At 42.8% G+C, this 72,089-nt stretch overlaps 1 protein-coding gene across 4 annotated transcripts; it reads right to left on the reverse strand.

The window, feature by feature from the left end:
* Positions 1 to 16,893: 16,893 nt before the first annotated feature.
* LOC117447560 (acyl-coenzyme A thioesterase 5-like) lies at positions 16,894 to 47,985 on the reverse strand. 4 transcript variants are annotated; one of them, XM_071203341.1, is made up of 14 exons: positions 47,874 to 47,982; positions 32,974 to 32,993; positions 30,962 to 31,037; positions 25,936 to 26,011; positions 24,355 to 24,556; positions 24,109 to 24,208; positions 23,759 to 23,949; positions 23,258 to 23,427; positions 23,014 to 23,133; positions 22,053 to 22,126; positions 20,129 to 20,222; positions 19,712 to 19,792; positions 17,514 to 17,658; positions 16,894 to 17,412 (listed from the first exon to the last, which is right to left on the reverse strand). In XM_071203341.1, exons 5-14 carry the CDS (start codon positions 24,548 to 24,550, stop codon positions 17,279 to 17,281), a joined length of 1,305 nt encoding a protein of 434 aa, XP_071059442.1. In that variant the 5' UTR covers positions 24,551 to 24,556; positions 25,936 to 26,011; positions 30,962 to 31,037; positions 32,974 to 32,993; positions 47,874 to 47,982; the 3' UTR covers positions 16,894 to 17,278. The 4 variants fall into 4 exon arrangements, with proteins under 4 accessions (XP_071059442.1, XP_033940191.1, XP_033940190.1 ...); XM_034084300.2 differs by lacking the exon at positions 30,962 to 31,037; XM_034084299.2 differs by lacking the exons at positions 30,962 to 31,037; positions 32,974 to 32,993 and having other exon boundaries at positions 47,874 to 47,985.
* Positions 47,986 to 72,089: the final 24,104 nt, after the last annotated feature.

The following is a 72,089-nucleotide window of genomic DNA, read 5'->3' on the forward strand; positions in this document are numbered from 1 at the left end:
CTTTTTTGATCCATCTGTGGCAGTAAAAGTTGTTGTGCGCTGTGATGATTCGGCTGTACCTTTAATAATGAATATTAAATGTTGAGAGGAAATCTTTCCACCAATAATTCCAATAAGTAATCCAAAATGTATTCACTTCAGGTTTACGAAAGTAACTGTAATCAGATTACTCGTTTTTCAAATGTAACGCGAGCTGAATACAGTTACTTGATTTTTGTATTCTGATTACGTAACGCCGTTACATGTATTCCGTTACAACCCTGGGTATATATCAGTATGTAGTGTCTCTACTTTAAAGAGTCCTCTCCCGCTGATGTTCAGGTGTATATCAGTATGTAGTGTCTCTACTTTAAAGAGTCCTCTCCTGCTCATGTTCAGGTGTATATCAGTATGTAGTGTCTCTACTTTAAAGAGTCCTCTCCTGCTGATGTTCAGGTGTATATCAGTATGTAGTGTCTCTACTTTAAAGAGTCCTCTCCTGCTGATGTGCAGGTGTATATCAGTATGTAGTGTCTCTACTTTAAAGAGTCCTCTCCTGCTGATGTTCAGGTGTATATCAGTATGTAGTGTCTCTACTTTAAAGAGTCCTCTCCTGCTGATGTTCAGGTGTATATCAGTATGTAGTGTCTCTACTTTAAAGAGTCCTCTCCTGCTGATGTTCAGGTGTATATCAGTATGTAGTGTCTCTACTTTAAAGAGTCCTCTCCTGCTGATGTGCAGGTGTATATCAGTATGTAGTGTCTCTACTTTAAAGAGTCCTCTGCTGCTGATGTGCAGGTGTATATCAGTATGTAGTGTTTCTACTTTAAAGAGTCCTCTCCTGCTGATGTTCAGGTGTATATCAGTATGTAGTGTCTCTACTTTAAAGAGTCCTCTCCTGCTGATGTTCAGGTGTATATCAGTATGTAGTGTCTCTACTTTAAAGAGTCCTCTCCTGCTGATGTGCAGGTGTATATCAGTATGTAGTGTCTCTACTTTAAAGAGTCCTCTCCTGCTGATGTTCAGGTGTATATCAGTATGTAGTGTCTCTACTTTAAAGAGTCCTCTCCTGCTGATGTGCAGGTGTATATCAGTATGTAGTGTCTCTACTTTAAAGAGTCCTCTGCTGCTGATGTTCAGGTGTATATCAGTATGTAGTGTTTCTACTTTAAAGAGTCCTCTCCTGCTGATGTTCAGGTGTATATCAGTATGTCGTGTCTCTACTTTAAAGAGTCCTTTCCTGCTGATGTTCAGGTGTATATCAGTACGTAGTGTATCTACTTTAAAGAGTCCTCTCCTGCTGATGTTCAGGTGTATATCAGTACGTAGTGTATCTACTTTAAAGAGTCCTTTCCTGCTGATGTTCAGGTGTATATCAGTACGTAGTGTATCTACTTTAAAGAGTCCTCTCACGTCATACAATGTGTCGGAGCGCTAGCCAATAGAAGTGCGAGTGTTACATAGTGATGTCTTGTTGCACACCTTTCTGGGGTTTTGCCCTTGGGTGAGGGAATGCTCCGGTTTTGGGACAAAATTAACATGGGATCACTCCGGTCATTGTACTTACTTCGTCTCACTGGAATATTAACGGTCAGATTGAATACATCATCGACCCAATTTCTCCGGTCAATGATGGGAGAGTTTTGAAAGTGACAAAAACACTGTTTCACACATTTAAAAACACTTATACAATTAAACAATGTTTACCCAGGATTCAGGCACCTTACCTGGCTTGTAAAATGCGGTGATGCACCCTGGAGGTATCAGACTATTTAAAACATATATACCCAGGATTCAATCACTTTTCCTGGCTTGTAAAGTGCTGTGAAGCAGCCTGTTCTCTGGGTGCAGTCTGGGTGCAAGAGCCATGCGCTGCAAGGAGATTTCTGGGTGCGCTCTGTGGCTCTCACAGCCGCTTCTCTCTGGCTGCTCTCTCCCTCTATTCACAGCACTTTCCCCCGCCTTTCAGAGACTAATTGCAGGATAGAAAAGCCTTGTGCATCACCCTGGATCTCTGCCTATGTGCCTGTGAGTGTGAGACCCTGCTAACAGCAGTGACTCTGCTGTACTTATCTTCTTGTACATTTCATGAGTCAAATGTGGACGAAATGGACAGTTTCCTGTGCATTTGAATTAAAACAGTTTAATGCACTTTTAACACTCATGTACCCACGATTCAAGCTGCTTTCTTGGGTTACAAAGTGCTGTGAAGCAGCCTGTCCTCTGGGTGCAGTCTGGCTGGGAGAGCCATGTGCTGCAAGGAGCTCTCTGTGTCTCTGTGTGTGAGTCTCACACCCCGCTGCTCTCTGGGTGCTCTCTCTGTATTCACAGCACTTTTCCCCAGCTTTCAAATACTCATTGCTGGGTAGAAAAGCCTTGTGCATCACCCTGGATCTCTGCATAGGTGCCTGTGAGTGTGAGACCCTGCTCACAGCAGTGAACCTGCTGCCAGCATTGCGAACATATTAATCAGGCGTTTTAACACTTTTTTCCATGAAAATGATTTGTATTCACTATCATGGGGCTATATAAATCCGCGTTATTCGGAGCACAATTGTAGCTTTTACTATTTAAATGTATTTGTATTATATATTTTTGGGCTATAAAAGTGACATTTCTGGGTGACTTTGTCAGTTTATGGAGCTTATCCCACAATTCCCGGAGGTTTCAGGCCGAATTCGGGAGGTCATAGTTGGCCTGCCATGCGCCCCCACCCGTGGAAAGAAGAAAAAAGTAAAGAAAACGGTCAATTATATCTTAAAATAATCAAAAATGTTTAAAAACAATTCTCGAAAAAACGACTGAGTGCCAACGGAGAAGGGGCTCAAAAAAGCTCAACCCATCGGCGCTTCGGGCCGAAGCCCCGGACACCCGTTGCAACTTACAACGGAGAGGGGAACCAAGCCTCCACTTCTCCGTCGAAAAAATGCATTCATCATTTTCAAGCTACCATCTGCACGAAATCGGAAACCCGGTTTTTGAGAGGACTCAGAAAAAAAACGGCTGTGTCAGTTCATGGAGGAATGTGTCCGCTCCATCTGTCCTCTGGCTCGGATAATTGTTGCCTAGAGACCCCCCAGCATGGTTCTTACCAAACTTTAAGTTTTTGAACTGGTCTCTGGAGGAATGTAAGGGGAGTTGTCAGGGAACTCTATCCCCCTTATGAGACACTATTATCGGATACATTTTCTCACTTTCCCCCCTTTTCTATGGATCTCCAAAAGGTGAACTCAGATTTTTTCTGACTGTGGAGGAATGCAAGGGGAGTTGACAGGGGACTCTTGCGGGCTCATGATGCACTATTTTCGGATACTTTTTTTCATTTTCAACCCTTTTCCATGGATGAATTGAAACTTATTTGTTTTACATTTTGGTCAATTTGACCTAGTTCTGGTACCGCATTGCCTGGAGGATAGGACCGAGAGATGACAGACTCTCTGGCTGCCTCACAAGTCACTATTGTCGGACACTTTCTTTGCTTTACCCCGGTTCTATCACTCTTTCCTCCTTTGTAGGGATGTAACGATATACCGAATATCGTGGTATCGCGGTAAATAAACGTCCCAATACCGCCGTGAGACTGACAAAATCTACCGGGATTTAAAAAAAAAAAAAAAAAAAATCTTTTTTTTGAAACACTTTTTTTTGTTTTAAACCTTTATTTAACCAGGTGGTACTATTGAGATAATCGATCTCTTTTTACAGAGAGACCTGTCCCAAATGGCAGCAAGTAGGTTACAACATGAACATAAAACAACAGAACACAAAAGGACATCGTATTTACAGTGCTACATTTACACACCTAGAGACATTGACAAGTACCAACAGTATATTTATATCTCTGTCAATAAGCCTCACCTTCTTGGCAAAAACTGTATTGTTGTTGAAGTGGTGAAGAGACAATGCACGGTTTGACCCACTGCTGTCACCCATGGCCAAAGCATATCTCTCCGTCCCACTGAGGTGGCGTTAGACTTTTTCACTGTCCGTCATTTTGACAGACAGGATCGTAAAATATCCGTCATAATCCCTTATTACCCGTCGGGTCTGAACAGTTCACGAGAGAGCACGCTCGTGAAATGTCAACGGGGGGGGCGGTGTTGTGCCGTGTGTGCATGCACCTCGCGGAAGCGCGCACAGTGTAAAACAAAACCTCCCAGACATGTATTGATCTGTACGGAAAAGTACGGTTTGGAAACTATATCGTTTCCTTTTGGAGGGCATGCATAACACGGCATAACACCAGAGCCTCGGGAAACGTTGGCGCTGTTACGAGTTTGTTCTAATCTGTCAAAATGTGCTTTCAGATTTTTCCGTCATTGTTAAATAAAATATTCGATTAACGCGACCACTGCTGTCCCACCAACATCAGTACCAAGCGAGAGAGTTTTTTCCAGAGCAGGGGATATTGTAAATGCCCAAACATCCCAGCTTATAAATACCTGGAAATGTGGACATTCTCATATTCCTAAAAACCTGATGTTAAGTGAGTGACTAGTGAGTTTGAGTTGAGTTACTTGAAAAACTAAAGTGAAACTTGATTTATTTTTTTGCAGGGTCTGATTATTAAATGTTTATTTGTGAGATGCAGTGGCACAAAGAAAATGCCTACTTTGTTTGGTAGTACTATAGGTACAAAAACACTGGTTTTCTTGTTCCAGTCTGTTACTGTCACTTTTTGTTTTTGACACTTTAAAATACTGCTATCAGACTAAAATGCTGTACAAATCAGATGTATTATTTAATAAAGAAACATTTTCCGAGTAAAAAAAATGTGTAAATGAGTTTTTGGTATCGTTACATCCCTACTCCTTTGACCATAAAACGTGTTTCCTGCTGGGGTACTGCCTGGTTCCGGGGCACCCCAAACCCTCTCATTGTAGGGGCACCCTGAATTGATGCATCGGACCCAATGTTGCCATCACCAGCCCCGCGTTGGTGCGGAGGTGGGACCATTTAACCCGGTGGTAACCCAAGTCCTCCCTTGGTCCGTGTACCAGGCATTGAAGCATCGGACCCATTGTTGCAATCACCGGTTATGCTAACGCATGTAAACGGAGAAACAGAAAATAATTTAAATACAATTCACTGTGTCTGTTTTAGTAAGGATGTCGTCCGAATGCCCGGTGTGCAGACTCTTCTATCTGGCTGTGAACAAGCACCGTAACCCTCTGGAGTCTAAGGGTATTTTCTCGATTTTTAGATGTTTTCTTAAATCACCTTTTAAATTTATTTCTTCTAACATGGCACCCCATGTGTTACATATCAAAATGTTCAGGACAATCTCTGGTCTTGCTATATATGCAAATTACTCACCTTACAGCAGTGTTTGATGAGATAAGTAGCTCAAAAGCTTAAAAGTTGACATCCGATCTTCGGGAAATCTTCAAAACTCTTGTGAAAACACACATTTACTCATGTGATCGAATTGTTTTGGTGTTTTAGATTTGGTTACTAAAGTCCTAGGATCACAAAAGCAGTGAAATATTTGAATTACACTGTATATAAATGTGTTATTCATGTATAAAATAAAACAAATTAAATTCGAATTTTGAGTAAAATAGGTGTTTATCACTCTACTTTCACCACAGCAGGGACTGAGATACATTAGGACTGGATAACGACTTCATATTACATACCAAGTTTCATGTGATGTGTACAAATACAAATTGAGCATTCAACCTTTTTTTTCAACCAACAATTTATTATAAATATGTTTTTTTCAACCAACTATTTATATAAATATAAGAAACTGGAAAATCTAACTATTTACAATATTGAACATCATAACTTTCAACCAACTATTCATTATAAATGTCAAGACAGTGTCAAGGTCTTTTTCTGTCTTCCAATACAGTGGGTCTGGCTGCTGTGTAGGTGGGGGTGATGGTGCATGGGCTGCTGTGTAGGTGGGGGGTACAAGTGCTATACGAGACCACCACAAGACCTCCTTGCTGGCTGGGTTAAAGGTGATGGCTGTGGTGCAGCCTTTGTGCTGAGGTGTATCTTGACCTGGTGGCAGCCGCAGATGGAGGTGGAGGCAGCTGTAGTGATGCTGGTCTGCTGGTCCTTGGTGGTGATGGCTCTGGTGAAGGCCCTTGAGCCACAGTAGATCTTGACCTGGGGGCTGGCACAGATGGATGTAAAAGTAAAAGTAATTTATTTCTGATTGTTTTGTAAAAAAACAAATTAACATGACAAACATGTCGCTGATGACGATGACCTAATGTTTTATTTATAAGAAAGATATTTGTTAGAGGGGGTAGGACCAGAAACGTTTTTTTAAGCTTCTTCTTGCCCCTGTTGAACATGACAGAGACTGTCTGGGGTTACGTAATGTAACCCAGCTTCTATGAGTATAGGCGCAGCCCTCTAAGGCTATCGCTATTGGGTAATCCCCACTGCACGTGTGCAGCACTGACAGACTTATTCCACGCCCACTTACGACGTGGGCCCCACCTCCAGGCTCACTTCCGTATAAATAGGAAGTTGGCCCTACAATCCACTCCAACAGCTTTTCTTCAGCTATTTGCGGAACCAGTGGGGCCCGAACCTTAGAGGGCTGCGCCTATACTCATAGAAGCTGGGTTACATTACGTAACCCCAGTTCTATATCGTATAAGGCTTCGCCCTCTAAGGCTATCGCTATTGGGTTAAGGGCGAAGCAGGATGTAGTCCACGCCCCACTGGTTCCGTCCGTTACCAGAAGCACAAAACACACCTACTCAGTTAATAACCCATGTCCATTTCGCTGTGCGTAAATGGAGCATCCCATTCCCAGGGAATATAGCATTTAAAAAAATGAATATTTCTCCATCAGGGACGCAGGTAGGCTTACTCAGGCTACCTGTCGTTTATAAAAAGTAGAGATCGAGTCTCACTTGTTTAAAACGAGAGAAGGGAACAAAAGGCCGCTCTCTAAGTGCCGACAGGCAGGAGAGAGGGCATGCAATTGAAAAACCCCCGACATTACTCATTCTGACAGGACACTCAGTACTGAATGTGTCAGAGAGGAATGGGAGACATCCCTCAAATAAAAACGAATAAAAGAACAGGGTGAAGACCAAGATGCAGCAATGCAAATGTCTTCCACTGTCATTCCTCCGTGCAACGCTGCATAAGTTGATATTCTCCTGGTGCTGTGCGCTTTAATGTTTTCCGGGGGATCCAACCCAGAGGAAACATACACCTGTGACACCGCCTCACCCAGCCAGTGTGACAGGCGCTGTGCAGATAGAGGCTGCCCTAATGTAATGCACAAACAGACGCTGGGATTTGCGTAACGCAGCCGTGCGCGCAACATAGCATGCCAGCGCGCGCACGGGACAAAGGAGATGAGATGTGGCTTCCTCCTCTGATGTGTGCGGAGGAGGAAAGAAGCCCTCCAAGGTTATCACTCTCGATCTAAACGAGCTTGTGATCGCTTTTGGCATAAAAGCCGGGTTCGGGCGCAACACCGCTGAGCTGCCATCTCCTTGGATCTGGAGACATGACGGAGCCACAGAGAGAGCAGACAAATCACTCACCCCTTTAGCTGATGTCAGAGCCAGGAGCAGAGCTACTTTGGCTGACAAGAACTTCAGGGGAACCTGATCCAAGGGTTCAAAAGGAGCTTTACTTAGTGCGCGCAGCACCACAGCCAAATCCCATTGAGGCGCTAAAGCACGTGATACCAGTCTGAGTCTCTGTACTCCTCGTAGGAATCGTTTTGTCAGAGGGTGACTAAACACCGTGCTGATCCCAAAACCTCCATGGCATGAAGAAATGGCAGCCGCATATGTTTTTATTGTGCTATAGGCCAAATTCCTGTCCAGCAACAGCTGGAGGAATGGTAGCACCTGAGGCAGGGGACACGCAACGGGGTCCACGCCTTTCCCTACACACCAACTGGAACGCTGTCCATTTGGATGTGTAAGACGCCCTGGTGGACGCGGCTCTAGATCCCTGAATAGTACTCACAACATCTTGAGAGAGGCCGAGCCCCTCTAAGTGTTCCCGTTCAGGGGCCATGCCCACAAACGTTGGCCTAACACTGGGTGACCGCTGATTGCTCCCTCCGCCTGGGAGAGAGCATCCCCCCGCCATGGAATTTCCCACGGTCTCCCCGACAGTATCCTCTGTATGCAGGGAAACCAGGACGCTCCCGTGCGCTCCGGGGCTATTAAGACCGCAATCAGTCGCTCCTCCTGCACTCGGTCCAGGAACCGAGGGATCAGAGGGACTGGTGGGAAAGCGTACAGTAACACCCTGGGCCAAGGTCTGTGTGCGAATGCGTCCACCCCTAGAGGGGGGTGATCCTGCCTTCTCAGGGAGAACCAGAGAGCACATTGCGCGTTCCTGCGTGCAGCGAACAGATCTACCTCCGCTCTCCCAGACCTGCTCCACACTTTAGACCAGCTCGGGTGGAGGCTCCAGTCCCCTTGTCGAGGACCTCCTCTGGACATGAGGTCTGCCCCTCTGTTTAGCTCGCCGGGAATATATACTGCTCTGATCGAGAGTCTGTGTGTGCGCGCCCAGCACAACAGTCGTCTGGCTGTGTTCAGCAGCTGCTCTGATCGTACACCTCCCTGACGATTTATGTTGGCTGCCGCCGTCTTGTTGTCTGTTCAAATCAACATATGATGATTCCACAGCAACGGGGCAAAGTGCTGAATTGCTCTCCATACGGCGAGTAATTCCAGCGTGTTTATATGAAGGGACATGTGAGGCGGCCACTGTCCCCCCACTGCCTGCGACCTGCATGTTCCCCCCCAGCCCGAGAGCGATGCGTCCGTAAACACCGAGGTGTGTGACGTCACTCTGCCGAGGGGAACCCCCACGGACCAGTAGGTCAGATCCAAACCTATGGATAGAAGAATGCACCCCCTGTGTCTCCTCTGACACACGGGGTCGATGCGCAGGCGAATAAACCACCTCTGAAGTCTCCTCATGTGAAGGAGACCCAGGGGAATCACCACGTGACCAGCTGACATTATGCCCAACAGCTGCATCACGGAAAGGGCTGTCACCACCCTGCCGGGTGTGACGCGCCTGAGGAGAGCTGTCAAATTCTCCACTCTCCACTGTGAGAGTCGTGCTCTCATGCGGGCTGAGTTGAATTCCATTCACAGATACATTATGATCTGGGAGGGAAGAGGACAGCTCTTCTCCCAATTGATTATGAAACCCAGGCTTGACAGGTGAGATATGAGTTGTACCGTCTGTAAAGCAGCTTCCTCTCTGGTGCGAGCCAGCAACAGCAGGTCGACCAGATAAAATAACACTCTCATCCCTCCTCTGCGTAGCGGCTCCAGCGCCGTCTCTACACACTTTGAAAAAGTGCGTGGAGCCAGGGAATATCCAAACGGCAGTGGATTGAACTGGTACGCTATTCCCTGGAATGAAAATCGCAGGAATTTCCTGTGTTTTGGGATGATGGTTATGTGGAAGTAAGCATCCTTTAGGTCTATGGAAATGCACCAATTTCCCCGGTGCACACACTCCATTACCTGTTTGATTGTCAGCATGTGAAACAGTCTTTTCTGTATCACTTTGTTGAATGCTGACAGATCTAGGATGGGTCTCATTCCCCCGGTCTTTTTCGGGATAAGAAAATAACGGGAGTAAAACCCCTGATTTTCTTCCCCTTGCGGAACCCTGGAGATTGCTCTTTTTAACAGGAGTTTCCGCAGCTCCGTCTGGAGCGCAAGACACTGTTCTTGGGATGAGGCAAATTACAGAGAGTAACCTCTGCTGATCAGCCTGCTCATCCATCCGTCCATTAAACATAGCCGCCTCCACGCTGAGCGGGCGTACCTGTTTTTCTCTGAGCAGTCTCCTGGATCTCCACGCCCCTGTCAAAACTAGAACAGTCACTTTCTCACGGTCAGCCCCCTGGTACACCTGCGAGCTGAGGAAAATGAAGACAGCGGGGCGTGTCCTTGAGCGGCGCTTCAAGGCTTCAGGCCTCTCTGTTCACAGACAGGCATACCGGGACCACCAAAATGCCTACGCAAAGTCCCTCAGAGACACACGGTCAAAATTCTACTCCGCCATCATCAACAATAGCCCTGGCAACTCCAAGCTACTTTTTTCCACCATAAACCATCTCCTCAAACCTCAGACTCCGCTACACAAAGACACCACAGAGGAGCAGTGTGATAATTTCATCACATTTTTCAGGAAAAAGGTAGAGACCATCCGCTCTCTCCTCACAAACTCCGCTGCTCTGCTAGTCCTGACCGTCAACCCCCAGCCTGGACCGACCCAGCCTCTTTGCTGCTTCACTAACATCTCGCAGCATGAAGTTGAGGCCATCATCAAAAAGATGAAACCCTCCACCTGTGCCCTGGACCCCTTTCCCACAGCTTTGGTTAAATCGAACATTGATGCCATAAGTCCGCTGATCACTTCAGTGATAAACCAGTCCATCCAGTCTGGTCATGTTCCACCACCATTAAAAGCTGCTGTCATCAAACCACTCCTCAAAAAACCCACTTTAGACCCTGAAGTCCTAGCCAATTACAGACCCATCTCCAACCTGCCATTCCTATCCAAGGTACTGGAGAAAGTAGTTGCCATTCAGATCCAGGAACATCTAACACTGAATAAACTATTTGAAAAATTCCAGTCTGGTTTCCGCCAGGGCCACAGTACAGAAACTGCCTTAGTCAGGGTGACCGATGACCTGCTGATGACAGCTGACACCGGATCTCCATCTCTCCTCATCCTCCTGGATCTAACTGCAGCATTTGATACCGTCGACCATGACATCCTACTCCACCGTCTTCACACTACAATTGGACTCTCTGACTCTGCCTTAAACTGGTTCACCTCCTATCTCACCGGGAGGACTGAGCACGTCACCTTGGGAGCGGCTAAATCAAGAACTCACTCTGTGACTTGCGGTGTCCCCAAGGATCAGTCCTTGGCCCCACCCTTTTCACCATATACATATCCCCCCTTGGTCGTGTCATCAGCCGGCATGGAATATCTTTCCATTGCTATGCTGATGACACACAACTCTACATCAGAGCAAACCCAACCCCCTCTGCACCTCTGCCATCATCAACAATAACCAGATGCCTGGAGGAGATAAAGGTGTGGATGAAGCACAACTTCCTCCAGCTAAACAGCTCCAAGACTGAAGCCATTCTTATTGGCACTCCACATCAGGTCTGTTCATCTGCCATCACCAGCATCACCTTCTCCGGTCAGAACATCCCACTCTCAACAACGGTTACCAATCTGGGAGTTAAAATGGATCCTCACCTGACCTTTGAGGCCCACATCAAGCAAATATGCAAGACCTCTTTCTACCACCTGAGAAATATTGCGAAACTCCGCCCCACACTCAGTCTGCCAGATGCTGAAAAGCTTGTCCACGCCTTTGTCTCCTCCAGGCTGAACTACTGTAACGCACTTCTCATTGGGATTCCTAGCAAGAACATCCAGAAGCTGCAATACATCCAAAACACAGCTGCTAGGATCCTGATGAGAGTGCGGAAGTACGAACACATCACACCCATCCTCAAATCACTGCACTGGCTCCCGGTCTCACTCAGGATTGACTACAAAATCACCCTCTTCACTCATCAGTGCATATATGGAAATGCTCCCTCCTACATCAAGGAATTGCTCACCCCACAAACCTCCACGAGGAACCTACGTTCAGTAAAGGCAAACCTCCTCATCCCACCAAGGACAAAACTGAAGACCATGGGAGACCGAGCCTTCTGCTCCGCTGCTCCGAGATTGTGGAATGCCCTCCCAAGCCAGCTGAGGACACCACAGACTGTGGAGGCTTTCAAAAAAGGCCTAAAAACGCATCTTTTTAGAATAGCCTTTAACTAGATTTTTAAATCCCCCACATTATGCCATGCGGGCATGAATGTCACAGCTTTTATTATGTTTTTTTTATTGTTGTTTTGTTTCACCCTTTTTAATTTTTAATTTTGTAGCACTTTGAGTTTTGTTTACGCAAATGAAAAGTGCGCTTATAAATAAAATATATTATTATTATTATTATTGTTGTGCTGTGGTAGTCATGGTGACAAGCCATGCCAGAGCCCTCGCCGCCGTTGCTTGTGAAGCAACCCAAGGGGGGCCCCGCCCTAAAGGGCTGTGCAGGGTTCTCCACACGCTGCATCACACGCCAACTCTCATCCTGTCTCTGTTTATAAAAAAGCTCATAAACAGGATTTATGCTCCCACTCACGGAGGTGTGTGCAGTGCTTTTCACCTCGTGCGTAATAGCCGCGCAAGGCTTAATACGACTGTGTGTAGGCACAACTGAGACAGAGGAAAAACCGCGCTGCTTGTTACCCGAAACGATAGAAGCGGCGATTTATATGCGGCGATTTATATGTCAAGCCCTGCTGTCTTATAACCGACTGGTTAAATACCGCAGGCTTATACAGCGAGCCTAGCTGTTTGCTAACCGAACCGACAGATTAGAAACCGCTGGCTCAAACGGCGAGTCCCTCTGTCTTTTGACTGACAGGTTAAAAGCAGAGGGTTTATGCAACAAATCCTGCTGCCTTTTAATCAATGGATTAATGGCAGCCGGCCTGACTAGTGTGGGGGATACATGAGACACAGTTGCTACAGACACACTGTTGAGATTTGAATCATTCTTTTTATTAACAATTCTCTCTTCCCACATAACCCCCCCAAAGATTCATCTTCGGTTCTGCTTCCTCAGAGGTTCACTCGGAGGAGCAGACCAGGAGCGGGGGTTCTTCCTTCCCCTCCGGCTCGTCGCCTTCAGATCCTGTCTCTGCGGCGGAGGAGCGGAGACCTGGGACGGAGCTGCCGCTGCTGTTCTCGCCGCTGTCCGCGCTGCCCCCGTTGCCCCCGTTGAGACTGTTGCGGGGGCTGCTTTCGCTGCTGTCGCTGCTGTCGCTGAGGCCGTTTGTCTCTAAGCCAGCTAGCGTGACACCTTATGTCATCTGCCTGCTCTGTCGCAGATTTCATGATCTCCACCATGGTGTGGAACTGTGGTCCAAATAGTCCGTCCGGACTGATTGGAGCCTCCAGCAGATCCTTTCCTGCACCCTCCAGTATATTCCCCTGCTGTAGCCAGAGAGACCTGTGTCTCCCATGCCGCAATCCGCGCCTGCAAGACTGCGACTGCTGCGCACAGTGTAAGCGCAGTACTGGCCGCCTTCCCTATCTCCTCAGCCTCCACTGAGGACATCGTTTTTGACCGCTCCGACATTTCCACCATGGAGTTTGACAGCAACGCTATGTTGTTCGCCGCCGCTGACGCCTGAAACGCACACTGGTGCATTCTGTCGGGCGACAAACCGATCTTTGGTGGCAGCCAGCATAGGTTGCCGTCCGGTAACTGCGCTGGCCTGCCTAGCCCCAAAGAACGCTGTGAGGTTCGGCTCTAGAGGAGGCACGGTCGGGAAACCCACATCCGTGAATCCCACCACTCTCGTGAGGGGCACGTATGTCCCTATCGGAGCCCTCATTGCTCCAGAGTCCTCTGCTGCCCCCTCCAGGTACTTCCTTATGGCCGGGAAGCGGGGCCAGACCGGGTCACTCCTTACCCTGTGTACCCGGGAGAACACCCCGGACATGTCATCCGAGGCGAGCTCTCCTGAGCTAGGGGAACGGGGAGAGTTCTCCAGGCGGCCGCCTTGGGTATAATCTCCGGAAGTTCCAGGAGAATCCCGCCAATCGACGGTAACGCCGTGTTGGCGGAGATAGGGATCATGGGATCATACACCGGACCTACACCGGGTCCCCTACCTGTCTCCTCCGTCCGGAGGGGAGAGATAGGGGAGACTCCTCACCCAGTGAGCCCTGAATGGAGGGGACGTAGTCGTCCGACTCGTGCCCGCCATTCGGATCCAGGAAATCAAGGGCTTTGTCCCCGGAGTACTCCTTCTGGACAGGCCAATCGTCCTCGGCAGCTGCAGCAGCGAGAGCGTCCGCTCTCTGCTGTCTGAGGGCCAGCGGCAGCCGGGCACAATGCGAGCATGATACCCCGGGAGTGAGAGCAGCGTTCGCATGCTCTATTCCCAGGCAGGACTCACACCGTGAGTGCCTGTCAAAGCTCATAATGTAGCCCGACTCGCAACGGAGTGCTGAAGAAAAGTAGGAGTGGATTGTTGGGCCTACTTCCTATTTATACGGAAGTGAGCCTGGAGGTGGGGCCCACGTCGTAGGTGGGCGTGGAATAAGATTACCCAATAGCGATAGCCTTAGAGGGCGAAGCCTTGCGTGCGTGCGTGCGTGCGTGCGGAGCTCCGCGGACTGTTTTGTCGGCGTTACGTCACTATGACCAGGAGGAAAAAGAGAAATCTCCAACGAGGCGTTCTGGGGCAGCATAGACAGGTATTTTCTGTGTTAGAGTTTACACTCGCGACAGGGTGTACTTTGAGGGTTTGTGACTTTGCAGACCGTTTACATGCATAAAAAGCTACATAGGGTAATAACCCACAAGCACACAAGGGTAATAACCGGAAAAGCATGTCATGCATATGCATGGGACCTTTAACTAAGAAAACAGGCAGAGTGTGAGGTTGTAGGGGTCGGTTTGGAATAGGGCCTTATAATAACATTTGTTTCTGTATCGTCACCTGAACAGCCCCATGGTTGTTGGCCTACCTGAGCCCAGTTTGCTGCCAGGAACTGGTCTGAGGCTCCACAGCAGACCCATCGGTTCAACCCCAGAGTATGTCCCGCCCGATGGGATCATGTGAAACTGTGGGAGTGAAATGGTTTAATTGAACTATTCATATCTTGCACTGTAACTTTTATTCATGTATTTTTTATGTATATTTTATTATCGTTGCTTTTAAATGACTGTTTTTAAATGCCATTTTATTTCTTAATGTTCTTAATGTCTTTGCTTTTTGTAAAGCACTTTTCATTACCTTGTGTTGAAAGGTGCTGTATAAATAGCCTTGCCTTGCCTTGCCTAAGGAAGAGGCCAGCCACCCTCCGAAGAAAACCCATTTTGGCCACTAGTATCCATGGACTTGTTTTTTAGTCATGATTAACCCTTCATGACCAGAGGTAAGACTAGAAATGAGGATAGACCTGTTAAGGCCTATAGAATGTTGGACCCCAAAGCAAAAGACTGGAGAGAGATGGTACAAAAACAAAAGCTTTATTCAAGCAGAAAACAGAAAAAAGACGGCAGTGGAGTCAGGAAGTTGGCTGGTACTGAGTCGTCAGGGACAGGAGGCAAAAATCCGAACAAAGAATCCACAAGACGAGGAGAGCAGCGAGACACACCGGAGGGTCGAAACACAGAGGACTTATCTGACAGGGAAGAGGCATGAGCACCGGGATTTTATATCTACAGGTGAAGAGGTGAGTGGAAACAGGTGTGCCTCATCTGCTCCTGGGAGGAGCCAGCCAACTCCCTGTCACACACCAGCCCTGCAGTGGAAAACAGAGAAGGGAGGGGTGAGACAGGAAAAAGCCAACCCAGTCTCACAAAAAAACGTGTAATAACTACGTTGGTCCACAACGTAGGACGTAGTATTTCTACGAAAACGCCTCTGAAATTGTAAGATCCCTACGTTTTTCTGAAGGGAGAAATGTGAAGATCACGTGACATAGACGCCAGCCAATGGAATGAATGGTGAAAAATGTTTACAATTTCAGAGGCGTTTTCGTAGAAATACTACGTCCTACGTTGTGGACCAACGTAGTTATTACACGTTTTTGTATGAGACTGGGTTGGAAAAAGCACACAACAAAAACAAAACTAAACAGAATCATAACAAGACCGGTAGAGAGAGCTTTGCCTTCTGGCTTAGCTCTGATTTGAGGTTTTACAATATAAAACAATGTCATACAAAAGCCTGTTGTCTTCTTACTCGGCAAAAACTGAATTCTGATTCTGATAATAAAATACAGTATTTACCTCTGAAATGCAGTGCAGTATGAGTGTAAAATACGGTGTGGATCAGTGAAATAATTTCCCTTAAGTATAGTATCCGAATGCTTCCTCTACCACAGTACTTAAGTTTAAAATACTCCATGTTTGGCATTGTTGTCCCCCTTCAAAACAACCACAGAAGAGCCAGTCGTGTACAGACAGAGCATTGCTTGTACTGAAGGGGCAAACGGCTCCAAATGAAATCAATATCCTAGAGCTCTGTAGTCACCTGTAAATACTGTTAAAAAGTCCACAAAAAAAGTTTCACACTTTTAAAAAAACTGAAATAATCACTTTCTGACCTTTCAAGCTTGTGTTCAGGTTTGCCTTCTTGACAGTTGGTTTGACCTCCTCTTGGTTTTGAAGTCGTCTAAGCGCCTGCAAACACTGTTATGACCTTAATCAAACTGTCCAAGAACAAGTTGTTTTCTTAGAGTAAACTATCAGAAGTCCAGTTTAATATGTTGTGGAACTGTAATCTCCTCCCACAGCAACCTCACTCAGTCAAATGTGGAGGGGATGTACCATTTGTTAAGAATGGGATGAGTTTTAATTTAATCAAAATATGGAAGGACCAAGTATCAATTGTAATCTTTGTTGGGGGGGACCCAAGCCAGAATGACTAGGTGGTAGGCTGGAGTTGAGCCGAGTGCTAGCAGGCAGGAGGCTACCAGGCTTTGAGTTACAATCTGGAGTGTTAAAGAGTCCTTTATCCACCCAGGTATTGTAGTGATTAACCAGGGCTCAGCATTAGCTTCCCGTGGTCTGTACTCTGCCCTGGGAGCTACTTCAGTCTTTCAAACAACAAACAAGGGAATAGGAGGGATCAAAAAGTTCCTCTTGAAACCAATCCTTGCTGGGTCGATGAGTTGGTCTGATCCTTCTATCACTTGAAGCAGGGGCTTTTAACAGAAACTACCTTATTATATAACAGATAATACCAACCTTTTGTATAGTTCCAGACAATACAAAAAGTTCTCAGGACTCATTACACAGATACAGTTAGGTGCTGATATTTCAGAGAGTTAAAGTTAAAGTTAAAGCCTTTTATTGTCACTATACACAGAGTATAACGAGATGCAGAGTGCAACTCTGTCCCGGTGTGCGAAAAATATACAAACAAATAGGAGGATCAATTATTCAGGTAAACGTCAAAATAACAAAACAAGATTTCAAACTGTTTATATGGTGCTTTTTCTTTCTTTCCTTGGAAGGCATTATATTATCTCTTGTTTTGATGAGTGCAATATACATTTAAAACTTTAACCAAATTACTTTTGTACTAATTCAACCTTGAATATTTCATGTCCATCACATTTGCAGCCAAAGTGATTATAATTATGCATGGTAAAGATAACTTTTACTTCCTGAACCAAAGGTGCCAGCAGTCTCTACAATATTAAATGGTTGTCTTGGTTACAGGTTGGAAAATAAAGCGCCAGGTTTCATGTCGCCGTACAGATTCTCCCTCAGAAAGACCAGCGTCTTCCTCCAGGCGTCTTCCTGAGCGCGAGAATGTGCCACCAGCTCTCCGCCCCACAGAGCCATCACTGCAAAGACAACAAGCCAAACTATAGCAGTCAAAATTCAAAGTCCGGACTTGTTAGCTTAACTTTGAGAGAAACATCTTCCTGTTCTGAAGGGAACATACTCGTAAAAGGTGGGTTAGTGACAGCTTTGAAGGTGCTGGCTCGGGTAAATGGCGTGAACGGAGGTTCGATCAGGTGACCGGCGTTCTTATAGGACAGGACAGTCAGCAGGTGGCTGTTCCCCGCTCGCTCCATCATCTCTCTCATCTGCAAAACAGGAAGTAAAACACATAATCTCATATGTTCATATTAAATGGCCTCATCATCATTCTTTGGATATGCTTTATGTATATCTTATACTGTTTCTGCTGCTGTCACGTCTGAACTGTAAATCCATGGCCACATACCTCAGGCTACCACGATGATCTGCTGCTTTTCAAAAACTAAGGACTTCATGAGAGTGGAATTTTAAAAGATGTCTTTACGTATACATTCAAATATGTTGGAAACATGCTCTGTTTTACCCCTCCATAATTCAATGTATTGTTTTCGATCTTGATAAATAGTCATATTTTCAATAATATGAATAATTGCTTTTCAAATTTCTGTCAAATCTTTCATTTAATATCTAGAATTTAGTTTTTTCATTTCAATTCCAACTTTGGTAATAAAGTAATATCATTGTCATTGTTGTTCACCTTCATGAAGCCAGCATAAAACATCATAAGAGGTAAGATAGAAAACACAAGGACAAGTATCTAGATGCGCTTTAAGTAGGCCATCTACGGAAAATTAAGGTTCCAACGCGGAACATGCATATCAACAAAATCATAATTACCTTGCCCAAGTGCAGTCATATTCTCTTAGCACTGCAGTCTCTTTTCTACATCCTGATTAATTCTTCACATCTTTCCTTAAAACCTCCTGGGACCCGAGGAAAAAAAGTGTCTTCCAATTTCCTTTTTTTTGTGATTTCCTACCTATTTAGGGTTAAAAAAACATCTTGCAATTTAGACTTTTTTTATTTTATTTTATTTTAAAATGTTACAGTATGTCCACTGTAGAGGACTTCGGGACCATATTAGTTTGAAAAGACAGCCAAAATTAAAGAAAATGTCTGCTTCAGTTCCGTCTCCTGCAACAATATTGAGTCATAAAGTCCACGAAGACGGTCCTGACGTCCACTAGAATGGACATTCATAAAAGGGCTGTTATTTGAAAACTTGAATTATTTAATTGCTTTCAGAACTAATTATATAGTTCCTCACGTGTTAATAAACAAGAACATATAGGATTTTCAAGGTAACAATTACAATTATTCAACACTATTTGACTTCTCCTCCTGCTTCTATACAATTTTGTTTTTCGTATGCCAGCCATTCTGGATGAAAAGAAAGAGGAACTTCCCAGCATGCAATTTTAATGAAATCACTGGAAAAACCAGGATGTCCTCTGTACAGCACATCAGGGATTGATAGAGTAGCTCAAAAGAGTAACGGAGCGTCCACACTACAGCTTCAAAAATAGCTTGGAGCTGGGCGTGTCTGGAGCTTGGGGATTTTATTCAAGCAACACGGCCAACAACCAATCACATGAATCTCCCGCCCCCGACATACAAAGCAAAAAACCCCGGGGATTGTATGGGAGCAATATATATATATATATAAACTCCCCAAACAGGCGAAAACCTACCAGTTTCCCCCACTGTCTCTGCCACCTCCCTCCATGCCTGGTTCCTCCGGTTTGTATCCCGGTAGGTGAAGAGGGTCTGGTCATACAAAACCGGGTGATTTGCTACGGCGATATTTAGTTTCTCCTCCAACTTTTTTTGAAATATAGAAATGAACGGCGGAATATCTCTCCCAGCTTAGACGCGGTTTGATTGGCTACGGCTTCAGCTGTCAGATTTTGGGAAACGGGATTTGATTGGCTGGCGCTGGCTACTCCGGTGTCTCCGGCGTCAGAAGTTGAACATTGTCTCAGACGCCTGAGACGGACCGCTCTGCTACCCACAATTCAGTTCGGCGAAAAAGCGCGGCTACGTGACGTCACCCCATTGAAAGTGAATGGGCAGATTGGAGCTTTCGACGCTGTCGACGCTGTCGACGCTGTAGTGTAGACGGGCCGTAAAAGAAGATGCATGTTAACAAAATGTCCACTACAGTGGACATTTTCAATGGGCTGGGTCCCAGGAGGTTAACCCCTTACTTTTTACACTGAGGTTAGGAAAAGACAGATTATTTTGACTATTCGACCTCAACCCAGACCTCCAGGTGAATCTTTTTATTCCCACAGGATGTCATCTTGTAAATACACTCACATCTATAGCAGACTCGTAGGAGGGCCAGTTCTGATCGTCCTCACCGACAACGAGCAGCAGAGGACACTGCAGTCGTCCCACCTGCTCAGAGACACAGCAGCGTTTCAGATTTTATCATCTGCTGCAGAATCTTTCATGACGCATCACTGTGCGATCATTAATGTTTGGATCTTTGACACTTTACTCAGAGCTACAGAAGCACATTTATCCACATATACTTTTTTGTAGATATCAGCAGAGATTAAATGCATATGCAAAAATGTACATGGTTGTTCAGTCTAAAACAAATGTGAATACACAGGTGATAATACACAATGCAAACAAACTCTTATCTATATCAACCGAAAGGGCTTCGAGGAGAAAAACCCAGTTAAAAATCAGAAATATAAGCTCTCTAAAGAGTCTGCTGGTACTCACGTCCACTTTGAGTGAGGGGTCTGTTGGGATGGGCAGCAGCATATCTCTAAGGATCGACTGGTTATCCTTATCAAGGTGAATCTTCTCAATGTTTCTGATTTAGAAGAAAAGGAAAAGGATTCAACGTTTGTCTTGAGGGTGGCACCAGAGATTGCTCATAGGGTAATTACAATCAAAATGAAATCTGCAAGCTTCAGGAACCCGCATGTGCAGCCTCGAATCGCCATCGTCACTAACCAATCCGTATCATTAACTTGATTTGTTTGTGCATGTGCGCAAGTAAGCTACTTCTTGCCACCGCTTGAACTGATTTCCCTACATGGGAATCAGATTTTCCAGTGATACAAATGCCTCTTAAATATATCGTACATGTAGGTGTCACGTACACCTTGAACCGTGAAGGGTTTTTAGGGAGCGCTATAGAGCCATCCTGCCACACAGAATACGACAACCATATCAGTTACGTAAGATCCTCCGTGTTAACGCCTGTGACAAATTTCGTACATGCATCGCTAAACCCAAAATAAGTATGGTGAGGTATTCTAGGGGGCGCTATAGAGTAACCTTGCCATACCAAAACACAACAACAGTGCGCAATACGTTTTGATTGTCCAAGTCTTCTGATGGTACTGGCCAAATTTGGAGTCGATGTGATAAAAATTGTAGGAGGAGATAGTTTGGTACGGGCCCACAAAAGGGCAACAATTGGAAGTAGATTACAGCCCTCTCTTCACTTGATTAAGACAGCTCCCTCTGCTGTAATCATTGTAAATTACAGTAAAAACCAGAGTTCTTTTTTTGAAATAATGTTTTATGTGTGCAATTATAGGTTATAATTTTGTATTTGTGTTCATTTAAAATAGGGCGGGGGGCAGCTAAAATCTTGCCTAGGGCAGAAAATTGGTCAGGGCCGGCCCTGGTTGTGCAGAAAACTCAAAAGTGGCACATAGACCTGTTCAGGACCAGACTTTTTTGTTCGTCTCCGCACTTTAGATATGCGTAGCCAACTTTTTTCATTTACGTGAAGGTGAACGTGGGGGGAGTTTACATTAAAACAGAAGTGGCCGTGGCTTGCACATTTTTTTAAGCAAAGTTACGGAACCCATTCCAAACGTCTATTTCACCATTTCTGACGTGTTTGCAACATTTGGTGAGTTTTCATAAAAGTTGCGGGGGTCAAAAGACGAAAAATTATAATCATAATAATAATCCTATCGCGCCCACATCACTATGCACGAACGGGCTACCTGCTGTCATTTGGCCCGTTTTTCTGGGCTTTAGCCCGTCGTTTGGCCTGTTTTGCGTGTGGTGTCACACAAAACAGTCTCAGACCTAATAAAAATAGTCACGGAAAACAATAGTTCTTCATTCCGACTAGGGTTGGGAACCGAAACTCGGCTGGCATCATGTAAGTTGCGCTCACAGGCGACAGAGGTCTACAGTTGCCCCGCAGCGAGGCTCCCCCGCCCTCCCGTAGACAGTTCACGAGCTCAGTCACTTCATAACTCCAAAGATGGATCGCGGTAAACGCTCTGAAGTGAGGCTCCACTACACTAAAATAGAAAAGGCACAGTGTAATGCCTGTTAATAGCTTGCCACAGGCGTAGCTCAGTTAAAATAAAGCACAGCTATTGTGCAATACATTTGTATTGCATGTTTATTTTTTATTTGTAGAAATGTCAGTTAAAGCTTAAAAGAATAAAGATATGTTTGTGATCTAAACGTTTGACCTCTTTCTTTTACAATGTTGGAATCGAAACGGGGAATCGATAAGAACTGGAATCGATAAGCAGAACCCGGAATCGGAATCGATACATTTCAAACGATACCCATCCCTAATTCAGACTCTGTCGAGCTCAGGCTCTAATTATAATCTCTTGTGAGCAGGAAAGGCATAGAGAAAACTGAAAGAAGATGAACTTACTTAGCATTAATTTGTTCCACATGTCCGTCAATCGGCTGCACATGACACCCACTGATACACACTGCGCATCTGAGCTAGGAGACCATACACATACAGAGATCAGACAGCTGGACAGAATCAGATTATCGGTTAGATAACATAAGTGTGACATGGTTCTGATCCCTTGCAGTTGGCTGCGACGGAATGAGCAGCCTCCAGACATGGTTATATTGCTATATTGAGTGCTTCTCATTTAGTGGAGTTATATTCAGTTGCAAGGCTACACCTGACATCAGTTGGATGGCTGGATGGATAGATAGATAGATAGATGGATGGATGGATGGATGGATGGATGGATGGATGGATAGATATATAGATGGATGGAAGGATGGATGGATGGATGGATAGATGGATGGATGGATGGATGGATGGATGGATGGATGGATGGATGGATGGATGGATAGATAGATAGATAGATAGATGGATGGATGGATGGATGAATGGATAGATGGATGGATAGATAGATGGATGGATAGCTAGATGGATGGATGGATGGATGGATAGATAGATGGATGGATGGATGGATGGATGGATGGATGGATAGATAGATATATAGATGGATGGATGGATGGATAGATAGATAGATAGATAGATGGATGGATGGATGGATGGATGGATGGATGGATAGATAGATGGATGGATGGATGGATGGATGGATAGATGGATGGATGGATGGATGGATGGATAGATAGATAGATAGATGGATGGATGGATGGATGGATGGATGGATGGATAGATAGATGGATGGATGGATAGATGGATGGATAGCTAGATGGATGGATGGATGGATGGATAGATAGATGGATGGATGGATGGATAGATGGATAGATGGATGGATGGATGGATAGATGGATGGATGGATAGATGGATGGATGGATAGCTAGATGGATGGATGGATGGATGGATGGATAGATGGTGTTACCTTTATAACCTGGGAGTAAACAGCCATTCTGAGGGTGACACCGGCGCCGAAGGAAAGACCCAAGATGGCGATCCTGCTGCCGAGGATCTGAGGATGCTGCTCCAGGACTCTATAGGCCGTCTGCAGCAGGAAAATATGTCGAAAATATACTTCTACATTGATGATGCAGAACGGTATTTGCTGGTCAGAAAGCGTTATCTTACATTTTTATCTCATGTTTTCAAGATATACATGGTTGATGTACCTCAAAGTAATCATTGTCCACCATTTTACCAGTTTCCCTAGTGATTTTAACTGTCAGGTAGTCGAGGGCCAGGGAGGCGATGCCGTGGGAGGCCAGCAGCGCTGCCCGGTACTCCAATAACTTCCCTCCAGCCCCCGAAAGGTCCAAGAGTCCGGGGAAAGGACCAGGTCCTTCAGACGAGTCAAGACACCAAATAAAATCACTAGCTCGGTAATTATACAATGATATATGGATTATTTGGGAAGCTTTACCCTATTTGCTGAAAGCACAAAGTCTTCCAGATTCAATCAAGATTTGTGTACATCAGCAATCGATAATATTACTTTTGACCGATGTACTCTTGAATTCAGTTTGATAAAACATTTTGTTATTCCAAAAGTTACAAATAACTAATGCTGAATTTGGTTCATTTTCATTGTTAAAGTTTCTCTATGTCACACAAATGTCACCCCTAAACTCCCCCCAGAGGACACCTCCCTTCAGAATCTCCCCAGGTCCTACCTGAGGGCAGGAAGAGGGTCGCAGTGAGTCTGCCCTCTGTTATCGGGACTCTACGGACGCCGGGAGCCATGTACCATCGCTCTACCACCACACTGGCAAGCAGCACCTGATCCAAGAAGCCCTCCGTCTGGTGACCCTGGTACACCGAGATGGTGACTCCCATGGGAGTCTGGACGTTCATCTTCCTCAACCTTGAAGAATGAGGGGAACGAGGTAAGTCTAATGGTACGTACAGGCGGAGTTCAGTTTGTCACAGAGTGCAGTAGTGTATGGGTAGTTTTGGAATCGGACCTAATAATAATATTTGTTCCTGTACTGTCATCTGAACAGCCCCATGGTTGTTGGCCTACCTGAGCCCAGTTTTGCTGCCAGGAGCTGGTCTGAGGCTCCACAGCAGACCCATCGGTTCAACCCCAGAATATGTCCCACCCAGACTGGGATCCTGTGAAACTGTGGGAGTGAAATGGATACAAAATATTGACTTTTTTCTATTTTCACATACAACTCCATCATTTAATAACAACATTTGTTTTGCTGCCATTCACAAACTTTAGTAATCGCTCTAAATTAATCTTCCTGAATTTTGATGGTCTTACCGTTCACAATACCGGTGGCGTCGGCAGTGTAGTGAGCAAAAGCCTCCCAGCTGTGTCCGTCTTCACACTGGTGGAGGGCGTGGATGGTCAGTTGGAACCCAGGGAGGAGGTTCTGGACCAAGACGGTGAACTTCTCATCCACAAGCCCTCTGGACGGCTGGACCGACAGCTTCACGCAATGCTGTTTCATGTCCATCCTGAACTGAGCGGACAGAAGATATCAAGAGACGATACAATTAATAAAAAAATGACAGATGCCACAATTATTTCCAAATAAAGATGGTGCAATATATTTTATTTAATGTATTTATTTAGTTGGAGTTGGCACTTGTGTGCAAACCTTCAACCAGGGTCTCTAAAATCTAAGGAAATAAATGGTAAACACACCTTAAAAACACTACTATCCATCTAAACCCTAACCTCGGGTCCCAGGACGTAGCCGTTCCAGCAGAGGGCCCACAACCTCCCTTTCCCTGACCACATTAACCAGCTCTGACGGGGATTCCAAGGTGTCCACCTGGCCCAGAACCACCTCAATTGGATCCTTTCTTCGAAAGAGCAGCAGCGGTCTCTACTCAAAGTCCCTCATGGATGAATGAACTTCTCAAATTATCCCTAAGGAAGATTCCAGCCAACCTCCAGAGAAAGTCTAAGTATCCATTGACTTGTTATTTTAGTCATGATTAACAGTTCATGACCAGAAGTAAAAATATCAATTAGGATAGACCGGTAAGGAAAGGCAAGGCAATTTTATTTATATAGCACCTTTCAGTACGCGACAATTCAAAGTGATTTACAAAATAATAAAGAAAAGACATTTAAGAATAGATACAGCATAAATACATTATTAAATGGCATTTAAAAACAGGCATAAAAAAAGCAAAGATAATGAATGAAATAAATAAATCAACACAGCAGGTACAGAATACATGAATAAAAGGCATACTGCAGTGTGAGTATGAACAGCTCAATTAAAAGCAGCGGCAAATAGATACGTTTTTAGTCTGGTTTTTGAAAATAGGAAGTGTTTCAGCGGACGTGCACGATTAGGGCAGTTTGTTCCAGATTGTTGGGGCATAATAGCTAAACGCTGCTTTTCCATGTTTAGTTCTTATTCTTGGAACAAAGAGCAGACCCGACCCAGAGGACCTGAGACTCCTGGATGGTTTATAGTGATGCAGGAGATCGTTGATATCGCTAGAGAGAGCTTTGCCTTCTGACTTAGCTCTGATTTGCAGATATTACAATAAAAAACAATGTCAAAACTGAATTCTGACTCCAATAGCTTCCAGACAAGTGTTATAATACAATACAGTATTTACCTCTGAAATGCAGAGCAGTATGAGTGTAAAATACACTGTGGATCAGTGAAATTATTTAACTTAAGTATAGTATCCGAATGCTTCCTCTACCACAGTACTTAAGTTTAAAATACTCCATGTTTGGCATAGTGGTCCCCCTTTCAGAAGGGGCAAACGGCTACAATAAAATCAAAATTCTAGAGCTCTGCAGTCACAACTAAAAAGTCCACAAAAAGTGTCATTTCACACTTTCTATAAACTTAAATAAACACTAACTGACCTTTCAAGCTTGTGTTCAGGTGTGCCTTCTTGACAGTTGGTTTGATCTCCTCTTGGTTCTGAAGTCGTCTAAGCATCTGCAAACAAAGCATTTACCTAATACAAATGTGCAAGAACAGGTTACTACACTGAACAAAAATATAAACGCAACACTTTTGTTTTTGCTCCCATTTTTCATGAGATGAACTCAAAGATCTAAAACATTTTCTATATACACTAAATAACCATTTCTCTCAAATATTGTTCACAAATCTGAAAAAATCTGTGATAGTGAGCACTTCTCCTTTGCCGAGATAATCCATCCCACCTCACAGGTGTGGCATATCAAGATGCTGATTAGACAGCATGATTATTGCACAGGTGTGCCTTAGGCTGGCCACAATAAAAGGCCACTCTGAAACGTGCATTTTTGCTTTATTGGGGGGGTCTGGGGGGGTCCGAAAACCAGTCATTATCTGGTGTGAGGGGTAGGGTTAGGGTTAGTGTTAGGGTAATGTTGTGAATCGAGTGGCCCATGGTGGTGGTGGGGTTATGGTATGGGCAGGCGTATGTTATGGACGACGAACACAGGCCATGAGTTGGTCGGATTCTCTGTCACAGTAAGCAGCGCAGGTTGAACACAAATGCAGGAGACAGGAACTGTTAACAGAAAATACCTTATTGCAAGCTAGTTCCAGACGAGACAAAATAGAACAGAAATTCAATTAATCTACATAAAAAACTGCAAATCCCTCTCTGTCTCTATTTCCAACAGCGTCCACCAGGGCTCTGTACTTGGTCCACTTGTGTTTACCATCTACATCCACCATCTTGGACAGATTCTCCGTTACAACGACCTCCAGTTTCACTGTTATGCAGACGACACACATCCAGAAGGCGCTCAACGTAGAGCCCCTGCTCCGTTGTGTCTGAAGGGGCCAATTGGATCCAGCCTCTGATTAGGCTGCTTCTGGGGGCCCTAAATTGAAGGTTTTTCTTGAGTTTTTTTGTAGTTTGGATGAAAATTGCATGGAATCTCCGCAGTACGGCCTGGGGGCAGTGCCGATTTTAAAATGTAAAATATATATTATTTGAAGAAATGGTTCTATATATTTATGAAAAGCAAAAACGCCTCGCTCTTCCGTTTACTTTTTTAATAAATAATAACAAATGGTCCGATGGATTAATCTCCCTCAATGATGTTGATTTGAATCCGAAGTTCTGAACATGAGCCCGCCCCGCTCGACCGTCTGAGCCAATCACAGCGCGATAATGCTTCCGTTTCAACTATACTCCTTCCGTTTCCACTATACTTTCACTCACACATGCATACATTCTTCTCTTACATACATATATTGTCTTCAGACATGCATATACTATTTATAATATTAAATGTAAACATTGAATGAATGTACATGAGAGCAAAATGTATTTCAAATATTTGAATGAGAGCTAAATGTATATATGTGTGAGAGAAAAATGTATAAATGTGTGCGTTGAAATATATGTGTATGAGAATGAAAATGTATGAAAAAGGAGAATGTATGTGTGTGAGAGGACCAGTATGAATTACGGCCCCTCATATGCAACACTACTTCCAGTATAATTCAATGAACACACATTGAAATATAACATGGCCTTTGACCTCATCTTTTCAAGGCAAATGGAGTTTGCCTGAACAAGTCAGGAGTGAAATTGTTTATCTCTAACATATTAACTGCCTGCGTCATCAATCTGTTCCCTCTGCCAAGGACAAGCGGCAAGAGGAATCAAAACAGGAGAAAGACACAACACATCGCTCAGAAAACCCTGAAGAAATATCACTGCACCCGCCTGAGGAATGTTCTGATTATGGGAGACATATGAGGCACACGGAGGAGTCTCCACCGCCCGTCACCCCCCCCCCCCCTGTCAACGCCTTTGAGGATACTCCGTTCCTGGAGTTCAAAGACCAAACTAAGGCGATACGCAGGGCTGGCACCATGTCCTTTACCCCCGCTCCTCAACGACACCCACCAAAATCACCGCGAAGACGCGCACCATCTCCTCTGTCTTCATCACCGCACCTACGTCAACCACCTCCCCACCCTGGCAGCATGTCCTCTACCCCCGCACCATTTCCCCCGTCTCCATCACCGTGCCTACGTCAACCACCTCCCCTCCCTTCAAGAAAGCATCCTGATAAGGATGTGTGTGTACAAAACACAACAAACTCTCATTGATATGTGTGGGGTCCAGGCTCAAGGGCGTATGGCACTCTCAACTCTTTCCAGGACATGCCGGGGCCCTGCCTGCCAGTAGCTTTGCCGATATCTGTGTTGATAGGTAATAGATTAAGAGCGGTGAATCATCTTAGAAACAGGAAGCGCCCAAACGTTTGTGTGAGTTTATCTAATTTAGCAGTGATTCTATGTCAGCCACAGCTTGTTACAAAAAACCTGACTGATAGTGTGTTTAACAAACTTAAACTAGCTTTATTAAATGTCAGGTATTTGGCAGGAAAAACATTTTTAATCAATGATTTTATCACTGAGCACAATTTTGATTTTATGTTTTTAACAGAAACTTGGATTGAACAAAATAACAGTGCAGCTGTTCTTATCGAATCAACCCCTCCCAACTTTAGTTTTATGAGTCAGGAAAGAATGCATAAGAAAGGGGGTGGAGTTGCTATTCTGTTCAATGATTCCCTTCTATGCAGGAAGACATCGTATGGAAACTTTGATTATTTTGAATATGTGGCCCTTCAGCTGAAATGCTCCTCTCGAGCTCTGTTCCTAAATATCTATAGACCACCCAAATACTGTGCAAGCTTTTTTGATGACTTTAATGAACTGCTGTCTATAGTGTGTATTGACTTTGACCGTCTAGTCATTGTTGGTGATTTTAACATCCATGTTGACAACCCCCAGGACAGAGCGGCTAAAGAACTGTTTTGTGTTCTTGATAACTATGGACTGACTCAGCATGTGACGGAGCCCACGCACAATAAGGGGCACACTCTGGACTTAATTATCTCAAAGGGTCTGAATATCTCTAAGGTTGTGGTGACTGATGTTGCATTCTCTGACCATTCCTGTGTTTTCTTTGAGAGCTCTATTTCTGTTCACAAAAATGTTCAAAAAGAGGTAACCACAAAGCGATATTTAACTGAAAATACTAGGGAAATGTTTACTCAGAATTTTCTTCCACACTTGCCCCTGCTAACATCTCAGTAAATGAGCTAGTAGATCATTTTAATTCAAAAATAAAAAATGTTATATATGCCATTGCTCCAATTAAGGTAAAGGAAGTGACTGGGAAGAAAATCTCTCCATGGAGAAAGGCCATGACCGTGAGAGCAGAAAAAAGAGAATGTCGAAAACCTGAACGCAGGTGGCGAAAAACAAATCTCCAGGTTCACTTTGACATTTATAAAGAGAGACTTGGCCTTTATAATTTGGAATTGAAAAACGCACGACAATCGTTCTTCTCTGACATCATTACCAAAAACAAAAACAACGCACGTGCCTTGTTTGCTACCGTTGACAGACTAACTAACCCCCCAGTGTCAGTAGCCTCTGAATTTCTATCCACCAGGGCGTGCAATGATTTTGCCTCCTTTTTCACTGACAACATTCAGAAAATCAGACAAGCAGTCAGTGCCTCTGCATCAGGAACAGCAAATGTGTTCTCTCTGTGTCCACTTAACATCAATTCAGACATCATGACACAATTCCATCAGATTAATGATAAAAACCTAGAGGACATTATACAACTTCTGAAATCCTCCTCCTGCTGCCTTGATATTATTCCAACAGGATTTTTCAAAGATGTTTTGCCTTGCATGGCCTCAGAACTACTTCATATAGTAAACAAATCTCTTCACTCAGGTATTTTTCCACAGGCCCTGAGAACTGCAGTCATTAAACCGCTCTTAAAAAAGATAATCTAGATGCTTCAATAATGAACAATTACAGGCTCATATCAAACCTCCCATTTCTAGGTAAAATCATTGAAAAAGTTGTTTTTCAACAGTTGAGTAATTTCTTGCATTTAAATAACTGTTTCGATGTGTTCCAGTCAGGCTTTTGTCCAAACCACAGCACTGAGACTGCTCTTGTAAAGGTCTTTAATGACATCCACTTAAACACAGACAGTGGCAGCACTTCAGTGTTAGTATTATTAGATCTCAGTGCTGCGTTTGACACTGTTGACCACAGCATATTACTAGACCGACTGGAAAACTGGGTGGGACTTTCGGAAACAGTTCTAAATTGGTTTGAATCCTACTTAAAGGACAGAAACAACGTTGTTTCTATAGGTACATACACATCTGAGTTGACAAATATGACATGTGGGGTACCTCAAGGCTCCATCTTGGGGCCTCTTCTCTTTAACATCTACATGCTACCACTGGCTCAGATAATGAAGAACAACAACATAAGTTACCATAGCTATGCAGATGACACACAAATGTACGTAACAATTTCACCAGGAGACTATGCTCCAATTCAAACACTGAGTAAGTGCATTGAACAAATCAATGACTGGATGTGTCAGAACTTTCTCCAATTAAACAAAGATAAAACTGAATGGTTTTTGGAGCCAAGGCAGAACGTTTAAAAGTTAGCGCTGAGCTTCAGTCTGCAATGTTCAAACCAACAGATAAAGCCAGAAATCTAGGTGTAGTCATGGACTCTGACCTGAGTTTCAACAGTCACATTAAAACAGTTACTAAATCAGCCTACTATCACCTAAAGAATATATCTAGGATTAAAAGACTAATGTCACAGCAGGATTTGGAAAAACTTATCCATGCCTTTATCTTCAGTAGACTCGACTACTGCAATGGTGTCTTCACAGGTCTCACTAAAAAATCTATTAGAAAGCTGCAGCTGATTCAGAACGCCGCTGCTCGAGTCCTCACTGACACTAAGAAAGTGGATCACATCACTCCTGTTCTGAAGTCTTTACACTGGCTTCCTGTGTGTCAAAGAATAGATTTCAAAATACTGCTGCTGGTTTATAAAGCACTGAATGGTTTAGGCCCAACATACATTACTGACCTCCTGCTAAATTATGAACCATCCAGATCTCTCAGGTCTTCAGGGACTGGTCAGCTTTCTCTCCCCAGAGTCAGAACTAAACATGGTAAAGCAGCGTTCAGTTATTATGCTCCAAATATCTGGAAAAAACTCAGAGAAACCTGCAGGTCCGCTGCCACTCTTACTACTTTTAAATCCAGGCTGAAGACTTTTCTTTTTGTCGCTGCTTTTAATTGAACTATTCATATCTTAAACTGCACGTAACTTTTATCCATGTATTTTTCCTTTTAATGTTTTATTTTATTAGCGTTTCTTTTTTAATGCTTAATGTCTTTCATTTTTTGTAAAGCACTTTGAATTGCCTTGCGTTGAAAACTGCTATATAAATAAACTTGCCTTGCCTTGCCTCATTCACACTGTACAACTGAGGTATTCATAGACATATTGTGTGTTGGGACGTACTATGAGATTGCACATTTGTTCACTGTCTCATAGCATATTTTAGTTTACTCAGTGCAGACAGGTTGTATTGAATCTTGCAGACACTGCCCTTATTTTAACCTCTTAGTCCTTGAGCCAACTCCCTACTAGAGAACCTGCTATTCAAGCATCGTGTCGCTAACAGGTACGTCACCATCGGTTGACAGTTTTGAAAGGTTGGGCTATTTTGATTCCTTACTATGTTATCATTAAATAATGCCAGATTAAATTCGAATCTAATACAAAAAGTGGTCATAAGAATTAGTTACGATTTTTTAAACTGAATTACTGTGTTGCTAACAGGTGAAGGTACGTCACCATTGAGGCGAGGACACTGTTGTTGTAAAACATTGTTTTTTTTCTTGGTTGTCAGTTTTGAAAGTTGGGCTCTTTTATTCCTACCTCAAATTAGTTTAGCTCCCATCTGTACTCTGTACGAAGAGTGGTTTGTTCATATATCATCAATAGCCAGATTATAGACTGATTATTGATGATTACGTTGAGGATTATAACATCTGTTTCCCTGAAAAACATGTGGAGAATAGATTTCTCTTAAAAGCTGCTGACAGTTTTTGTGGATTTTCGTCGTGGTACAAACCCATATCAAAACTCCCCTCTGTAAAAATCTTGACTCTAATAAGTCGACAATAAAACGAGTTTGATCCTGGCTTTAACCAGTGTACACATTTCTATGCTGTTTCTATATGCGTTAGTATATTTAAAGATAACATTTCAGAAAACGTGTACTGTAATCAAAACAAAGTCATGATGTGAGTGAAACATTTTTAATTGTAATATTATTCACCATCCACCTCTTTAAAGATAATGACATTTCAAATGATAAGCTCTATCTTATAAACAGGGCATTAATAAAATAGACTTCAAAAGCATATTTCATGCAATTTTGATATTTACAAAACCTTGAAGCAAATTAAGTTGTTTTGACTGGGGGGTAAAAAGTTCGGCCAACCCATAAACATCTCAAACGAAGTTCAAAGTGATTCATCTGATGAAGTGTAAGGTGAACCCAAACGAAAAGCAAAGAGGAAATGTGTAAAGTCTTGAAAAGCGAAATATATATGGTACATTCTGCTACGTTGTGCATTCACTTCCGGTAAAAGTTCCTTCAAAATCAGAGTCATGATCTTATTACTACCAAAATAAAGTGCAAAACGAAACTTTACCATAGGAAAATATGGCATACAAATATAATCATTTCTATAAAAAGGTAACACATTTTAAATATAGTTAGACTTATTAAAGCTAATTTACAGCATTAATAATTAATATCTAATTCTTGTCTGTGAATGCTTTTCATTTATTTAACATTAGAAATGTATTTCAAACCGGAGAGACGTGAGGTAAATGACATATTTATTGTTTACACGTCATATGAATGAAATGATTGCCATGATAATACAACAGGAGAATGTAATGGTGTTTGGCGATTAGGCCGGTTGTGCAGGATAATCATTCAGGAGGGAAAGCACCGCTCCGATGAAATCCCCAAAACCAGTGAAGTATGAAATACTGAGATGAACTGAGTTGCTTACCTTGTGGGGTGACTGGTGATCTGGGAAGGAAAGATAATAGATTAACACATATATGAGCGACATAGTGCCGGAATCACTGCCGGAGCTTACGGGTCATGCCTGAGGACTCTGACTGCCGAAATCAGTGCCGGTCTTTACCTGAAAACTACCTGCGGGTCACATGCTGGCCAGCAGGGCTTTGACTACGCCGAGGAGCGAGCGGTTTCGTTTTGTAACGGTGGCCCAACGTCCACGACACCCGAAGTGTACGGTGGCCTTCCGCCACGCTGACTTCGCAGGCTATATACATCTTTTTCTTTACTCTTTTCTCTTTCTTTCGTAACTGACACCGAAGTGTACGGTGGCCTTCCGCCACGCCGACTTTGCAGGCTATATATATATATATATATATATCTTTTTCTTTACTCTTTTCTCTTTCTTTCTTTTCCTTTGTTTTGAACTGACACGGGGGTGTACGGTGGCCCGAGTCCACGCCTGACTGCAGGAAATACATGTTACAACTGATACGTTTGAGCAAGGCCTGGGAATGAAATACCTGTGTGCCGGAGATGAAGCCCGTTCCATGTAGTTGCAGCGTGAGACGAGAACATTATTCCCTGTGGGCGGGGCCGCGGAAATTAGGACAGGAATGCAGTTTGAATATCAGGTACCCTTAGTGAGACATGTAACTTGTGAATGTGTTTATGAGCCACCACCAGTTTATATGCATAGATACCATAGTCATGGTCTGAGAGATCTTTTGGGAAGCCAGTACGGCGCTGATGTCTGGGCGAATGTAGGTTGTGAAGGCGGAGGAGGACACCGTCCTAGTTGTGTAGGGATGAGGTAGAGAGACCTTGATTAGCAGCAGAGGTGGCTGCACCTATCCTGAAGGAATGTCCCGGGTATGATATAGGTGATAGGCCGGATTTAATGAGAACTTGCTTGAGTAGAAATTGACAGGGGCCATGACCTGCGAACCACTCTCCCTGGAAGAAACCCCCAAAAACCCACGGATGGGGCGGCATCCGTGAAGAAACCTCATTGAGTCAGAGGAACGAACGAGGTCATCGTAAAAGAAAGTAACTCCGTTCCAGTGGGCGAGCAGGAGGGACCAGAAACGTAGGTCTGAGCGGCAGCCTTCGTCTAAGAAAACGCAGTCATGGAGTTTGTCGACCGCTGATGCTGCGTCCAGGAGGCGGGAGATGAACGAGCGCCCCTGGGGGATGACATGCATGGCGAAGTTGAGGTGTCCGAGAAGGGGGAGCAACTGTTGTTTTGTGATAACGTGTTGCTCGCAGTATGACTTGGTGATGTCCCGGATGCGCTGCAATTTGTCGGAGGGGAGAGACGCCTTCATGTCTATGGAGTCGAGGATGATGCTTAAGAACTCTAAGCGTGTGTCGGGACCTAACGTTTTCTCTTTGGAGAGAGGGACGCCTAACTCCTGAAGCAGTATTTAAGCTTGGCCAGTGAGATCCCTGAGCTGTCCTGTGGCGGGTCTATGGGGAGGAGTCGTCCAGTAGGTGAAGGACGGAGGGGGATTCTGACCATGTTCAGCGGGATTCAGCAGGATCCAGCAGAGCGCTTCCGAGAAGGAATTGAAGATGCAGGGGCTGCTTCTACGAAAATAGAGTTTGAACTCCCACTTAATACCGAACGAATTCCACTGAGACGGATGAATGGGGATGATGTTTGAAGGCATCGGTAATGGTCTGCTTTGGAGAGCCGAGCTCCGTGCCCTGTGAACTTGATCATCTTTATTGCATTATCCATTGAGGCGTGGTGAAGGGAGAACTGATCTGGAGGGATGATGCTATTGACGCTGCTGAATGGCCGGAGCGGGGAGCGGACAGATCGAAAATCAGCCTTTTATTTACGTGTGGCTTATTCCGATGGGATTTGAACGGAACACTGAGAAGGGGGGAGGAGCTAAAAGGGCAGATTATATATCCTTTGAGAAGTTCTTTGTCGATGAGCTGGGAAACTATGTTGGGTTCTTTAGCGGCTGACTGTAAGTTTCTTGCTACGAAAGTCACTGTGGGAGATGGGAGGACCCCTACCTTGAGCCTTGGGAGAGCCCTGACAGAGATAGTCAACGAACACGGAATCTGGGTGAGTAGATAGCGCAGCTGCTAGCTGAGGGATGATAATGGGAGTGGAGGGGTGATATTCCAATTTTTATTATTTATTTATTTTTTCTTCTTCCTCCACGAGGTTTCTGGCGCTGAGCTACTGTGACGGCCCGTCCACAGGTGGCGCGCGTTAAAGCTTCCAACGCTTCTGCCTATTCATTTTGAATAGGTGACGTCACTTTTAGCAGGACTGTATTTTGGGAAGCGACGTGGAGCGTTGCTGGCGTTGCTCGCTTCAAAAGTTGAGCAATGTTCAATTTTGTTGGCGCCTCGGCAGAAGCGTCAGCCAATGAAATCCCGTTTATGCAAATCTGCCAGTACAAGCGCTAGCCAGTCAACCGCGTGTATGCTGGGAGAGACTACGCAGGTCAGTACCTCATATTCCAAAAAATGGAGGGAAAATTCATTATAGCGGTAGTGAATCACCCGGTGCTGAAATGATCGGTCTCTGTTCATCTACCGGGATACAAACCAGAGGAGCGAGGCATGGAGGGAGGGGGGCAGAGACAGTGGTGAAACTGGTAGGTTTTCGCCTGTTGGAGATTTTATTTATTTATTTTTTTTTCCAGTTTACTTCGTTTTAACATTGCTATGCTTTGTATCTCGGGGGCAAGAGATTCAGTGATTGGTTGTTGGTCACGTTGCTCGCAAAAAAAAACAGTAGCGTAGGCAGAAATGTACTTTTAGGGTGGGCCTGTAAAAATATAGGGTGGGCCAGATTTTTGGCAGAGTACTTTTAGAATACTTTCCGGGTTCCTTTCTTCTCTTTCCTCTTCTTTCTTTCCTTCTTCTTCTTCTTCTTCTTCTTCTTCTTCTTCTTCTTCTTCTTCTTCTTCTTCTTCTCTTCTTCTTCTTCTTCTTCTTCTTCTTCTTCTTCTTCTTCTCTTCTTCTCTTCTTCTTCTTCTTCTTCTTCTTCTTTGGAATACTTTCTTTTCATAAAGATGAGTATGTTTTGGTGAATGGGAGACACGTATTTACTGTTTTATCAAGAGCACAACACAACATCTTAGTGTCCTTCGGACAGCTCTCATCTGCACCACACCGTAAAAACTCACCTATACTGCATTCTTGTACAGTCTTAAAACCTTTCCTTGAATATGTTATGCATTGTAAGGTGTCCTTGGGTGCTTTGAAAGGCCGCCCCTAAATAGAATGAATTATCATTATTATTTATTATCTGAACGATTTGTAATAACTTTTTTTTTTTTTTTTCAGTCACTTGCCCTATACATTCAGCAGGCCATTCACTTGATTTTGATCCCGTATAAATGTCATATTTCGACAATAAATAAATGCTACATAAACGTTGTCTTCCACGTTTTATCTAACCATCTCCGTTCTTACCTTTCAATATATTTTGAAAGAGAACTCTGTCCTCTCTCTCTCATCTGCGTGCGGGGGCGGGGCCTCACAGACACGCTGCATCTCTCGCTTACAGACACGCTGCGGCGCTGTGCAGTGGTGCACACGGTTCTTGCTGGTAATAAATATTACATTTTGTGAGGAAACTTCTCAACCAATAGTTCCAATAAGTATTCACTTCAGGTTTACGAAAGTAACTGACTCAGATTACTCGTTTTTCAAATGTAACGCCCGCTGAATATACATGATTTTTTGTATTTCTGATTACGTAACGCCGTTACATCTATTCCGTTACAACCCGACCCTGTGTGGGTGAGTGCACAACATTTCGTTAACACTAGTACCTGACCTGAGTGCCACGGACGTCGAAGCTCGAGTCTTCCAGGGCCTGGAGGAGAGCATCGATAGCTATCATGGAGCTAGCCAGGGATTGCAGGGAGCCGGCCACGCTACTCTCCATGAGGGGTGTGTTAGTGACGCTCCCGGAATGGCAGCCTGGGAAGGGGTGGATTTTGGAGGTGGACGGGATCCTGGCTGGAGGGCTCGACTTCCTGGCCCTTTTTTTTATTACCTCCGCGGCTGCGGCCGCGTCCTCGCCCTGCTCTCTGGGGAGATGACTGGAGCTGCTGCCCCGGACTTGGGAAGCTGTGCTGGAGACCCTGATCCGAGAGCTCTCGGAGCTGCGAGAGAGTGAGGCCTGGGGCTGTGGGATGTCCTGCTGCAGGAGCGGGCGGATGAGGAAAGTCTGCCTCTGGTGATAGGCCGCTGTGGGGAGCCGAACCGGGCTCGAATAATTACATACCAAGTTCGTGATTGAATTGTCCGAGTTGGACGTCTTGAGCTAGTTTTTCTTGTGCTTTTTTTTTTTTCTTCTCACGAGGAGGAGTATAGTTACTGCTACTGTTTGCGGGTCATCTGCAATGGACAATGACAGGGAGGAAGAGCAGGCATTTAAGGAATTTAGCATGTGCAGCTATTGGCTGCTGAGGGTGACGCCCTCATATTTAATGATGGGGGGAAGGGAGCACATCGAGTGACGTGTAAGTGACTCGTGTTAGGTCTTCCTTATTGAACTTGCGCTAAGCTTCATTAGTCTGGCCAATCCAAGACTTCAATGCTGAAGGGCCAATGGATCTATGGTGGGGGTCAGCACAAAGGTCAAGAGAACCCACATTTGAAAGGGAGACAACAGATGACCAAACTAGTGACTTGCTCAATTCATGTTTGAGGGATCTGTGAAGAACATGACAGCAGCTGCACTACTTGTATTTAGTATACCAGCAATTGAGGGTGGACAAGTTTACTACCACTTTAGTTTCAAATAATTGTGTTAATTACTTATTATAAAGCATTTGAACATTATTTTTGTATCACATGTTCATTATTAAGTTGATGTATAACTGTATAGTATCTTAATTATTTAAAATATAAGGTGACTAAAAATGGCAACCGTATTTTCAGTTTTGGCAACCAAAAGCTGATGCCTGGTTGCCAGCCTGGCAACCCTGGCAACCACTTTTAAAAGTTAGCGTTGAGCCCTGAATATACTCATCAGTTGTTTTTGTATTGTTATGTTAATCTCATCCTGGCTAATCCTATGTCAGAAAAAACTGAAATGATCAGAGGGGCAGAGTTTTTTACCATCATCATTAAGACAGGGACCAAAGTATGGGTATAGTTTCTCTTTGAAGCAGCAGCCAGTGAAGGAGTAGATCAGAGCTGCAGCATCAACATCATAAAAGGAGACCAGACCCTCCTCATAATCCACAAACACCCCCACCTTCTCAGGCTGAGACTTCGGAGAGAGACTGACATCAGGGTTGAGAGCTTCGTACTCATTTCCATTCCTCAACCATATCGTCCAGTAACCATCCTGAGGAGTCAGTGTGATCTTTCCCTTCCTGTTGATTGACTCTCTGGCCACTCCTAGAGTCCACTTAGTCTTCCCTTCAACCTGAACCTCATAATAAAATCTTCCTGAAGAGAAACTCTGCTTTGCTAAGACATTGGCACACCAATCAAATCTCTCTGGATTGTCTGGGAGATTCTTCCTCACATCACCATGTTTCACTTGTTTTACATCATCAGACAGGATGAGTTCAGGCTGTGCTGTATCAGGATCAAGAGTCACCCTCCACCTCAGACTGCTGGACCCTCTTCAGCTGGACCTCGAGCAGCTTCTTCATCTGTTTCCAGAGCGTCTCCTCCAGCTGAGTCACAGCTCTCACCACAGTCCCCTCATATGAAGGTGGACGGACCCTGACTTCTGTCCAGTTCTTGGTGGGTGGAGCAGCGTTCAGGGACGTGAAGCTTTGGAGGAGGTGGAGCTGGTCTTCAGAGCGTGAGAGCTGCTCCCACCTCAGAGCTTCTCTTCTTCAGCTCAGAGACTTCCTGTTCCAGCTCTTTGATGAAGCCTTCAGCCTGTTCCTCTGTCTCTCTCTGCTTCTCTTTGATGTGTCGATGAGCTCGGCCTGGCTTCTCTCAACAGACTCCTTCAGAGCGGTGAAGACCTGAACACCATCTGCTATCTCTCTGTCTGCTCCTTCCTTACGGCCCGTCCACACTACAGCGTCGACAGCGTCGGAAGCTTCGACAACTCCAATCTGCCCATTCACTTTCAATGGGGTGACGTCACGTTGCCTCGCTTTTTCGCCGAATTGAATTGTGGGTAGCAGAGCGGTCCGTCTCCGCCGTCTCCGGCGTCAGAAGTTGAACAATGTTCAACTTCTGACGCCGGAGACGCCGGAGTAGCCAGCGCCAGCCAATCAAATCCCGTTTCGCAAAATCTGACAGCTGAAGCCGTAGCCAATCAAACCGCGTCTAAGCTGGGAGAGATATTCCGCCGTTCATTTCTATATTTCAAAAAAAGTTGGAGGAGAAACTAACTATCGCCGTAGCAAATCACCCGGTTTTGTATGACCAGACCCTCTCACCTACCGGGATACAAACCGGAGGAACCAGGCATGGAGGGAGGTGGCAGAGACAGTGGGTGAAAACTGGTAGGTTTTCGCCTGTTTGGGGAGTTTATATATATATTGCTCCCATAAAATCCCCGGGGTTTTTTGCTTGTATGTCGGGGGGCGGGAGATTCATGTGATTGGTTGTTGGTCGTGTTGCTTGAATAAAATCCCCAAGCTCCAGACACCGCCCAGCTCAAGCTTTTTTTGAAGCTGTAGTGTGGACGCTCCGTTACTGAGCTCCACTGAGCGATTCATCTCCTGAATCTTCAGTCGTCTCTTCTGGATCATCTGCTGAATTTCAGCCTCTGTCTTCCCCAGCTCAGCCTTCTTTCCTTCATATCCTTCTTTCAGAGGAACAACATCATGTGTCTTGTGCTCTGAATAGGTGCAGTGGATGCAGACACACACCTGGTCGGTCTTACAGAACAGCTCCAGCTGTTTATCGTGTTTCACACACATCCTGCCTTCCAGGTTCTCCTCAGGGTCGATCAGCTGATGTTTCTTCAGGCCTGCTCTTGTCAGGTGAGGGTCCAGGTGAGTCTCACAGTAGGACTCCAGACACACCAGGCAGGACTTCAGGGCCTTCAGTCTGGTCCCAGTGCAGGCGTCACAGGGAACTTCTCCTGGTTTGACAACGTGTTGCTCTGAGCTGCTGCTGCTGGCTTTCTGTTGAGCTGACTGTCTGAACTGAGCAGCCATCTCAGAGATGAACGTGTTGACCAGCAGTTCAGGTCTTGTGTGGAATAACTGTTTACAGTTAGGACACCAATAGGGGACTTTAGTATCCCAGTGTTTGAGAGATGCAGGCTTTACAGAAGTTGTGTCCACATGGTGTGCTGACTGGATCAGTGAACACATCCAGACAGATGGAGCACAGAAACTGATGTTCAGTCAGCAGACAGCTGGCAGCAGACATGTCTCTCTGGGGACAAGAGTTTGAAAAAAACACAACTATAATCACATATTCTCTCTTTGCCAGTTCATAGAGTCTACTATGAACCCGAACATGTAAACTACCCCAACGTTTTATGTTAGAAACTGCATACGTAGACCAATGACAACCAAACACATTTAGGTTTCTTGTCTGTACGAATTACAATTCAAGTTCAAATGAAATCTGGAAAATCATAGCAGCATTCGGTTTAAACTCTAAGAAACACAATGGCTCTTCTCACTTCTCTTATTTTTCATTTCCTCGCACCGGAAGTTGATTTGTCTGCGCCATCTTGAGTAGCGTCCCAGTGGCCTTATTTTTGCTGGAGGAGCGAGGAGCGAGGAGCAATAATGGAGGAGCTATAACCGAGGAACCACCAGACCATCCTTCGATGAAATCCTCAGACACTCGCCCCGCCCCCTTATCGCTCACTGATTGGACGATGCAGTGCTATGCACTGATCTGATGCTTCTTGACATGAGAGCAGTTTTCCAGCGGAGTGAAGAAAATACATGAACCTCACGGGACTCACTCCTCAGTTTTATACCGTGTTTTCTTTCAATGAATGTTTCATTTAGTTACAAACATGTGATTTATCTGAACAACAACGTGGGCAAAAATCATTTTATTCATTTTTTGGAAACATTTGCATGATCGCCTTTTTCGTTTTACATTTTCATTTATTGTCATTTCCATTCAGTTAGTCATTAAGTGCTATTAAAATGTTAATTTGCTACATATCCAAACAATCAAAGTGTGCAATCCAATGAATGTTAATCTAACTGGGTTTTAATAGATAACATATCTCTCTTTCTTCTCTCAATTATTTAATTTATTTTGTGCCACTCTAATCAATATTAATCAAACTATTGTTCGTTTACATTTTAAGAATGGCGTTTATCTTTTTTGAGAATGAGTACTTATTTGATTTTATTTATTTGGGTCTACAACAGATGATACAAATGTTTGTATCTAAATGTGTTGGCGGGGGGTGATTGTGAAAATAACGGGGTACAGAGCTGCTAGGCTTGTTTGAGACAAGCAAGACCTGCGCAGACCTGCGCAGTTGAGACCAACGTCTTGCTAGTGCGTTGCATGATGGTTAGTCATTTTGTCCCGACTTGCTCTGGAGGCTCGCCACATGAGACTTTGAAATCTCGCGGGACAAAGACGCCCGCAGCCTTGAGAGCGAGGCGAGGCGAGTTGGCGCAGTTGCTCTCCACGAGCTGCGGAAGCGAAATGCTTGATGGGAAACGGCTCGCTGGTATCTCCAGCTGAGCGCTTATTGGTGGTGTTTACCACGTGCTGCTGATGAAACTCTCCCATTGGCTGGCAAAAGTTTGTTGTTGTTTTGTGTCAGTTTTACGTCGCCACATCCATTCCCATTTTTTCATCATTGTTCCACAATGTTTATCATCATGAAATTAATATCTATATATTTTATACTATACTGCTTACAGTTTAATACTTTATATATCTTAGCATATTCATACACACTGTTCATACTGCTCACAGGCTGATATCTAGTGTATTCATACACACTGTTTATTCATCATTCAATTCATTCTATATGTTATTCTGTAGAGTGTGTACATTACTTTCCACTTCACTGCTTGTTGCACCTGGTTAGAAGCTAAACTGCATTTCGTTGTCTCAGTACCTGTAATATGTGCAATAACAATAAAGTTTCTCTTTAAGTTAAACCAAATCATTAAAATAAAATCTATTGTAATGTAATGATTTGGTTTAACCTTATTTATTGAATACATCATTTAAAATGGCAAGATTAAATCAAATTACATCCATGTTGTACACATCATAAAGCTTAAAGTGGCAGCTAAAGAATTAACACAGCAGCAGGTCTGTTCAGTTCATGCTCATGAAGCTTCATGTGTGCGGATCTGAAGGGACTGATCATTTGTAGCCTGTCACCTATCAGTTTTGCAAACATTAAGAGGGAGGAGCATTTCTAATGATGGAACCCAGTCACTGGTGTGGTTCCTCATCATGACTGAATTAACAAACCTATATAAAGCAATGGAGATCACCTTTGTCTACAGTGGGTAAAATGGAATTTGTGGTGCTTACACTGCGTGATGGACAGGGATACATCACTGTAAGAGTCTCACAAGACATTTCCCAAAGACTACAAAATGGTGAGTAAACAACTAAATTGCATTCCAACAATCTGGATATGATTTTAAATGATGTAAATTATTTTTCAGATAACAGTTTAGCAGCTGCACTTATGCAGCAAGCAAGGGCTGCAACAAATGCACAAGGTAATCTATCATTTAAATCAAAAATGGTATTGTCTTTTAATGCAAATCAAACAAATGACATATTCATGTTTATTGTAAACAAATATTTAATTTTATCTCAATCACAGTCCCTTTAGATCATGTCATTCTCCATACAATACATGTGGGATTTCTATTGCATCCACTTATCTGCAACGAAAAACGCCAACGCAATTTCCGCCATTGCAAACCCAGCCAGTCAAGCCGACTCCGAGTCCGAGCTGTCCGACTTAAGACGAGCATTTTGACACCTCCCCCGGCTGCGATCGGCTACTCTCGTCTACTTTCGAGGCGAGCCGCAATGTGTCTCAAACAAGCCTGCTGTCAGACGATCAGCTGTGCGGCGTCATCACAAACGGACGTCGCTTCACGTGGCGCTCCGGAGGAAAGGACGTCCCATTGCTCTTAAAAACTCATTTCCCTGCTTCTCGCGGTTTCCTTGCGTCTCTCCATGCTTCCCTGGTGGGAGGGACTAACCGAAGTGAGAAGGACCCATAGTGTAAACTCCTGGGGCGTCGTCTGGACCTGAAAACATTCGGGGCTTAGCCCACAGTGGCGGCGGCCGCGGCGCTAGAGTGGAATGTTCTACTGCAACACACACACACACACACACACACACACACACACACACACACACACACACACACACCACACACACACACACACACACACACACACACACACACACACACACACACACACACACACACACACACACACACACACACACACACACGTACACCCGCGACTGTTACAATGAAGGCTCGATAATCAGTTTACGGCATATAGGCAGGGGTAGTGCTATTTTTTATGAGTGGGGGCGGACCTCACCTCCTCTAAGGGGGTCCGGGGCGAAGATTCTTTTTAAGTATTGAAGTTGAAAGCATCAATCTGGTGCACTTTGAGAGTAACATTAAGAGATCTATGGATACATCTCTCAACGCCCAGATGAAACACAACTGTAAACAGATTTTCTTTTTCTTTATGGATATTTTATAAATCACTGCAGTTTTAAACTGCGGTCAAGCCAGCCTCCACTTGGGAAAAACACAGTCAAGCCAGCACGCACGTGATATTGGGGTGCGCGAATATTAGAAGCATTACGGTAAAATCCCAGCGCTTACTCGGTCAATAACAAAAGCACCTATAAAAACAAACCAAACATATTAAATTAAGAAATATGTACTATATAATGTGATCAATAATTATTTAAAACAAACTACGTATAACTACCATGAGTAAATGTAAAATGTAAGGAGTTTCAAAATAAAAGTCCTTTGAAATCTCATTGAAATCCCATATATGAGCTATCAGCCCTGTGTTTAGATAAGAATAAAACGAAATCAGGACATTCTGATGTGGAGTTTCAAAATAAAAGACCTTTGAAATCCCATATATGTCAAACTCCACATCAGAATGTCCTGATTTTTTCTGGGTGAGTAGATGGGGTGTCCTTCTACCACCCTGCAGTGAGATGAGTCTTGGATCAGGGAGAGATTTCGTTTTATTCTTATCTAAACACAGGGCTGATAGCTCATATGAGATTTCAATATGAGATTTCAAAGGACTTTTATTTTGAAACTCCTTACATTTTACATTTACTCGTGGTAGTTATACGTAGTTTGTTTTAAATAATTATTGATCACATTATATAGTACATATTCTTAATTTAATATGTTTGGTTTGTTTTTATAGGTGCTTTTGTTATTGACCGAGTAAACGCTGGGATTTTACCGTAATGCTTCTAATATTCGCGCACCCCAATATCACGTGCGGGCTGGCTTGAACTGTGTTTTCCCAAGTGGAGGCTGGCTTGACCGCAGTCCTTTTAAACTCTATTCTTGTTTTACTGCCATATAGACTATATTGATCATATGAAGGTGTGCCATGGAAATAATCTTTTGAATAATTTGTGACCAAACCGTTTGAGACCCACTGAGATAACGGCGCGTTCACACCAGCCTTTTACGGCCCGTCTACACTACAAGCGTCGAAAGCTCCAAGCAGCTCCAAGCTGCCCATTCACTTCAATGGGGGTGACGTCACGTAGCCGCGCTTTTTCGCCGAACTGAATTGTGGGTAGCCGAGCGAGGCGTCTCAGGCGACCCAGGCGACCAGAAGTTGAACATTGTTCAACTTCTGGTCGCACTGGACGCCGGAGTAGCCAGCGCCAGCCAATCAAATCCCGTTTCCCCAAATCTGACAGCTGAAGCCGTAGCCAATCAAACCGCGTCTAAACTGGGAGAGATATCCCGCCGTTCATTTCTATATTTTCAAAAAAAGTCAGAGGAGAAACTAACTATCGCCGCCTAGCGAATCACCCGGTTTTGTATGACCAGACCCTCTTCACCTCCCGGGATACAAACCGGAGGAACCAGGCCATGGAGGGAGGTGGGCAGAGACAGTGGGGGAAACTGGTAGGTTTTCGCCTGTTTGGGGAGTGTATATATATATTGCTCCCATAAAACCCCCGGGTTTTTTTGCTCTGTATGTCGGGGGCGGGAGATTCATGTGATTGGTTGTTGGCCGTGTTGCTTGAATAAAATCCCCAAGCTCCCAGAGACGCCCAGCTCCAAGCTATTTTTGGAGCTGTAGTGTGGACGCTCCGTTATAGTCCGGTTTAATCTAACCCTGGTGCGTTTAGCCGCTTGGTGCGGTTAATTTTGGGTCGGTTGTGAACGCAGTCCGAGACCTCTGATGTGAACCTAAACAACCGGACTCTTGGTCCGCTAAAATAAGTGGTCTCGGAAACGCTTGCTTGCAAACTAAAAAAACAGTAAACGTTATCAGCTTCAAAAGGGCAGACAGCAGTTACTACAGAAACAGGTTCAAAGCTCAAGGCTACTTACTTACCACAGTGTGTACACATTAATATAAGATGAAATATGTAATTGTCATGCCTTTTTATAAGCAAAACGTGTAACATAACACCGGATCCCTTGCTTTGAACAGTCCAGAACAAATCTAATATTTAAATTCTACTTTGTTTAATAGAGTCATTTATAAAGATGTTTCCAAATACAGGAAATATGAAAATAAGTATAACTAATGCTAGCTTTGGCTATGTGACTACCCGATTTGCATTGCGCACGAGCGAGATGGTCCGCCATATTGGACAGCTACATACGGAAACCCAAATAGGACATTTGTTTCGCAAAGCATACAAAAAACCCCACAAAAAAACTCAACATTCATCTGAACGAGAGATATGAGTTAATGTTATTACAATGTGACTTCACTATTATTTAACTACTTTTATTGGGTTAAGTACAATCTCAGAATAAGTGAGGAATGGATTTAACTTCTGTTAGACAGCTATCATACTGAAGAAATATTAACTGTGAATGTATGCAAAAATGTATGGCATTAATAATTCATATCTAATTACATTAACTGTGAATGTCTTTCATTTTATTTCAAATAAAATAAAATATTGTTGTATAGATATTTGAGACGTTTATGACTCGCACATGCGCAATGCAAATCGGGAAGACATCTAGACGTCTAAAGTCCTATTAGGGTTGCCGTATGCAGCTGTGCAATATGGCGGACCATCTCACGCTTGTGCAATGCAAATCGGGAAGACGTCTAGACGTCTAAAGTCCTATTAGGGTTGCCGTATGCAGCTGTGCAATATGGCGGACCATCTCACGCTTGTGCAATGCAAATCGGGCAGAGATGCAAATCGGGTAGTCACAGGCTGTATGCTCTCTAACCTACTTATTTATAGAGCCCTGATCAGAAGACCTTTTGACAAACTGTAAGAAATGCCGTCAAAACTGAATACGTGACGTGGATCATAGATACTATCTTCCATTTATTTTCACACAATACGTCTCCTTACAGTATCAACACTAATTCGGCCTGACTTTTATATTTGATCCAATTGGTAGTGTAGGAGCCAATTAACACTGTGGGTATAAAGGTAGGTTCTGCCGGAAGGCCATACAGTTTTTGACCACACACGGAGAACACCCAACACACGGACGACCAGATGATGGGGTCGTTACTAAAAATAAGTAATATATTACATATTACTTAAAAAAAGTAATATATTACACTACTTCGTTACTATCTACATAAAGTAATTCGTTACTTTACTCGTTACTTTACTCGTTACTTTACCTCGTTACTTTACTCGTTACTTTACTCGCAGGGCCGGCCCGCCCCTCCCTACAGGCAGATCACGCAGACTGCTAAAGTTTCAAATGTTCTCTTTAGTTCAGTTTCCATTGTCGCATAAGACTGATCCAGATCCTGAATGTTTTCCTATCTGACCATGGCTGTCCTCTGTCTCCTGCTATCTGACCGTGGCTGTCCTCTGTCTCTTGACTATCTGTATATTTTTGCGCAGTCTATCTCTGCTCACCGACTGTTGGCGTCAGCGTGTTCTCCTGCGTGTTGGCCATGTGTTGCACTGGAGCCAGACTTCAGCCGAGCACGTACGAAACTGCGCATGCGTGAGTGGCAATAACTCTCCTTAACCAGCAGGCAGCGGTAGTGTGTATTCGTCATTCAAAACAAGCAACAACCGGAAAACAGAGAAGAAGAACTACGTGTGTGTGTGTGTGTGTGTGTGTGTGTGTGTGCTGTGTTGGCGTGTGTGCGTGTGTGTGTGTGTGTGTGTGTGTGTGTGTGTGTGTGTGTGTGTGTGTGTGTGTGTGTGTGTGTGTGTGTGTGTGTGTGTGATATAAATAAACAACAGCTATGTGCGTTAGCTTCACCTAGCATGTGTTCTTTGCAGGTGTTTGTTGAGGTTTGATTATGAATGATTTTAGAAAAGTAACGAAGTAACGCGGTGTCGGGGCAATGTTAGTAACTGTAGTGTGATTACTGGATTATAAAAGTAGCGCGTTACACTACTCCGTTACCGACAAAGTAATATTATTACAGTAACCGCGTTACAAAGTAACGCGTTACACCCAACTCTGCGGACCGACACACGGAAAACACACACGGAGCACACACACAAACACGGGATTACAAACAAACAGAAAAAGGTAATGCTAGCTTTGGCTGTATGCTCTCTAACCTAATTTAACCAGAGTTTACATTGCAGTTGTTTTGTGGCTGTTTGCTAAAGTAAATGTTGAGGTTTTTATCTTAACTGAACATTTATATTGTGTAATATTCTTTATATGGTCAAATGGATGTAATACAGTCAGATTCTGATTTTTAATCCAACTTTGACTAAATGTTAGTCAGTGATGTGTCCTGTAGTGAACTCACCAGTGTTTGCAGAGTCCTGCTGTGTTGCTGAGAAGAAGCTGCTGGATTCAGTTGAGTGTTTTTGCAGGAGAAACAGAGACTGCTGTCGCTCTGACAAACAACAGCTTTGATTTCTGGGAAATATAAACTCTTCTCTTACCGTGTGGTTCCACCTCCCAGTGGCAGTTTGCAAGAGGGAGTGGAGGAAGAACTGTTGAGGCTTGTTATATAACTTTGTGACGATTGCATTGTTACAGCTGATCCAAGAGGCTTTTCAAATAGTGTATTGAGGATAAGTAGGAAAACACAAACACACACAATATCAGAGTTCCAGGAGATTAGAAAGAAACGGTTGTTCTGACCCTGAACTTTAAAGAGGAATCAGGTTGTTTATCAGTATCTCTACTTCAACGAGTTCTCTCCTTTTATTGCGTCCAGTTAAGCTCTTTTCTTGCCCAAATGTATTCCTTATTTTTTTTTAAAAGGTTTGATTGTCTAAACTTTGATTACATTATAATTTAATACTTATTATTATTATAAATCTACAATGTCATTTTCACTTATTTTTTTGGCCCCAAATTTCTGCTTCATGCTGACAAATGTTTCTAAAACCATTTGTGGGTCATCACGACAGAAGTTCAGTTTGTTCTGTTATGATGTTTTACAGACTTCAGTCATCAGCAGGAGAGAGTTTTATTATCACTGACGTTAACAACCACCATAACCAGTAAATAATCAACATGGAGGGAAAAGCTACATATTAACGCACAGACTTTCATTTTTTTTTTAAAACATAACTTTTTCCAGGTCCAAATCAGGCCCTCAGTGGATTAATTTCGGCCCGCAGGATAATGTCTAATTGCTATTAGATCTGGCCCGCCGGTATATTGCACGCACACCTTCACTCCATCCGAGGATCTCCTCAGCTCAGAGGCCTGAGCCCAAACATTGATGACCTTGCACCCAAGATGAGACGCCAAGTGTCTGAGCTAGCATCACAGAGCAGCACACTGAGTTCAATGGATGTTCCTTCTGCACTTTCTCTTCTGAGACAGCAGGGCATGTTTGGTTTCTCTTTGAGGGAATAGTTTTTCTGAAGCTGTTGTTGGCCGTGTGAGAAAATGTAATCATATTGACTCAGGAAAAGCTGCAGATAGAGCCATAAGAAATTAATGCAACTGATTATTTAATGTTTAATGTTGTTTTTATAGGCAATAATTTAAGCTTTGTTAGTTCCAGGTTTCATATGTGCAATGAGTTCATTTCAATAAGTTTTGCAATAAAGATTGAACCAGTCCGGCCATCGACTTGTACCCATTTTTTATTTTTGGCCCACTGCTTGTATTTGAGTTTGATACCCCGGCTATAAAGGAATCAAATCATCATTAATATATTCAATTATCAATATCAAAAAAAAAAGAGACAGAAAATTCTTGATTATTAATAATAATAATAGAAATGGTTAATTTGTGGGTTTAATTATTCCCTTAACAAACAAGTCAAGTTATTCAAATAAAGGTCAGATTTTACTGAGAATAAATTAATTAATACACATTTATTGAACTTAATTTTGTCCATTTTGTATTTTCACTACATTGATCGCAGTAGAACAATTAACATTCAATATTTATAATTATTATTGTGTTTATTCACTTTCATTTATACAGATAAACTAAAAATGTTGTGTGTTACAAACAAAAGAGCAAACAGGGCAATACAATTATGTATAATTGACAGAGGATTTTAACACAAACAATAACACATACAAACAAAAAAGCTAAATAATCAATATATAAAGATTGATTGATGTCCAAAATCAGGAGCCAGGAACAATTCATGAAATTATAAATATGACTTCCTCTAGTTTAAAGTGCTTAACCATAAAATATGTTTTTTTTCCAGTTTAGAAGAATCTACTCACTTGATTTAATCTAAATATTTCCACACGCCACAGGAACAATGTTATGATTTAACAGGGCCCTAAAATGCACATTTTCAGGTTCATTCAGCATGTAGTGTCTCTACTTTAAAGAGTCCTCTCCTGCTGATGTTCAGGTGTATATCAGTATGTAGTGTCTCTACTTAAAGAGTCCTCTCCTGCTGATGTTCAGGTGCATATCAGTATGTAGTGTCTCTACTTTAAAGAGTCCTCTCCTGCTGATGTTCAGGTGTATATCAGTATGTAGTGTCTCTACTTTAAAGAGTCCTCTCCTGCTGATGCTCAGGTGTATATCAGTATGTAGTTGTTCTCTACTTTAAAGAGTCTCTCCTGCTGATGTTCAGGTGTTATATCAGTATGTAGTGTCTCTACATGTCTCCATGCTTTAATGTTCAAAAAGCTCTGTATTTTCCTCATACTACCTGTGCTGCAGCACCTCTTTTCACCCTCTGTCTAAAACCTGTATAACAAACTACAGGAAAGCCCAAAAAAGCAGAATAATGCCTCTTTAATCAGGTTACACTACATTAATTATGACTCGTGACGTATTTACAAAAAGTGTTTACATTTGCCTTAAATCTTTTCAATATTCAGATCGATCCAATAGTTAGGAGTTTCTGTAATTGTAAGTGCTCAACCATAAATACAAGTTGTTTTTGTGTGTTTTTTTTAATTTAGAAGAACTACTACTGGAAATTATCTCAATGCTTTTAAATCTGGAAATAATATTGTTAATAAGCTTAAACTTATTTAATTATGACACGTTCAATATTTACAAAAAGCTATAAAACTAACATTTTACCTCAAATCTAAACCTCTCAGGTCTTATGAATTTAACTCGGATTCATTTCCTTATTTCTTTTTTAACCCAATAGTTTTGTTTGAGTCCTGCTTCTGTGTCACTGTTACTAGGTAATGGATTGATAAGATAACACGACTGCTGATAAACCCTAATTAAATGTATCATGGGTGTTTCCTGCTGCGTGGTTTGCTCTCACAGATCAGCGGTCAGCTCTTCGTCATCCTCCTCTGAATCTTCTCCTGGACCCTCCATCTTCACCCCGAGCCCACTGTCCAGATCTGTATCGTTGAACATCACTCTGGGGGTTTTCATTTTTCTTCCTCCTCCTGCTCTTCCTCCTCGCTGTCGTCCTCTCTGCTGTCGGGGATGATGACCACCTCCTCTTTGGCGTCGGGGTCGATGTCCTCCTTGAACCACACGGATTTGTACCCTTCGTCCAGACGCCTCTTTTGTCAGGATGGGTTTCACCTCCTTCTCGTTGTCCGTTTTGTCCGATCCCGCCTCACTAGTGTCGTCTCGCAGGACGTTAAGCGCCACCGAAGGCTTCAAGACTTCCTCATATTGTGGAGATCCTCTAGCCGCCAATCCACCTCCACCTCCAGTGCTGCCTCCATCTTCATCTTCGTCTTTCTGGAAGGCCTCGTTGGTGTACTGGATGCCCTCCTTCTGACCCTTTTGCCCCAGCTATGGAGGGACGAAGTAACGGGTAAAAATCAAGATTAAAGGTCCCCTATTATACTGTTTTTCATCAATATATTACAGCTCTCAGATATATCCAGAACATGTCTCTGATTGGCTGAAACACCAAACAGATCATTGCAGCATTACCCATAATCCCCTCTGTTTCAGCCCTGTTTCCAAAGTGCTGATTCTCTGTCTGTTACTTTAGATGAAAATAAGGAGCCCCCCCCACGCCCCTCTGAGAGAGATTTGGTTACAAAGAACTCAATGGTGCTCTAGAGGAGATTCAGGTGATAAGGGGGGGGGGGGGGGGGGGGGGGGGGTTACCTTGGTTGCTGATTGGCTAATGGGTACACAAGACAAAACATCGTTATGACATCTGTGACGACCCTGCTTTACTATCTCCTGTTGTGTGTGTATGGGCGTTTAATGTTCTCCCTTTGTCTGTGTCAGCGTTGATTGAGGCTGCCGGTACCGGAGGAGTAAAAGGCCTGAGCCTGGGTGTTTCTCAATCGCGAGTAAAGCTGCTGCAGAGCCACTATTTCAACGATGCTACGTCATCGAGTGCCACCGAAGGACTGTTCCAATGTCCAGCATACTTGGAATTCTACCGAGCCCGGTGTCAGTACCAGATGTGTTCGGGCTACCAGATATGTTCGGGTGTATTTCCGTCGCACCCTTCATCCGTCATATCCGTCTACTCACCTCCCTCTGCTCTCAGCGCTCTGCTGCCACACACCGGCCGTCTGCGGAACTGCAGCCGGAGGAACTCGGGACAGCTTGTTATGTGTGGGGTGCTATGGTGGGGTCCCATGTACTTGTGCACATAAATAATGTTTCTAATTATTTACAATTAAAACATATATATATTCTGCGTTACTTTAGCCAACACTTTTATAAAGCCACTAGATTAGATAATTACGAAATGTGTAGATAGAATACATATCTTTCAGGTTGTTATTTTGTCATTATGTTTCATGTTTTATTTACCTTTTAGTCTTTTTATATAGTATCTGAACTTTGGAGAGGAGTTGGGAGACACACGACACATCAAATCACATCTACAGATCAAGACAAAGCGAATGGAAGTACTCCCATACTCCTAGCGTGAAAATGTTTGTGAAAACGTGTGCAAAGTCTCCGAAAATCCTAAAAATAAGCTCATATTTGAATTCCCCATAAAAAAAACAAATCATTCAGTAAAAACAAGGCCCCACTGATCATCTACTCTCTGATACGATTCCAGGGATGTCTGGCTTGAGTTTCTACCACCAGGGAAAGTGGACAAAAGTGCCCGAGATCAGCCTCTTAATTTACCCAGGGCCTAGTGATTGGCTTTGGGCATGAACATTCAGTAGTATTTTATCTGAACTTTGGAGAGGAGTTGGGGGACACACGCCACATCAAAATGTTTGTGAAAAACGTGTGCAAAGTCTCTGAAAACGGAGCAGTGGCTTTGATGCTAGCTTTGCGGCTAGCGGTTAGTTGTTGTTGTTTGAAGTTGTTGCTATGGAAACAACATGAGGGAGAAAAAGTATAATCTTCTACATATAATAACGGACAAAGTAAAGAATGAAGTGTCGGCTATGTTTAAATGTTCGGAATTTGACCATCATGGCCCTCTTGAGTTGCGTAAAATATGACGGATATGACGGATGACGGTTGCGACGGAAATACACCCGAACACATCTGGTACCCCGAACACATCTGGTACCTACACCTACAGGAGAAATGTTTGAGGCTGCACATGAGTAGACTCGCGGTCTTAAAATCCCCACAATGCTTTGCTCACGGACCAATTTCCCCAAATCTGTAGCGGAAAATGTAAGGCGGGCCTCTGATATGACGCACACCTGCAAGCCTGTTCCACTTTTTGTTTTCCGAATGCAATTCTGAAGCAAGATGCTCGGCAGACATGTGCTACCAAGCAAGCGTACTCGCGATTGAGAAAACACCCCCAGAGGTCTCGATGGCTCTCTCCACTGAGGATCTGTTTTGGAGAGCAGCTACTTCGTTTATGCTTTTGCTTTACCTTTATATTAGTTTTGCCACACCCACACCATGTTCACACTCCCACATATACACCCACTGACCTACTGATTAACACATCATTTTGTGTTAACGTTGGGTTATTGTAATAAAATATTTTCTTATATCTTGTCCTTTCCACGCTTTTGTTATGGCCGAGAGCCATGACAAATCATAAAGTGGCCAAAATCTGATCAGCTCATTTTCAGACAGCTTTTTATAGAAATGGATCAAAAAGAGAGAGAATCTATGTTCCTGAAACTTTCAGAGTCTCTTTCCACAGAGGGGACACATGTTGAGGTAGAAGAGACATGGAGAAGAGGGGACACATGTTGATGTAGAAGAGCCATGAAGAAGAGGGGGACACATGTTGATGTAGAAGAGACATGAAGAAGAGGGGACACATGTTGATGTAGAAGAGACATGAAGAAGAGGGGACACATGTTGATGTAGAAGAGACATGGAGAAGAGGGGATACATGTTGATGGAGAAGAGACATGGAGAAGCGGGGACACATGTTAATGTAGAAGGAGACATGAAGAAGAGGATTTTGCATAGTAGTTGACCTTTAAGTTCCATTGTGAGGTACTTGTACTTGTATTTAAGTACAAGTACTTGAGTAAAAGTACACCACTGCCTTTAAACTCACGGAGCTTTGGAAGAGGCTGGCTTCGGCGATCTTCTCCAGTCGGCCTTCCCCCCTCCGAATGCGTACAGCCAGAACCACGATGACCACGAGGCAGGCGAACAGCAGGATGCCGAGCGAGGCACCGAGCGCCGCCATGTCCACCGCGCCGAACCCCCCCCCCGGCACGATGACTGCAGGGTCTAAGGTAAATGAATACAGGGGGTCAATATCAATACACACTGTGAGTTTAGATAAACACAAAGCAGTGAGGAGAGTTCAGCAGTGCCACAACTGAAGTGTGCGTGCGTGCGTGCGTGCGTGTATTCAAGGTAGTGCTCTCCGATTGGTTGATTGCATTTTTACTGCAATTTATTTGGGATTATTCCTGGCTTTTTTTACGACATATCACTTTTTCATGACTTTATTTGACTTTTTTGTTGTGTTTTTTAAGTTATTTTATATCCTGACAAGTATTTTTGGCAAACTATATCGTTAATAGTGACAACATAGTATTTAATGACTTTGTATGACAATTTTTGTTTCATGACACAATATAATGTGTTATACTACAGTATGGCATTTGTTTTAATGTGCTTTATTGTAATTTTGTTATGGCATACTATATATGACTTTTGATATGACATACAATAACATGACATTGGCATTTTATATGACATATTGTTAGGACTTTTTATGACATCATTTTGACTTTCTTATGGTATTTTATATATAGACATGTTTTATAGCATTTTATATAATCATTATTTTATGACATAATACTGTACATATCCCTTTGGCATACTATCTAATTACTTTTGTATTGACCTACAATACTAGTGTGGAGCCACTAGCCAATAGATGGGCAAAGTAGTGATGTCACTATGTTTCAGGAAGTAAACACTCCAATGAAGACGTTTCAGGCTAGCGTGTAGACTTCCTGAATTTTCTTAAATAACCTTGCATTTTCTTTATTTTTATCCTCGCTGCTCACGTGGTAAAACGTCTTTGTTCCAGTTTTTGCAAGTTTAAAAGAAAAATGCTGTGTAAACTGAAAAGCCGCTAACCAATAGGAGCGCGAGTATGTTATCGAGGTTTTAGCATAAATGGACTAGGGAGGCTACGACTTGATTTCAGTCACACAGCAGCGTTAGTGAGGCAGAGTTTGCAAATATTTCACTGTGAATAGACGGCCAGATCGAGGAGTGTCATCTTAACTAAAACGTGGCCTGAAGCAGAATTCGAGAATTTGTTAAAATGTGTTTCCTGAGGGGATCAGAGGAGGAAGGGTTTATCCCAGGGGTGTCCAAACCTTTTTCACCGAGGGCCACATACAGAGAAATATACGAAGGGCTGGGCCGCTCACTAGAGCGTACATCGCCTCATAAGTTCAGTTATAAGTTAGCAAATCAATCAAATGTAGGTAAATGATGTTTGAGAGTGTTGGCAGCTCATCCCTTAAAGCAGAAACCTCAGAGTGATTATAATAAGGAGAAATAGGAAGGGTGTATTTCAAGCTTGTTATGTAAATAAGTTATTGGGCTTTTTTCTTATCAACTAAGATATGTTAGAAAATGTTTCCAACTTGAATTGACTGAATTTATTTGAAAAGTGGTCTTGTCAGCACATGAATACTACTGTGTAATATATTTTTAAATGTATAGTTAAGAAGTACAATGTAAGAAAAGCACAAGTTTCATTTGTGGGCCGTATGTCATTATGCTTTTTGAATTTGCTGAGGGCCGATTCAAAATGGTCCGCGGGCCGCATTTGGCCCCCGGGCCGTAGTTTGGACCCCCCTGCTTTATCCTTGTTTTTTGCAGGGATTGTTTTTCTAGAAATCAAGACAGCCTCTTTGGAGGAGAGTTGTTACATAGTGATGTTCTGGAAGTCATCAAAGTGTCTCCACCTGTCGGGGGGTGAGCGGTGCTTTCTGTGGTCGGGTTCGGGGTGGAGGTAGTTTCTTCAGTGGTCTCCTGTAGGGCCGTGGTCAGCCTGTCTGTGGTGCTGTCAGGCAGACTGGTGGTGGTGAGACCTGCAGGAGAGCACACGATGAGGCTTAGTAGCCGCTTTCAAACCAAGTACTTAGCCGGCACTTGTTCTCACCGAACTCGGCTGAAAAGGTTTGCGCGAACTAGGGACTAGTTCCAGATCCTTTTTGGTGTGAAACCAAATCGTTTTTATCTTTCTCTGTATTTGGATATTTTTAATGTAATACTTATTTATTTTACCTCTTTTGTATTGTACATTTTTAATTTGTATATGTATTATTATTTAGTTGTCCAATGTCATGTTTAACTTTCTTTCATTTTAACTTTATATTTGGATTTTTTAAATATGTCTTGTTTTAATGTGTTTCAAAAATAATCTTAATCTGTATATTTCAAAAACATTATAATTATTATTTATTTAACTTATTGTTTATTGGCCAATGCTATACTTAATTCATGTATCTTTATTTGTACTTTAAATTGTATTATATGTATTATTTAGTTGTACTTAAAGGTCCCATGTCATGGCCATTTATACTGATCATAATTCCATTGTCTACTAGAATAGATTTAAATTGTGCAATTTTCCAAACTCACATTGGTTTCTCAAACAGCATCTCTGTATAGCATGAGTATTCACTCTCTGTCCTACATTCCTCGTTGGAGCTCCTGCCCCCCCCCCCCCCCCTCCCTGTGAGCCCACTGTGTTACAATGGCGTTTGTTAGCAACCAGAAAATGACACCAGTAATGACAATCAGATGAGAAGGCTGCGTGGGGTCTGGGTTAGGGTTAGGGTCAGGGTTAGCGGACAGTGTGAGCTGTGTGAAGGAAATATTTTAATGTGATTTGTGCATAGGAGACTTTTAGTGTTTTCTCTCTTTGTCTGCTGTTTGTAATTTGAACAGGGCAAAGGTCAAGAGGCCCTGCTTTTCCTGTGGGGGAAGTGTGGACCATGCACGATGGCTTTAACAGACCGGTTCTTTGTCTTCAACATGTCTGGTATCGATTAGGGAAAAGCGCGCGAATATAGGCCACTCCTTTATTCATGTATAGATCTGCGCTATGTTTCTTTGTCTCCTCAGTGTTGGCTTGGTCTTTCCATGATGAAAGTTGTGTGAAATATCTTGTAAACGCTCCGGCCGTATAAACTTCAGTGGATGATTAAGCGGATTCCAGTTTCCATTCTTTCATCACATTGCTGATCAGAAGTTTTCTTCACAAGCTGGATTACTGGTGTCATTTCCTGGTTTCTGATATTGACGCCAAGGGATCCTGGTGTGTGAGGAGCTTCACGGATTGGTCCATTGGGTCGTCGTTACGTCACTTGGTTCCCGGAAGAAAAATATGGAAAAAGAGAAATGTCCAACGATGCGTTCTGGGGCAGCATAGACGGGTCTTGTCTGTGTTAGAGTTTTACTCGCTACAGGGTGTACTTTGAGGGTTTGTGACTCTGCAGACCGTTTACATGCATACAAAGCTACATAGCACACAAGGGGATGGGTAATAACCTTTAAACATTCTCCAATGTCATTCTTAACTTTGCATTTGTATTATTTATTTATTCGACCCTATTTTATTGTCAATTTCAATGTTTTTTTGAGACATCAGAGCAGACCAACCACAGGATTGTGTCACGCTGAATGTGTGTAAGATAACGGGCAAAGCTGCTTTTTGCTGTGTGAGCGTGTGTTGCAAAATGACAACAAATGATCCTTTAAATCCGCTCTAACATTTCCTGATTTCTTAGAAAGATTCTTGGCAATGTTTTGGGTGGAAACGAAACAATCTGGGACCTAAAGAAATTGTTATAATGAATCAAAAGGAACTTTAAATCATGAAGAATAAGCAGCTTCTTCGACTTCACATAATAATCATAGATGATGGATTCAAAAAGAAAAGGACAGAGGCGCTGGGTAACATTACATGGACGGTATTGAAAATAAAAATATAAAAAAGAAAAAGCACTAAAATCAAATACTCATACAAAATATAAAACGCAGTAAAGACAAGTGTACGTACGGTCCAATGTTAGTTGTTATTCATTAGGAGTCAATGGGTTACAATTCTTGAGAGGTTTGGAAACAAATCAAGCCTTTTCAATTAAACAAAATTATAATTAAAAAGTTGGAACAAATGCAAAAAAACGTCTGTTATTCCATGTATTTTCTTGTGAAGCATAATGGACAAAGCAAGGAGCATTTCCTTCTGTGTTTTGCAAAAGGACAATAAATAGTCCATTACAAAATGCAGTACATGATTCATAAAAAGGCTCCTGGTCTAAACTAGCCTATTGGGGACTATGCATAGATCAACACTCAAATTAAAGGATCCTCTTATCTACAGGGGTTAGCAGCTCATTTGCATATTCCAATGTGCATGTCGAAGTTAATTTGGTACATTGGAGGATAACGGAGAGGTTCTCTTACCTGACGTCACCTGCACTATGAGCTGAGCGGTGGCCCACTCCTTGTTAGTCGAGTCCACCGCCACAACCTAGGACAACAACGTTTAGGTGTTCAATAAATAACATCACAACTATCAAACAGCTGTTATATGTTTGTGCTAGATGTGTGAACTCACCTGCAGAACCGACGTGCTGTCTGGGCGATCCTTCGTCATGAATAAATATCCGTCGATGATGGAGAAATCACTGCTGCCTTTAACGCTGTAGGTGATGTGGGGGTTTATACCCTGGTGAAACACAGATTTAAAGGTGAGAAGAGCACGGCAAGTTCTCAGACAACTCAAAAAATACTTTGTATATCAAGTAAAACTTAAAGCTGGTACAATGAATGTTCTCTTGTTGAGGTTTCCTTTTCCTGTAGTGTGATATATATATATATATATATATATACATATGCATGCAAATGGTCTCCAGAGGCTAAAATCATTGTTTTCCCTCCAGAGAGAGTTTCTTAAAGTCAGAGTATATTATGTAGTTAAAAAATATTAAAGAATCATAGTATGAAAATAAAGTCCACGAAAAAATAATCTAGTTATAGGACACCATAAATATATATATATAAAAAAACAGAACAGTAAATCATACATTACTGTATATGTTAGGAAATTATATAATTTTTAAAAAGGCACAGTAAAGTGTGTCATCATTGTGTTTGGAAAACATACTGTTTTAGTTAGTCATAAAAAATATTTAAAAAATGTATAGTGAAGTATATAATTAAAAGGTTATTTTAAAAGTCGTAGTTTAGTTTTTTATTTATGTATATATTTGTTCTAAAAGTCATTGTGTAGTATGTCACAAAAAAAGCTCATAGTGTCATTAAGAAACAGTATGTCATAAAAGACTAGTTCATTGAAGCCAAGGCAGCATCCAGCCTTTACAGTCTTTATGTAACCCGGTTTGTCCCGTTGAGACCTTTTCTTGATAAATAACTAAAGGGTAGTCAGTGTGTTACCCCGGTGGCGGTGTAGTCCTGGTCCGTGGCGAGGATTCTCAGCAGTTGGTCCTTGTTCTCCTCGTCTATCGCCATTGAGCCCACCGCGGACACGATGCCTCGGTACTGAGTCCTCTGGAGCTGAGGGGGGTGGAGGCTCTTCACCTGGACTCTGATGCTGAGGGAGGTGGAGGAGGACTGGAACAGGTTGGTGCTCTGAGCGGCCTGCAGGAGACACAAGGGCTGTCACCAGGAACACAACTCTACTCACTCAAAACCTTTTTGTCTCTGGGTCGTGCATTTGAGTCCTCCAAGCTATTGAGTCAAGGTTCCTAACAGAACGAACCGACCAATATGGACTCAGCCGACCCCAAGACGCTCCAGACTGCCCTGTCTGCACAGGGAAACATCATCTATCAGCACCAGGAGCAGCTAAAAACCATTAGCCATGGAGTGAAGGACCTTTCAGATCGCCAGGAGGATTTCCAAACCTCTGTCACGTCGCAGGTGAACCAGCTGGCAGAACAGCTCCACAGAGTCCTCACTCATCTAGAGGCAACTGCTACAGCTCCGATTTCTGCTACGCCACCTGATGCTAATCCTGCTGCTAATCAGGCCGAGGTCAGTTTCTCTCCGGTCCCACTGCGGTTGGCATCGCCAGAGAAATATTCAGGTGAATCTGGCAACTGCAGAACCTTCCTAGTCCAGTGTGACCTGCACTACAAACTTAACCCAGCAGCGTTTGTGTCAGATGAGGCTAAAGTAGCATTTATGGTCTCCCATTTAACTGGCAGAGCTGCCGCATGGGCCACTGCGGAGTGGTCAAGAGACTCCAGTATATGTGGATCTTTCACAGAATTCAAAGACACTATGAGCAGGATTTTTGATCTTACTTCACCTGCTGCTGAGGCCACCCGTGTACTCATGCAGCTCAAACAGCACCCACGGCCAGTGTTAGATTATGCCATAGAGTTCCGTACCATAGCCATAGACAGTGGCTGGAACACCCCAGCATTAATAGACGCCTTCCGGAATGGACTATCTGAAACCATCAAAGACCACCTGGCTCCACTAGAACTACCACAAGACCTGGAATCGCTGATTTCCATGTCTATCCGAGTTGATAACCGCCTCAGAGAAAGAGAGAGAGAACGGCGCCGAACTGCAACAAGACATCCAAGCCACCTAGGGGGCGCTTATACTCCATCTCGGGACCGGAGCGTGCGGCCATGGACGATTACATCTCCTCCTCGTTGAAAACGGGGATAATCGGTCCCTCTTCGTCACCTGCTGGTGCAGGATTCTTCTTTGTGAGTAAGAAGGATGGGTCGCTCAGGCCATGCATTGACTACAGCCCATTGAACAAAATAACTGTTAAGAACCGCCACCCACTCCCGCTGATGTCTTCAGCATTTGAACTGCTTCAAACAGCTAAAGTTTTTACCAAACTCGATCTTAGGAATGCTTACCACCTCGTCAGGATTAGAGAGGGAGACGAGTGGAAAACGGGGTTCAACACCCCAAGCGGACATTATGAATATCGGGTCATGCCTTTTGGACTATGTAATGCTCCTGCTGTATTTCAGGCCATGGTAAATGACATTTTGAGAGAGTATTTGAATGTTTCTGTTTTCGTGTATCTGGATGATATTTTGATTTTCTCCCCAGATAGTCAGTCTCATGTCATGCATGTCCGCCAAGTTCTCCAGAAGCTTCTTGAGAATCAGTTGTATGTGAAGGCTGAAAAGTGCGACTTCCATGCAACCACTGTCTCCTTTCTGGGCTATATTGTCACCGCTAATCAGGTGCAGATGGATCCATCCAAGGTCAGTGCGGTGGCCAACTGGCCCACTCTTGATGGCAGCAAAAAGGTTCAGCAATTCCTGGGGTTTGCCAACTTTTATCGGAAGTTTATACGCAACTTCAGTTCTGTAGCCGCACCTTTGCATGCTCTCACCTCCTCTAAAGTCTCCTTTCAGTGGACCTCCCAGGCCGAGTCCGCCTTCCAATGCCTCAAGAAGAGATTCACCACGGCACCTGTACTCACTGTTCCGGATCCCCAGAGACAGTTTGTGGTTGAGGTTGACGCATCCAACGAGGGCATCGGGGCTGTGTTGTCCCAGAGATCCTCCGAGGATAACAGGATGCACCCCTGTGCCTATCGATCGCGTAAGTTGACCTCAGCTGAAAAAAATTATGATGTGGGGAACAAGGAGTTACTAGCTGTCAAAGCAGCTTTGGAGGAGTGGAGACACTGGCTACAAGGGGCGGAGCAACCATTTCTTGTTTGGACTGACCACAAGAATTTAGAATATGTTAGGAAAGCCAAGCGACTAAATTCACGTCAGGCCCGGTGGACGCTGTTCTTCAGCAGATTTAACTTCATATTGTCTTTTCGGCCCGGTACACAAAACCGTAAGCCAGACACACTGTCTCGTCTCTTTGAGCCTGAACATAATGCCAAGGAACCAGTATCAATCCTTCCACTGAACTGTGTGGTTGGGTCGCTAACATGGCAGATAGAAACAGATGTGAAGCAGGCGAATGTTGTGAGCCCGGCACCCAGCGAGTGTCCAGACAACCGCTTGTTTGTCCCTGTGTCTTTACGCTCTCAGGTAATCCACTGGGCTCACACGTCCAAGTTCACATGCCATCCCGGCGTCCGACGAACAATGTTTGCCATAAAGCAGCGGTTCTGGTGGCCGGCCATGAAAAAAGAGGTCTCCGAGTACGTGGCGGCCTGTCCAGTGTGTGCCCGGAATAAGACCTCATCCCGGGCCCAGATGGGTCTTCTCCAGCCCCTCCCAGTGCCTCAGCGACCATGGTCGCACATCTCCATGGACTTTGTGACTGGACTACCGCCCTCCAAAGGTAACACTACCGTCCTGACGGTGGTAGACCGTTTCTCAAAGATGGCACATTTCATTCCTCTGCTCAAACTTCCCTCTGCCAAGAAGACGGCAGAGGTCATGTTAACTCACGTGTTCAGAATCCATGGTTTCCCCAGTGACATAGTTTCCGACAGAGGACCACAGTTCATTTCCAACTTCTGGAAGGAGTTTTGCCAGCTCCTCGGCGCCACCGTCAGCTTATCTTCCGGTTACCACCCGCAGTCCAACGGTCAGACAGAGCGCCTGAACCAAGACCTCGAAACATGCCTCAGGTGCCTCGTGTCCCAGAAGCAGACCACTTGGAGCGATCACCTTACCTGGATAGAGTATGCCCACAACACTCTCCCCTCGGCTGCCACGGGTCTTTCCCCTTTCCAGTGTGCTAATGGGTACCAGCCTCCTCTCTTCCCTGCTAATGAGGAAGAAGTCAAGGTTCCATCCGCGCATGCCATGGTCCGACGCTGTCGGCGGGTTTGGGCCGGTGCTCGGCAGGCGCTACTCCGGACCTCGACCCGGATGAAGTCAGCGGCGGATCGCCACCGGCGTGCGGCTCCCCTCTACAGGGCGGGCCAGAAAGTCTGGCTCTCCACCAAGGATCTACCCCTACACGTTCACTCCAAGAAGTTGGCACCGAGGTTTGTGGGTCCTTTCCCAATTTCAAGAGTCATTAACCCTGTCTCTGTGCGCCTCAAACTCCCCAGATCTTTGAGGGTCCATCCCACGTTTCACGTGAGCAAACTCAAGCCAGTTCGAGAGAGCACTCTGGTTCCCGCCTCCAAGCCCCCTCCACCACCCCGGATCATTGAAGGTGGTCCGGTGTACACAGTCAAGAGACTTCTGGCGGTCCGCAAACGGGGCAGAGGACGACAATTCTTGGTTGATTGGGAGGGTTACGGCACTGAGGAACGTTTGTGGGTCTCCTCAACGTTCATTGTGGACAAGACACTCATCAGTGACTTCTATGATCGTCACCCTGAGCAGCCTGGGCCGTCAGGAGTCGGCCCTAGAAGGGGGGGTACTGTTGTGTCCCGTCAATTATGTTAAGTTTTGTCATGTTAGTTTAGTTTATGTTCCACTTCCTGTTTTATGTTGTACTCACCTTGTCTCATTCCAGGTCCCTTTACTTCCTGCTCTGGTTCCTTTTCCCGCCATCATCAGTGTCTGCCCCGCCCCTGATTGTTTCCACCTGTACCCACTTACCTCATGTATATATTGTCCTGTCTCCCCTTGTTAGTTGTCGGTTCGTCTTGTTCATTGCTCCAAGAAGTAAGAGCTAAGCCATTGTTTAATGAAAGCCAGTGTTTTGCCTTTTACCATCCACGAGAGCGCTTTACGTTTTGTCAGTTTGTTCATTCCTCTAAAAGAGTGATTTTGTTTATTTGCAAGTAAAGACTATTTTTTTCTTCAAAACCTTTTTGTCTCTGGGTCGTGCATTTGAGTCCTCCAAGCTATTGAGTCAAGGTTCCTAACAATCTTCTTTGACTGTGTTTATGTTTGCACCAAATACACCAAGGCAAATTCTTAGTACAGTATGTGTAAACCTTCTTGGCAAGAAACCACTGATTCTGATTATTATATTTAATTTATATTTCACGATTAACTTTTACGATTATCAACTATTATTTTTTTTAATTTGACTTATTTCTTTACCAGAACGGTCAGACTGATGGTCCCCAGCACGTCCACGGGCTTCAGCATGCTGATGTTCCCAGTGCTCGGGTTGATCTGAAACAGCCCGCCTCCGTCCCCTGAAACACACAGACTCAGCTTCTTCCTGCAGATCATTCACAAAAACAAACACTGATGAAATATAATCTGCTCACCGCCCAGGAACGAGTAGGTGATCTCCGCGTCGAGTCCTAGATCTCCGTCGATGGCGTACAGCGGCCCGGGATCCAGGGATAATACTCCGGGCTGCAGGACGTCATGGTGGAGATTTATTTAAAAAAGTAATAATATAATGAAAAAAGGATTTTATCATATTATAATACGTAATAAAAAATAGTTTAAAGAAGGTCAACGTATTGTTTGCCCAAAGAAAATGATTAAAAAAGTCATAGTATAGTATGACAAAAACTAAATGACAGTTATAGTATAGTATATCATAAAATAAGAAAAGTAATATCATAGTGTGTGATAAGACATAGTGTAGTGCTTATAAAAAAAATCCAGGTAAATATCCAGATAAAGTATCCAGATAGGTATTTTTATATAAAGTATCCTTATAAAATGATACCAATAAAGTATCAAGATAAAGTATCGATATAAAGTATCTATATAAAGTAACCTGATAAAGTATCTATATAAAGTGACCTGATAAAGTATCTATATAAAGTATCTATATAAAGTGACCTGATAAAGTATCTATATAAAGTGACCTGATAAAGTATCTATATAAAGTGACCTGATAAAGTATCTATATAAAGTGACTTGATAAAGTATCTATATAAAGTGACCTGATAAAGTATCTATATAAAGTATCTATATAAAGTGACCTGATAAAGTATCTATATAAAGTATCTATATAAAGTGACCTGATAAAGTATCTATATAAAGTGACTTGATAAGGTATCTATATAAAGTATCTATATAAAGTGACCTGATAAAGTATCTATATAAAGTGACTTGATAAGGTATCTATATAAAGTGACCTGATAAAGTATCTATATAAAGTGACCTGATAAAGTATCTATATAAAGTGACCTGATAAAGTATATATATAAAGTGACCTGATAAAGTATCTATATAAAGTGACCTGATAAAGTATCTATATAAAGTGACCTGATAAAGTATATATATAAAGTGACCTGATAAAGTATCTATATAAAGTGACCTGATAAAGTATCGATATAAAGTCACCTGATAAAGTATCTATATAAAGTGACCTGATAAAGTATATATATAAAGTGACCTGATAAAGTATCTATATAAAGTGACCTGATAAAGTATCTATATAAAGTGACCTGATAAAGTATCTATATAAAGTGACCTGATAAAGTATCTATATAAAGTGACTTGATAAAGTATCTATATAAAGTGACCTGATAAAGTATCTATATAAAGTGACCTGATAAAGTATCTATATAAAGTGACTTGATAAAGTATCTATATAAAGTGACCTGATAAAGTATCTATATAAAGTGACCTGATAAAGTATCTATATAAAGTGACCTGATAAAGTATCTATATAAAGTATCTATATAAAGTGACCTGATAAAGTATCTATATAAAGTGACCTGATAAAGTATCTATATAAAGTGACCTGATAAAGTATCTATATAAAGTGACCTGATAAAGTATCTATATAAAGTATATATATAAAGTGACCTGATAAGTGTCTCACCGCTTTTCTTTTCTTTTTTATTATTTATTTATTTGGGGTCACATTATATTAAAAGTAAAATTTTGCAAATCATATCTCTTTAGAGACCCGGAAATGGCAAATTAAATAGAGAACCGCAGTGACGCGTCCTAAAACCTGGAAGTAAACTTCTTCCGGTTCCTTCGACAAAAATGCAATGCAATTTCTCCATAGGACCTCATAAATCTAATCGATAGATTTATGATTAGAAAATGATAAGAGACGGGTAGACATGTGGAGATTATCAGACTAAACAAAACGTGACCCGTCTCTTAAATGTGTCTCAACCACAGACCTTATTTCGAGCTATTTTCCAAAATCCTATGGAGAAACTGCATTGCATTTTTGTCGAAGGAGTTTACTTCCGGGTTTTAGGACCCGTCACTGCGGTTCTCTATACCAAACAAAGTTGATAAAATATAATAAAAACAAAAAAGTACATTGTTTGAAATTACAAATATCAACACATGGACACATGAATCTAATTAAACACACACACACTCATATATACATATATACATATATATATATATACAAACATGTACATTCACATACATACACACACATATACAGTACATACATACACACCTATATATGCATACATACTCACATACCTATACACATAGATCAACATACATACATATACATACACATATATATATGCACATACTGTACACAATATATACATATACATTCAGTCGGTGTCTCACCTCCTGTTCGTTCAGCGCCACCGTTCTGGTGTATCCGTTGCTCTGGCAGACCACCGCCCCCCCCACCTCGTAGCGGCTGCAGGGCTGGAACCAGGGGGGCCGGTTGTCCACGTCCACGATGGAGACCATGATGGTGGTGGTGGCGCTGAACGGGGCCCTGCTATTGGCTGCTGTCAATGGAGCGTCCTTTAGAAGAAATACAGAAAGGGAAAAACAGTTATTATAGTAAACGTTGATACAGTATGACCGTCAGCAGAGGTCGGAGACAGTGGTCCTACACACAGTCCTTTCGTTTAATAAAAATGTTTATGAAGCACAATTATCAACTAATCTTAATTTCTACTTGTGATACCTGGAAAACGTATCACATTCCCATAATGCTTACGCTGTGTTTTGGGCATATTTGAAAAGTTGTAGCATGATAACCCGCTTTTTGTAGATATATTTAGAAAACACATACACACACATATTTTTTTATTATTTACTAATATGCAGTGCCTTAAGTTGCTGCTGTAACTTCATATTCAATTTGGGATCAATAAAGTTCAATAAATCAAGTTAAATCTAAGTCTACAAAAGGAATGAATTATTGTTTATTGTTAAGCATTTTAGTTTTTTCTTTTATTATATAAGTGGGTAACACTGTAAGGTAGAAACATGTAGCTTATCTATTTTAATACAACATTTGAACAATTATTTAATTTGGATATTATATATTATATATTTTGTAACTTGTAAATGTCCTGTAGCAGAAATGTATTATTATTTTAGTTGTGTTCAACACAACTAAAAACATTTAGTGTTGTGTTTTGTTTGTCTAATTAATGTCATTAATGAACATACCATACTTTACTTCCTTAATATTCTCACTTACTTGCCTTTATCAAAGTTAAAGGTGGGGTAGGTAATTTTGGAGAAACCAGCTTGAGTGCACTAGGATTCGAAAATACACAGCCGGAAAAAATCTGCCACTTCCTCACAGAGCCCCTCCTCCAACACACACGAACGTGCACATGACCAATGAGGGCACGAGATAAGTTTGTGCCCCGATGGAAGGCTGACAGGCTGTTAGGCCATCCAGTTACTTTAGCCGGGCCGGCTCAGATGATTGGTCGTGCTTTTTACAGTACTACGGCTTCCACAGATGACGTTTTGTTATGGATTTTTGTCAAAGCACTTCAGATATTCATTGCTATCGGGATGTTAAGAGCATTCCATGGAATATAACAACAAGTGTATCTCGAGCCAGTTTCTCAAACGTACCTACCCCACCTTTAAAGTAAGTTAAAAATAGCGACATCACCCCATCTAAAATAAATGAATTAGCAAGCCAATTATAAGATGCCATGTTATATTGGAAAAACATACAAATCTGTTCACTGCTGACTGTGTGAGCAGCAATGTGTACTGTGAACTACATTTAAATATGCATATCAATTCAAAATGATTTTTGTGTGACAAGTGACTTGCTCCAAAACACTTTGGACATTTGGACAAGAGATTCCAGAGACAGGAACACATATTTAACTTAATTGAGTCCCAAAAATGAGATCAGTGTTTGTACACTACAAAAACAAAAACTCTTGCTAAGTATATTCGTCTAATATCTAGTCAGAATATGTCTCCACACCTGGTATAAGACATAACAACTTCACAAGTCACACTGCAGTGAGATATAGGGTCTTGTTTTAGACAATGCATCATCCTGTTCAGTCAAACGATCTTATTTTGAGTTGTATCTCAGATGAAACACATCTTTTTTTAAATATTTATTAGAAAATCACCAACTAACATCAGAAAACAGAAAACATTTGAGCATTTGCGGCCTATATTTGCCCCTTTTTGTTTGTTTGTTTGCTCAACATGTAAAGCGGACTTGGCTCTCTTGAAGGGCCCTATACAAACTATTATTTGTATTATTATTATTATTATTATTATTATTATTATTTTGTAACACAACATTTCCTGAGTCTGGTCAAATATAGTTCAAAATGAGTTCTCCCAGCTAATACAAGATCTGATTTATCTAAATATCCCTTCTCATTTCAAGGAGCAGCATTTTTTCCAGTGCAGTACTCACCTGAACGGTTAGGATCAGTTGGACACTTTTAACTTTGTCAAAGTCGACAGGTGTCACAACGAGGAGATCCGGGTTTGTTGGCACCTTCAGAGCAAAGCCGCTCTGCACGAATCAAATGGGACAAAACAATGTTTAGATCTGCGTCTTGAGCTCGCAGTTTCCCCCTGCTTCCAGTCTTTGTGCTAAGCTAGGCTAAACATGACATCCCGGACATTTACAGGCACCCATTGAGAGATGGAATAATAGTAAATGAGGTCTTACAGATGCAGGCATCAGTGTGTAGTACAGCGGTCCACCGTCTAAATCAGTGGCAGCAAATCGGCCCACGGTTGTGCCACTAGGAGACAGCTGGGTGATACAAAAATGCAGTTTAAAGTTCAATATTAACTGGAAACACAGTTTGGAACATCTTAATAGTTTATCACTGGAGCTAACGTCAATTAGCAGCCTCACATCTGCTTAAGGTCTCTGACCCTTGCATCATCAAAAGACCCTAATTAAATGTGAAACTCCTTCTCATAGTCTATGTGGTAAAACATATGGTTTTGGCCATGTACTGTAATTCAGGGATATTGAGATGTTAAAAGTGGAGCAATACAAAGTTATCCCAACAACATTTATGGAACATTTTTGTGTATTTAAAGTTAATATACTCTTACCTCATTTAAAGTCACGTGGTATGGGTTCTGCTCAAAGACTGGAGCGTTATCATTCAGATTGTATACAGATACTACGATGGGCAATTCCAACTTGAAACAAAGACAACATTTTTAAAGCACTCATTTTGATAATGTTTTTTCATCATTACTATTCATTTAGTACCAGTAAAACCTCTTAATGCACATGTAGAACCTCCTTAGCACATTTACAAATGTTTAAGAACCCACACTGGCTCTTCAAGTACTTGTAGACTCTTTAGAACATCTTAATTATGCCCCTAAATAACCTCCTAACGCACCAGTCGTGTTTTATCAAGAACCTGCAAGCTAAAGAACCTAGAGAAACATACAACTTTCTCAACACCCTGTTAAACTGTGTTAAGCCCCTAGAGAACCTCCTAAATAACCCATAAAATCTCTTCAAACACCTCTACAATGTCCTCAAGCTCATAGAGAACATAATAAAGCTCCAATAATCTCCTCAAGAACACATAAGACCTTTTCAATACTTGTTCAACCTTATTCACCCCTAGAAATATGATCAGGAACCCATACACATTTCCTCAAAAAACCCTTGAGAACCTCATTAAATGTCCCTTAAAATCTCTGCCTGACCACTTATCTTCACGAGAACCCTTTAACCGATTAAATAACCTGTACAATATTTTTTAAGGAACCTGCTAAGACGCTTCAATATAATTTCAAACACCAGTACACCGTTCTCAAGAACCTGCACTACTTTGTTAACCTCCTATAGAACCTTTGTAAGCAACCTTTAGAACTCAAGCAACAATCAACAATTTCCTTAAAAACCTAATACAACATCTAAGTACACCTCCACAGTTTTAAAGAACACATGGAGAACCTTATGGAGAACCATCTTCTAACTCCTCTACAGTTTACCAAGAACTCATACAACCTCATCAGGCATTAGTAAAACATCTTCAAAAACATGGAGAACATGGACAAACCATCTTCTAGCACATACCATTTTCCAAGAAGTCATAGAAATACATCAAGCATCCTTGAAACCTATTCAAGAACATAGAGAACCTAATCTTCTAACACCTCTACAGTTTTGGAGAACCTTAGGGAGAACATGGACAAACAATTTTCTAGCACATACAATTGTCCAAGAACTCATAGAACTACATCAAGCATCCGTAACAGCTATTCAAGAACATAGAGAAACTCATGATGAACCATATTCTAACTCCTCTACAGTTTACCACAAACTCATAGAACCTCATCCAGTATCTGTGGAACCTCTTCAATAACTTTATGGAGAACATTGACAAACCACCTTCTAGCTAGCACATACAATTGTCGAAGAACTCATTTCAACAAGCATCCGTGAAACCTATTGAAGAACATAAAGAACCTCGCGGTGATCCATCTTCTTACACTTCTACAGTTTTTCAAGGACTCATATAACCTCATCGAGAATGTGTTTAATCTCAAAAACATGGAGAACCTTAGGGAGAACATGGACAAACCATCTTCTAGCTAGCACATACAATTTACCAAGAACTCATAGAACCTCATCAGGCATTTGTAAAACCTCATCAAAAACATGGAGAACCTTAGGGATACCATGCACAAACAACTTTCTAGCACATACAATTTTCCAAGGACTCATAGAACTACATCAAGCATCCATAAAACCTATTCAAGAACATAGAGAAACTAATCTTCTAACACCTCTACAATTGTTCAAGGACTCCCAGAACCTCATCCAGAATGTGTTGAACCTCTTCAATAACATGGAGAACCGTATAAGGAACCTGGAATAACACCTGAGTAACCAAGAAAATTAATGATTTCAAGTTTATTTTCTGTCTTTCATGCCGTACTATTGGATGAAAACAATGATTCATTGAGAGAATCTGCCTTCATGCTGCCTTAGCAAAATGTATTCAGTCATTTGAACAATTCGAACATAAGCTACAGTAAAATAATGAAGAGTTAAGATGAATAAACACATATGTATGCGTCTCAGATCAACTTGTTAAGTGTAAGAGGACAGTTTTACCTTGGAGGCTGTGGCTGTTTCGGTGCAGATGATCGAGACCACGTGAACTGCTTTATCCTGCAAACAAAACACACGTTATGCAAAAAACGTTATGAGACATGGGGGTTTAATCTTGTCGACACCATTTGTCAACAGTACCTCAAAGTCCAACACCTTTGCAGCTTCCATCGTATTTCTTACGATTCTGAACGCGTTGTCCGGGTTTCCATCGGCCGTAAAATCAACGGTCACCCCTGATTTGAGAACTATCGTCGCCACCAATACCCCAACTGCATTGTTTTCTGCAATGTTGACCAATGTAGGAGTAGAACAGACTGTTGAGAAAGAAGAAGAAATGGTTGTTAGTTTCATACCTGTGCCAAATCCAGCACCAGACACCAAAAAATGCTGCTCCAAAAATAAGTTAAACAATAATGAAAACAAGCTGTTTTCACTTGAAATAAGTTCAACAATTTGAAGAAAATGTTGTCTGTAACATGTCTTCAAATGAGAAGGGATGTTTAAATAAATCAGATCTTGTAATTATCTGGAGAACTCATTTTGAACTATATTTGACCAGAATCAGGAAATGTTGTTTTACAATATAAGTCGCAAATGCTTAAAAGTGTTAGTTTTCTATTAAATACGTCAAAATATATGTGTATCATCTGAGATACAACTCAAAACAAGATGTTTTGACTTAACAAGATGATGCATTGTCTACAAACAAGACCCTATATCTCACTGCAGTGTTACTTCTGAAGTTATTATGTCTTATATCAGACGTAAAGACATATTCTGATATTCGACAAATATACTTGGCAAGATTTCAAGTTTTTGTCGTGTACGGACAGTCTTGCACTAATTCTCAAAGATATTGAAGTGACTGTTATATATTTGTATATATTGATTGTTGTGCTTTTATTTAGGTCTTAGTGTGTGCATAATATGTATACATGTGTCTGTTGATTGTGTATTGAAGGTATATACATATTTGCATACATATTTCTATATATATTTGTTTTTGTATTCAAGATTGTGGGAAACGGTATTTCGATCT

This window comes from Pseudochaenichthys georgianus, chromosome 6 (genome assembly GCF_902827115.2).
Source record: "Pseudochaenichthys georgianus chromosome 6, fPseGeo1.2, whole genome shotgun sequence".
NCBI classification, from domain to species: domain Eukaryota; kingdom Metazoa; phylum Chordata; class Actinopteri; order Perciformes; family Channichthyidae; genus Pseudochaenichthys; species Pseudochaenichthys georgianus.

What these genes read in the sequence shown, in the direction of transcription:
- LOC117447560 (XM_034084299.2), bottom strand. Translation starts at nt 24,550, where the DNA reads ATGGACATGAAACAGCATTGCGTGAAGCTGTCGGTCCAGCCGTCCAGA. An exon ending in GGCAGCAAAACTGGGCTCAG is followed by an intron (nt 23,950 to 24,108) that starts GTAGGCCAACAA and finishes TCATTCTTCAAG; the next exon opens with GTTGAGGAAGATGAACGTCC. An exon ending in GTGGAACAAATTAATGCTAA is followed by an intron (nt 20,223 to 22,052) that starts GTAAGTTCATCT and finishes CTTCTAAATCAG; the next exon opens with AAACATTGAGAAGATTCACC.